General features: G+C 38.6%; 1 protein-coding gene across 1 annotated transcript; it reads left to right on the top strand.

The window, feature by feature from the left end:
- The first annotated feature begins 43,865 nt into the window (after positions 1–43,865).
- MTNR1B (melatonin receptor 1B) lies at positions 43,866–71,486 on the top strand. The gene is made up of 2 exons (XM_010214032.2): positions 43,866–44,124; positions 70,511–71,486. Exons 1-2 carry the CDS (start codon positions 43,905–43,907, stop codon positions 71,377–71,379), a joined length of 1,089 nt encoding a protein of 362 aa, XP_010212334.2. The 5' UTR covers positions 43,866–43,904; the 3' UTR covers positions 71,380–71,486.
- The last annotated feature ends 603 nt before the right edge of the window (positions 71,487–72,089 follow it).

The raw sequence follows: 72,089 nt of genomic DNA, 5'->3' as shown, positions 1-72,089 counted from the left end.
AGCTGCAACTGAAATACATGATAAATATGTATGAATGACACAAAATCTATCTTCCATTTCTCATTATCTATCTGTCTTTGTTGCAGTGAATAGCACATATTCATGATTCCAGCTAAAAACAATTCTAATCAGCCATGTACAACATCATTTTGGGCTAAAAAGTGCCTAATATCAGGCAAAAGAATTGAATTATAATAAATGAAAAGACTCAGTTTCAAAATTCTTATTTTTCCTTTACAATACTACTGGAAATTTTCCACCATAAACCATGGCCTGTTTGTCAAGACTAATGCCCCGTCATTGCACAAACATGGAATAAAATAAATAAATAAATAAATAAATAAGATAGTCCCTGCCCACTTAGTATAAAAGCTAAAGATGGGACTCATCTCCTCCACTTCTTACCATCTCAAAGTCAAGCTTGATACTAAGCTAGTAAAAGAGAGATCAGCACCATCCTATTCTAAAGGAGAGGTCTAGGGAGAGATGAATCAATCTTGGTAAACCATGTGAGTCACTCTCTCCTTGGAAGACACAGGACTAGATAATTAGCTTGAACTAGATACTCAAGACCAAGATGGGTAAAGCTGGATAGATGTACTACATGCATCTCACGAGGATCTGACACCCTCATCATTCACCAATTAATTTTTTCATGATGTTCCTTTTGACAAATTTACCACTTCCTATAATTCTGCATAAGCATTATAGAGGACCAGTTTTACATTCAGTAGCAAACAATACAGGTTTGCTGATATTTACAGAGCTTGTTATTCAGCCAAGAAAAAAAGTACTTTACAATGGCTTCTCCTAAATAATACTTAGTTCCAGCTGGTTTAGTCTTTTTTTTTTTTTTTTTTTCCAATATTCTGTTACAGGAGATTAAGCAAGAGGAGCGGAACTTGCATTTTGACCTTAGGGCCTTATAAAATATTATATAAAAGATAGATACGGGCTTGTCAGAGTCAATTAAGAAGCAAAGTCGATGTTAGAAAGCTCAGTAGAGCTGATAGCCAACCCACACAGCAATGAGTCATTTTTGCCCCATCAAGAACGAAAGCACACACGTAAAACATGTAGAAAATGCGTCATACACATCTAGCCAATGGGTGCAGCTCCACCACTAGACAAAACATAGTTATTCACTGAATTTTCTTAGTTTCTTTTCTCAAATCTGTATGTGCTGCCCAGGATGCTGCACAAACCTTTCATGAAGCTCCTTTCATTCTGTTCAACTAGCTCAATTGTGCTTAAATGCATCAGGTGACGAAAAGGAAAAGAAAATGCAGGGTTGCTGCTTCTAAGTAAGTGAAGTATCTCTGCTTAAAAGCAGTTCAGATAAGTTATTATTTAATATTTAGCATAGAATAATGTAACTGTTTTTAATGAGCATGCAGAGAACCCCAGGGAACTGCAGAAATGCAAACACAAGATGTGGTTGACAAGAGTGCGTATCAGTGACAAATTGAGGTTTAAGCCAACAAGAAGGACCTGATTCAAATGCCCACACAGAGACGTCTAATGTCACTGAAAGTGTCACAGACTGCCCTGTAGAGCCATGCAGGCTCACAGAGGACCTGGAAGAGACCTGCACCCAAAGGCTTAACATGAGCCTTTAGGGCATTTCGAGTGCTATTAGTTTTTGATGCTTATGGAGCTAAATTTATTCCTACAATTGGATCCTCTTCCTATAAACAAATAGAGCAGATTCCAGTGATTTACTCTCAGGCATTTGGAAGCAGCATCCAAGTCCCAAATGAGCCATCCAGGTTCCTTCTGTAAAGCCTGGGAAGAGTTAGAAAAGAAAAAGGTGAAGTGATAGCCCATATACTCCAAAGGTTTTGTTATCTCCTCCTGCCTTTCAGAGGTTAGGCAGCTGTGACTTTTAAGCACCCAGTTTTGGTGTGGTTCTCTTGTCTTCAGGGTTCACATGTCAGAAATGTTCCATTATTATTCTGGAAGATTCATTTATCTAGTTCCACTGCCCAGCTGCAATTGCATGAGCAATCAATACAGCAGCTGAAATGTGAGGTGTATCAGGTTTTAAAATTTTTTAAAAAAGAAATTTCTTCAAAGTTCTTCAGAAAAGGAAGCAATGCTTTAAAGATATGACACCAGCCTTATCTACTCAAAAAATATGTGTATTGCGGCAAACTAAGCTGTGGTTGCTGTAGGAACCTCCACTGATTTTGAGTATCTGAAAGGATGGTATCTTGATTGAAGTGTTAAAACGGTACCTGAGTTCAATTCTTTTCCTTATGATCATGGGAAAATGATGTCAATATTTATCTTGAAACTAAAGCACATAAATTAAGGAGCTTACAGGAGGTCATAGGTTCTGATCCTCCTGCTCTCAAGTAGGAGCCTTGTGCATCTGAGATCCTTTGGTCAATTTGAGTTGTTGCACAAGATTGGCATATAAGTACTAGCAACTGGAGGCCAAAGTGGATCTCAGATGCCACTGAAAGTCTGTGTTGGCAAAACCATACACAGTGTTAGGTGTTTAAGTTCCCATTATAGTCCCGGAATGAACTGTAGTTAGTGCAGTAAATGGAGCCTACAATTTGGTGATGCATGCTGATGGGTGAAATTCACTGCCCTCTGGACTCAATTGGTTGCAATGGGCAATCATTGCTTAGACACTTAGCTCATATCTAGACATATACACTCAGATTTTGCCTTTGGAGCTTCATTTCTGCAAGCTGCATTTCCACAAATATAAGTGAGCATAGTAATGGTTGCCCTTATCAGTTGCGCTGTAGGAAACATTCACTAACACATCAGAAGTACCAGTGCTATAGTACTATGAGTGCTATGAGCAGCTGGAGTGCAGTTAATTCAGGCGACTTGCATTTAGTAAATTTACTGCTAAGAGTTCTCATAACTCTATAAGATGAGACACCCACAAATATCTAGAACAAGATATTGGAACACAAGTCACTGGAATCCCTTTCTCGAGTTTAGATGGGATTGGGAATGGACCAACAAATCTGTCAGATTGACCAGCCTTTCAAACCCTCTTTCTAATTTCCTGCCAACTCTTGGGCTGGGCAAGGTGACTTTCTGAAGGGTGTATGGGCATACCAGCCTAATTTGTGATCAGCTGGATAAGATTTCCCATGTAATCACAGCATGCAGTTTGAGGCAACATTTTTGAAAATGTGAGTTACAATCTATTTTTTCTTAATGCAGGACACCTGGAGAATGAAAAATTCAATATGTTTCTTTGCTGAAAGATTCTCTTCTTTTAGCACCATATCAAGGTTCTGTCCCTTAAACTGGAGGAGGAAATGAGACGTGAAAAAAAATATATAATGGAGAGATATAGCATGTTTTTTCCCTAATTGCACTTCCATCATTTTCTGTTGAAAGACTCTTCATGTTATTAAAATAACATGACTATTTTGTTAGACTCATTCTCAGGCAACTACTTCTGATTCTTGAGTTCATTTTATGCCTGATATGGTAAGAAAGAGAATGGGGAAAAATCACCACAGATAGAAGTGCACAGCTTGAAATTTTTTTGTGGGGACAAAACTCTTTTATGTGACATGACTGTCTTTTATGTGACATGTCTCTGTGTGTATATGTATTACTAACGGCATGTTAGCATGCCGTTAGTAGTCCATATACACGCAGAGACATGTCTGTGTATTATCTATCAGGCTGCAAGCATATGGCTTCACACAAACTATGTTATTTTAAGTTGGAAAACAGAATCCTGCCTTGCAGTAGGAATGTGCCCACTAACAGAAATTTTAACTGCTTTAGGCATTAAAATAAAACTAAATTTCTCAGACATCCTGTTTAATCTTGGTAACAAATGAAATGCTTAGGATTCCTGATCCTGGATCACACCCTCCATAGTACTTAAGAGTCTGAATGACATAGATCTGACCCAGCTGGAGACAGCTACATCTCAGCTAGTCGATAGAGAGAGAAAGGTGCTTTCAGGGCAAAATTCATTTGACCTATTTTAGACTTCAAATCAGAATGAGATGAATCATACCATGGAAGTGCCTCTGTTTTGACTGTCAACTGAAATCCCAGTGACTAATGCAGATGTGGATGTCTGCAGTGTAGACACTTGCAGGTGGTCAGAAGACTCCTGCCTCCACTGACAGAGTCCACAGTCTAAGCACAGAGCAAGAAAACATATTGGAGGGAGTACAAAAAGTATGACATTGCAATTAGTCATCCCAGTAGTTAGTAGTGTAATGAAAAGCAGATCTATTGCTTAGTGCCTCTATCCTTCTTTTGGAGAATCAGATTTACTAGACTTCCCCCTTCTCCCATGCTTTCGATGCCTAGTCCAGTTTTATTAGTCAACAGCAGAATTTTCTGTAGAATTCGTGGGTCTTAAGCATCCATATAAACATTTTGGAAATAGTAACTATAAATCTGAGTATTTGGTTTAATAATTTTTGGGTGCTGAGACAAGTCACTTCCGATATCATAAAATTAAAATAGAATTCAAAGAAATAAAAAAATGATTTCAATAGTGAGATTTTTAAGGACGGTGGTCTTGTAACCCACTAGGACCTGCATCTATTAAGAGCCGATATCAGATCTTAAGAAGATACAGATTTTTCTACAAGTTTTCTAACATAATTAAGTCTATCAAGTAATTCCAGAAAACAATAGGTGGCTGCTCTTCCTCCTCAGATTATGTGTGTTTTCTTCTACTGAGGAGTAAAATTTGAATCTCACAAAAGGATTATTTTCATGCAGAGAATGCACTAGAAGTTTATAAAGATGTCTCTGGTATTTGCTGTACCAAATGCTACTCTGATTTGTTCATTAGTTACACAACCTTGAATACCTCCATCCCAATCAACTGTTTAGCATTTTTTAAGATATTATGACTTCAAGGTCACACTCAACAGCACTCTTTGCCAGAGAGTCCAAGAAACGATGGAGAGTCGCTGTGGAGGTGGCCAGAACCTTTATTCACCTTCCAGTCAGTGAGAGGATGGTGCCACAATTCTTAAAGGGTGTAGGGAAGAAAAACACTGCCATATGCCACATTCAGAATGAGAAGGTTGGCCAGAATACCTGGGACAATGACCAGGACGTTCTATAATCTCATCAGTCCCCACTGCCAAATTACAGTCACTGTAAACTACTACTCCAAGATTGGAAGGTCTTGTCTCATTTTTCCTTAAATCAGTAACATGGCTGCTTCCTGCCTTTGGAAGTGAACAAGACTCTTGTTCCACCTGATGAGTAATACTCCTTTTCTTCCTGTAAACATGTCTATTTTACCATCTTGTTCTAAATTTGTGCAGTGATGTCCTTGACATACTGTTCTAGGTACTCTGGCAGTAAGTAGGATTATAATTAGTAATATCCCAGTTTGAATAAAAAATATGGTTGGCTGGTGACAATTGAGAGATTATCTGGGAAATGGATATCTCCCGGTAAAACATGGGTTCTATGGTTCTATGTCATCTCATTGCTTTCTGACATCTTGTGATCATCAACTGTGAAAAAGAGAATACTTTATATATGTCCTCATGCTGTTGCTCCTGCAGTAGATGCTGCTGTGGCTGGAGTGGTGAATAGAGCTGCCCAGGCCCACAGCAACAGCAGTGGAGGAATAAGCCCTGGTTATTCAAGAGCATAGCATGCAAAAACCGCTCTGACTGGTTTTCTTTGCAGATTTTCCCTCAGCCTACAGGTCTTTGGGTAGCCTGATGTGGGGACTCTTCTGCATTGCATCTTTATGCCTGAGAATTGCTGAGTAGAGGACAAGCCCTGGGGAGAAAGGTCGTTTTACCTCTTTCCCTCAGCCATGGCTGTTTCTGCAGCCACTTCTACAGGCGAACTACTCTCTGCAACTCTCAGCTCAGTTTTCTAATTTCTTTCCAACTTGCAGTTTCTGCTTACAGATGTTTGCCCTGAGATTGTTGCCACAGATATCTTGATTTCTGGTCGAGGAAGGCTCTATTTGTAGCTCATGCTGCAGGCCCTCTATGTGGAATGACTTTGATCCAAGTGGGAATCCTACACTGTCTATAAACTGGCCACAGATCAATAACAATGGGGAAAAATTTTCAATGTTCTCCATTCTAAGCAGCTTCGTACACAGCCCAAAACTGATGGAGGTAAAATAAGTACTCTGGCATTTTTCTTGCAGAGCTAAAGCACAAATGATTCTTTCCATCCTTAGTCTTAAAATTCTCTATCTGTTCTTATGTAGAACCACTAGCAATTTAGGAAAGTTGTCTATTATACTCCCCTGTTAGAATTTCTTTTAACTCCATGTGAGAGAATTGCTCGAGAAAGAGGAAATTAGAGAAAAACTAAGGCCTATCAGAAGTTATGGCATTACAGAGACTTGCTTGAGGCAAGAGACAGTTACCGCTTCCAGGATGGTTGGTTTGTGCAGAACCTACTTCTCCACAATCCCTTGGCAGCACAATCTGCCCTCCTAGCACACGCTAATAAGAGTAAATGAAGAGTGGAGCAGAATGGAGACACCATGGCCAAACTTTGTTGGCTTGCCTGCGGAGATGGTAACCTGACTGTGCTGTGGAGGGTGGAGTGGAGTGAAGACACTGTGGCCAAACTCTATTGGACTCCTTGCAGAGGAGTACCACACAGCTGATAACAAACACGATATGATGTCTGGTGCTGGGACAGCAATGGTGGCAGATCAGTCCCTTTCAATGGAGCTTGCGCAAACTTCTCCTCATTCTGATCTCGTTATAATACACAACCCCATCCCAAACGTTACCCACTTCCATGAACAACCACTCCTCGCTGAGCACGCTCTCTAGATTTTCGATTAACTCAAGACTTTTTAAACCAATCAATAATGAAAGTAAGTGTGACTAGAGTCACTCAAACTGCACCTAACTGTAAAAGAAAATATATAAAAGGTGAACTGAGGAGAAAGGAGGAAGAAGGAAAAGGGAAGAAGGAAGAAGGAAGAGGGAAGACTCCATCATATCTTCTGGATCAGTCAATGAGCTGAACCCCTTTAGTCCCCTCAGTCAGGACGCCACCTGAGGAGACTCCTTGAGGTAGACAGCCCTCTCCTTCTGGGGTGAGTGATGATTGCACATTTGTACAGTAGACACTAGCTAAAATCTCCACACTATAGTAGAGAATTTCCTATACTGACATCCAAAACCTGCTTTGTAAATGTTGCATTTGAATAAATAATGCTATTTGTGAACTCAGCTACTTGTTTTGATTGCCATTCGTGAACCCAGTACTGCCAGTGCTGGGCCTATAGCTGATCATACTCTTTGTGAACTAGACTACTCGTTCTGAAGACAATTGGACCTACAGTCGACAGACTGTTTGTGAATGCAGTACAGCCAGAGTGGGGCCTATAGTTACCACAGTATTTCATGTGCCTATTAAGAGATGAGTCCAGCTGCCTCCAGTCCCTCTAACCTTTGAGGATCAGCAGGAACACAAGGGGATTTATCTCTTAGCAAACTTACCCTCCCCTCCCCCACATCAAACTGCAGCAACTGGTCTTTGCCCTAAATATTTTTCTTTAATTCAGTTCATGATGCTTTCACTACTCACTTCCATATCCTGCACAAATCTGATCTGATGAGGAGTCCTACCTGCCTTATTTATATACCTGAAGCTGGATTTGTGAATAGTTTCTTGCTCTTCTTCAAGTTATTATAATGCTATTTTAATTGTGAGGTTCAAGTACCTTAGGGGTGATTGTAGGGAGGATGGGGCCAGGCTCTTCTCCGTGGTGGCTGGTGACAGGTCAAGGGGTAACAGTGTAAGCTGAAAACACAGGAAGTTCCATCTTCATGTGAGGAAGAACTGTTTTCCTGTCAGGCTGACAGAGCCCTGGAGCAGGCTGCCCAGAGAGGTTGTGGAGTCTCCTTCTCTGGAGATCTTCCAAACCCACCTGGATGCCACCCTGTGCCCTGTGCCCTAGGTGTGCCTGCTGGAGCAGGGGGGTTGGACTAGATGATCTCTACAGGTCCCTTCCAACCTTAACCATTCTGTGATTCTGTGGTTCTTACTTTTGTACATGTGGGCTCACATCATCTATTTATAAAGTATGTGCAAGACTGCGTAAGAGTTATTTTTCTCTACTACTGGGAGGAGTAGCTACTGGGAGGAGTAGCCGATACACCAGAGGGCTGCGCTGCCATCCAGAGGGACCTGGACAGACTCCACAACTACGCAGTGAAAAATCTCATGAAATTCAACAAGGCCAAGTGCAAGGTCCTGCACCTGGGAAGGAATAACCCCAGACACCGGTACAGAAGGACCGACCTTCTGGAGAGCAGCTCTGCAGAGAAGGACCCTAGTGTCATGGTGGACGACAAGTTGACCATGAGGCAGCAGTGTGCCCTCGTGGCCAAGAAGGCCAATGGGATCCTGGGGTGCATTAAGAAGAGCGTCTCCAGCAGGTCGAGGGAGGTGATCCTGCCCCTCTACTCAGCCCTGGTGAGGCCACATCTGGAGTATTGTGTCCAGTTCTGGGCTCCACAGTACAAGAGGGATGTGGAGCTGCTGGAGAGAGTCCAGCGCAGGGCTACAAGGATGATCAGGGGCCTGGAACATCTGCCCTATGAGGAGAGGCTGAGGGAGCTGGGCCTGTTCAGCCTGGAGAAGAGAAGGCTGAGAGGGGATCTAATCAGTGTCTATAAGTACCTCCAGGGAGGCAGTGAGGAGGATGTTGCTGGCCTCTTTTCAGTGGTGGCCACGAACAGAACTAGAGGAAATGGCCAGAAACTGAAGTATCAAAAGTTCCACAGGAACTTAAGGAAAAATTTCTTAACAGTGAGGGTGACAGAGCACTGGAACAAGCTGCCCAGAGAGGTTGTGGAGTCTCCTTCTCTGGAGATCTTCAAAATCCACTTGGATGCCACCCTGTGCCACGTGCTCTAGGTGACCCTGCGTGTGCAGGGGGGTTGGACTAGATGTTCTCTAGAGGCCCCTTCCAACCTTAAGCATTCTGTGGTTCTATGATTCTATGATTCTCAAATATGCAAGTCTTCTTGGAGTCTTCATTATTCCGGAATTATCTAAAATGCTGAAAAGTCAGAGAAATGTTATTTTGCTTTTTGACTTTATATGAATTGGTTTCTTAATATTAATGATATTTTTCCCACAACACTGATTATTCTGTGTGAACGTATGATCTCTTTCTTTGTGTAGGCTGAGGAAAAATGCACCATGGTACTAGCACATTAAAGCCCTCTCTGAATTTTCAACAACAGCTTTATTATCAAAAACTACACTGGTACCTATGCTGTTCTGTGCATTGCCACATCATTAATGAATGTCTCTTATGATAATATTATTTCCTTTCATGTTTTCCAGTATGTTATTCTAAACGTTCCTTATTTGTCTTCATAGAAGAGCTTCTGATCTTTTATAGATGACATAAAAAGAGCTGCTTTTCAGCATGTATTTTCAATCACTTTATAAAGTCCTTTAATATTAATCATGTAGTTAACACAAGGGATAAATTTCAGCAAAACTGTCAAAAGCTCAGATCAGTCCTGGTGGCTTTATCACCAGGAGGTCATTGATGCTAATTGTAATAACCTTCCATGAAATTAATCACTCAAACTGATTTCTCAAGCTTGTTATTTATTTGTTTGCAGTCATTGATGTTTGAATTGGAACCCTCGGAGTCTAGGGATAACATGTGTGAATGACTGTTAGAAAACATGAAATATACTTCTTCAAATGAATGACTTCTGATAGACTCATCTCAGTAAGTCATATTGAGAAAGAACAATAAAAATTGATTCTTTCAAACAAGAGGGTTCTTATGGGTGTTTGCCCAGCAAATGAATGTCATCAGTTGCATTTTTGCACTTATGAAAGAAGACTAACAGTTATTATATCTTTCCACATATTTAAGTTACGTTAGACCATATTAGACTGCATATATATTTTCATAAAGGGATAACTGTTCTTTATTTCACTTTTTGGCCCTTCCTGCAAGCATATCTTTTCTACATTAGCCTATAAATGGGACCTACAGATTGACGTGTAGTCCAGCTGTTCATTGCCATGCTCTCTTTCAAAGCTGTTTTAATAGTAATGAAATATAAGGAATCTAGCTGAAACAGAATATCACAATGAAAATGTTTATCAGCTTTGATGATCTGACTCTTCCAGTGTTCAGTAAGTTCTCATCTATTCTGGCACTGTCCCTTTGGAGTATATAATTGTTAACGAAGCCTGGGAGAATATTTGTATTTTCATGTCAGCTGATCATGTACTGTGACTCCATTCCTGCCAGCAAGCAATGAAATCCACAGTCAGTTCTGTCCTACGTGCTCTGGCCTCTCAAAGGACACAAATGAGTCATAAGTAGATTATGCCTCTCTTTTGAACTGTCTATTGTTGCAGCAATTGCCTGGTAGATTTTGGATATTTTCCTTCAGAATCAATACGTACTGGCACTCATTTTTCTGAAAGCTTTATTTCTGACAAGATAATTATTGTTGTTAGTTGTTCTGTAATATGTGATATTTTTATTGGGAATATACAAGCATCTCAGACTTTAAGAGTACTATCTATTTTGATCATAGAAAGGCCAAGTGAGATTAAGTTCCTCTTTGATCCTGGAGTTAATGCCCATACATTGTAAAACTATATTTATCAGTAGGGAAATACATTGTTTACTTTTTCCTTTTCTGGTATCTCTGCTCATAAATAATTTACGCTCTCTTGGAGGGAACACTTACAGATTGCCTCCACTCCATAATCTGATACTCCACAGTAACATTTCCTGGAACCTGAAACCTGGGAACAAATGAAAATAACTGCATACAGCTGTGGATGACTTTTACAAAGCTAAATATGAGCTCATATCTCATATATCCTTATCCCCTGTATTTGTCTTAATGTTCAGGATATATTTTTGTGTACCTGGTGGAACTCCATATATAATCATGTCCCATACATGGTAGGCATCATAAAAGATGTTCCTTGTTTAAAAATAGCAAATGGAGGGAGAAGGAGATCAAGATACAAGGAGGATGCACAAGCAATGTTTGTAATGTAGTATAACTAGATTCAATGAAAATAATATGCATGATTTTGTATGTATATATATAAAATACCCACATACAAATAATATAAGTGTAATTTAGTGTTTAGAACCTATTTAGAACCAATAGAACCAGCCTGAAACTGTTATTACCTTGCAAACTTTTAAGCTCTCTTAAGCTGAAATTCATATAATTTCAGTTTATAGGCGTTGATCCACTCAGCAACAGAGTATTTCTCAACTCTTTTGTCTACAAACCCTAATTTGATAATGACTTGGAGATTCTTAAACATGCCGCAAACATTTTTTACAGTAATGCCAACCATTCCATCAACAAATATTGGAAATGAAATAGCTGCACTATAGATAAATTACTCAAACCTGACAATCCCTTTTTGACAAGATGCCTCAAATCTTTTGGCAGAACTCAGTGACCTTGCATTACAATGTGCAACGTGCCGTACTCCAAATGGGGAGCAGATGCCAAGCTCACCTCGCTTCATTCTTCAGTCTTACTCAATTCTCACTCCTCTGCTTCTGAACGAGTCACAGAAAATAGAGATGCAACAAGTTGCTGTGTTTTGAGTGTGATGAACTTCAGACATTTGCTTACAGTGTGGATTACAATTGAGTACATGCTTAGACAGAAGAAATAAAAGTAATTCACTTGACTGAATGGCTCAGCAACCTCAGCGCTAATTTGTAGTCTATCACTGATTCTCAAGAATTTTTATAAGCAGAGGTAATTGACATATTTTTAACTTGAATTCTATTAGCTAGCAGAGCATGCAGATTACATCAGGGTAATTCTCTTGGTGGGTTTTGCTATGAGAGCAGAATGGTCATGCCCTCAGACCCAATGTCCGTATGATGAAGTAAGCCTGTAAAGGGCAGCATCAAGTTTGGTCTATTTTCTGAGATTTGGAAGAACTGTCAGCTAAATTTAGCAAAGTCTGACTTTTAAGGGGAAAAAAGAAAAAGATAATATTAACATGCATTAACATTTATCTGCTATTACTGAAGCAAGAAAAGGGAGACCAAAATATTAGAGGTCTGATTACAACAGAGCTTTCAAAATCATGTATCTTGCAGGCTCTCTATCCATCTGTCTATATTATTTGAGCTAGACAAATTAAATTGATTCCATTTTCTAACAGACTGAGATGGTTCAGATGTAGTAACAAGAATCACAGTGTGAATATTATAGGTATGTGATCATCATAGATCTTTAATAATTGTATGTTCTTGAAAGAATTGATTTTTCCACCTCTTTTATATAATCGGCTGTGGCAAATGGTACATCATGCAATTTATGTACAGCATAATCCTGCAGCAGGAACAGGAAGGTAGGAAACTTAGTTACTTTTGAGCATTAATTGAAGAAAAACATCAGTATGTATACACTGAAAACCAGCCATTTTCAGAGATAAATCTTCCCTGGTCAATCATTTATTCGGATTAATGGCTACTTTAAAAGGAACAGAAAGAATTTAAAAGGTATCATCACCTTTTGGCTCAGACCTTATAGAAGTGCTGAGTGATCCAGCACTTCTGTAGTGACCCATAATGTTTTACACCATCAATAGGAAAGTGACTGGAATCGAGGAATCTGTTACTGAAGAAACTTCATAAGAAGAAACTGGGATCTTTCAGTAACTGCTAGTAAAGCGGCAAAAGATGTGATTATAATATAAAAATTCAACTTTTAAAAAAAGTGCACAGGATATGAATCAGATTTGATGATGGTGTGTGTTTTCAGATCTAGTAATGGACCTGAGGTATATGTGTACCTGAGATATGAAAAAAAAGAAGGTACAAGTTTCCAGAAAAAGTACCGTAAAAGTAACACGACTACAGGGAATAGGTATAAATCCAAAAGAAAGGTCCTCCCTGTACATATTACGTGACCACTGAAGGAGCTAATGGCTTATCTATACAGCATGGCAGACTGAAGAGCCAGGAGAGGCCATTAGGTCTCCTTGCATATCCTGCCTTATTCGGAGGGAACATTCCTCGCCTAACCTCTGCTAGATACCATTTCCCAAGGGCAAACAAAAACAGAGCAGCAAGTGTATGAATATTGTAAAAGAAAGCACTTACACCCTTCAGTTAATTTGCCTTGCTATAGGTACATGGAATTCATGATCGCAGCCTGTGCAAACCTTGTTAGGCTTCTTGAATCAAAATGCTTGAATGATTTATTATCTAGATTTAAAAAAGCCATGACCTGAGGTTCCCGTGCTCTTCTTATAAAATACTACGTGTGTCCAGGGAGAGATATTTTTTGTTCTTGCTGAGAGAGAACAGAATGTGAAGTGAACTCAGGTGAAGGCTCAGCTGACTAACTGAAAATTGCCTGACTTTGGTAGACTTTGGAGAGTCAAAAAGAAAACAGATAGATCCAATATAATTGTAATATTTCCCAAAGATTTGGGACAAGCAAGAACCATTATAGCTCTTTTAAATTTTCACATTTTCTGGTAAAAGAAGATGTGGGCAATTAGTGTCTCAAAGGGGGAAGCCAAACCAAGTTGCTATTAACCAGTGTTCTTTTTAATTTCTGCAGGGAATTAGGAAAGCTTATTTTGGATTTATGTAAGAAGATAGTTGAGAAACAAGTCAGCCCAAGATTGCATGGAATCTGTGTTTTATCACAGTTTCTGCAGCTAAATTCTAGCACCAAATTACAAGCCGGTTAGCAAAGCCTGGCTACCAGATTTGCCATTGAATCAGCACTTGTCATTTTACATTGATACAATATGACTTGATTGTTAAGAAATAAAATCTAATAAGAAATTGTTTTGGCAAACAGCTGCACTTAATGTTCATTGCTACTTTTATGGGGCTCGTCTTTTATAAATCATCATCTGCATTTCCAGCTACTATTTTTTATGTCTAGGTGATGAGTTTTGTTATAATTTCTGTCACAGATAAGAGTTTGTTTATGTTTATTACTCAGAGTTGTATTTCTCATCTAATGAAGTCTTCAAACTTTAGTGTTTTCATTCAGCAGACTGAATGCCTATTTGTGGCTACCATTACAGAGAAATCTATGATCATCAGCTAAGTATAAGAATGCTGACATGTCTGATTTGCCTCCCTGCCTGTGTGCACAGAACATTGATTTGTTTCCTTTAGGCTTCAGTAGATTAAATCATCTTCTCATTGCTTCTTGTTCTTCCTGGCTGTACAATGAAAAACCCACCACTCTCATGTTCTGTATTGTATTCAGTAAGGTGTTTTCTTATGTCCCAGGAACACTCCAATTAAATTATTCTGTGAAAAAGAATAAAGTATAAAAAACTGCAAGACCTGGAAAGAAATAACATTTTGTAGATTCTTAGTCTTTTTTTTTTCTTTTTTTTCCTGGGATTTGCAGATGTCTGTAAATGTCTGTAAAGTCCATTTCATCTTACAAGATATGTCTTCCATTAACACATAAGCATCCAAGACTTTGAGTTACTCAAACAAACTTGGCTCAGCAAAACCTTGTAATCTTAATCCCAAGTCCTTCAATTAAAAGCAAAGATGATACTATATCAGATTTACTTTCTATAACAGAAATAAAGGCAATTCTTTGCTAATGCTACTGTACATCCCATCTCAACTCAACCCATTACCTCTACTTTGATTAAAAAGTCACTAAATGTTTCAAAAGGACTATTATTTTTGTTGGAAAATCCATGTTCACAAAAGAATTAGCTGAACAATTTTGCATCTCAAACTAAATTGCATATATGTGCCCATTTCTGAGATTCTTCTGCATGTTTCCATGTCTGATCTTACATGTTTTTTAGCTAACTCAGGCTCAAGCACATTCACACTGGCCATGAGATCCAGTAATTACATACGAGCACATTTTGTTAAAATGTAACTCTTTTTCTATTTTTCTATTCAAAGTTAATTTGCCTTGATGAAATCAGAAGAAACCCATATCTTGTAACTGCGAAACTGCTTGCAGCAATATATGGTAAGTACATATCTACCAAACTGTTCATTCACTTTGGTAGGATCCCCCTTCAAAATGGAGACTTCTTCACAGCTTGTGAGACCCTCACCTTATTCACTGGCTTGTCTCGTTCATTGCTCAGATAAAATATCTCCCATAATCTCTACACAAAACTTCCTTTCTCAATGAGAGGTATGTGTAGGCATATCTATGCACCCAGTTGCACTCTCATATTTTTAATTCACTGAGCTGCTTCTTGATGCATGATAGATCATACGCCGTCATATTATGCCTGTACCAATACCCATGGTACTACCATTCTCTTAACTACTGTCTTTTATCATCAGCTACTCTGAAAGAGGTGTGCGTGGAAAGCACAAATTCTATTGTGATTGTTGCATTTTTTATAGAATGTCATTTGAAAGAAGAAAAAGTTTCTTATCCTTGTTAGACCCACAGTGATGTTCTACATCTCATTTCTTATGTAATTGAGAACACGTCTCTTTTGCCATGTTCTGTTGTACTGTTTTAAAGAGTAGTACACTGTTGTTCAGTATAGGAAAACTGGAGTAATTTGGGTAACTGGGTCCAAATTTAGGATCTGCCTATCTGCTGTGATAGATCCCAATGGTCAACATTAAAGATCCACTGCAGTTTCTTATTGTTTGCTTCTTTAGTCATTAACAGCACTTTTCAGCAATTAAACCCTGCTGGAATTCATGACTCCATCTTTGGGTATCCCCAACTCCTGTATTTGGAGCAGCTGTGAAAGAAGAAAGGGGAGAGACTACCAAGATGCCTTCTAGTTCCCTTCCTTCCTACCCTGAATATATTTTAATAGCCATAATATAGTTCTCATAACTACTGAGCTGGAAGAGTTCTCTCAAGATGATGCCTGTAGTGTGGCCATGACATGGCCGTGACAACCTAATCCTCAGTAATTTTGCTGTGCTCTTATTTTGCCAGGCAGTAATGGTCTCAGATACTCTGTTTCAGGAATATGCTACCTCATACTTTTGTGTTGAAATTTAACACTATACCTAAGTTACATAATTTCCCAGGTCAGGCTCAGCTACCTGTTTTTATGGAGCTGCAGCTGGGTGCGCTACTAACTTTGTGATTCTGTTTTACTTTCCCAGGATTCTATGTGTGATTCTGTGATTCTTTTCTTCTTTTCCCAATATTAATAGTAACAGTTCCTGGGGAGCCTCTGCTCCTCAGAGATGCTCTGTAGCTTCTTCCTCTTTGCTCTCAGTCTGCAGATGCACTATCTTCTTTGCTAAAAACATTTTCTCCCCTTTTTTCTGCTTTTGCTGTAGCCAGTTTTCAAGCTTCAAGCTTTTCTCCCCGTTTCCCCCTCCATTTGTAAAGTAAAGCAATTCTTCCCCTTTTTTGTTCTAAAATATGTGTTTTTTCTGTCTCTTATCTGTCTTATGTAAAGCTCTCTCTCCTTAGATCCTGTTTTTTTGTTCCCTTCCTGTACTTCCACTCTCATTCCTAAGTGTTTCGTAGTGAAGTCCAAAGGTGGTTGCTATATACTTCCTGCAATCAGATATGACACAGCAATGATCTGATCTCTCCAAACCTTTGCATTTTAGATGATGCAAATTTTAGGAAAGAAAGACGGAGAGATAATCCCCAATAAGTGTTCTCAAAACAAGTTGTGATTCATTCATCCTGACTAAGTACTGAATGATATCACTCTTCTGCAACCTACGGAGAGAGAACAGGAATTATCCTCAGTAGTTTGAACTCCTATGACTCAAGTTGCATATCCTACCCCACAACAAAGTCTACATGAGCAAAGAAAGAGAAAAGGATGATGGACAAGGCCCTGAGCAACTTAACTAAACTTTGACTGCTTGCTCAGACCAGCTGACCTCCTGAGGTCCTTTGTAGCCTAAATTATTCTATCATTTCCATTAAGTCAAGTTCTCACATAAACAGCTCATGTTTTTAATCATTGTGGTGGGATTCAGTGTATATGCCTCCATGCAGATATCTACAGCTGAGCTATTCTTTCAGTTCACCCGTTTCAGTTATCTGGGAAAAAATGATGGTTTTAGGATGTAACTTATCTATCTCACCTGATTTTAAAAAAAGACAAACTCAGAATAAGGTTCACTGGTGCTCTTGATGTACCCTGTCGTCATTTCCACCAGTTGTAAGGAAACATTTCCAACTCAGAATTTTTCACACCATTCTGCACTAACTTTGACCAGACTGTTGCTCTTCAGTTTACAGAGGAATAAGCTGTAATTGTAACAGACCTTCCCTTTTACAACCTCTGTGATTTATAATTAAAATTTTTGATGAAGCATTTCTCAAAACAGACTTCAGAGCTCAGACTTCCAAACGATACTTTCACAGGAACAGAAAATACCATACACATGCTTTAAGGATTCAAAGAAGCACGAGAATGACATTCAGATGACATACACCATCTACTCACCCTCTGCCTCCATCCAAACCTGAATTCACTGAACTTGTGTTTTTAATGATGGATTTGGCTACTGCTTTAGAATACATTTTATAGTAATATCACTGACTTTGCAAAACACAGTGTTACTGAACTCTCTTCCAATTTGATTTATTCTATGATCCTATAATTGTGCAAGAACTTTTACTGTTATTAAACAGTGCAATCAGTTAATATAAACTGCCTCATAGTATATTACACTGAAAAGCTGTATTTATGCAGTCCTACAGTTAAGATCTTTAGAGTCCTTGCTAACTGTTTTGTGTGAAGAAGAAAAGTTTTCTTCATTGATTCATTGATTCATAAATTATTGTAGAATGTATGCTACTTAAAACCATATGCAAATATTCATATGCAGATATCTGAAATATGTGCAGTCTTAACTCTTTCCTAGGTTTTTATTCTCAAGTATTATGAAGACCAGGCAGAAGAGTAGAGGCAAAAGTCACAAACCACTTGAAAAAGGCCTAATTTGGGGAAAAAAAAAAAGTAGTCTTAAAAAGCTGTAAGAAAGTAGAAAAACTTGCTTTTTCCTTTTGCAAGAAAAAAAAAATGGTGAACTAAGTGATGGAGTGGGGTGATTTCAGGTACAAGAAAGAAATAAAAGGAGGCAACCTGCAAAAGAGGTGAACTGTTGCCTGTAAATGTTCAGGATGTGGGGAAAGACATGTCTCAAAACACAGGGAAAAAACAAATCTCGTTAAGCAGTGAAATAAGTTGTGTAGGAGTGCTGTGAAATTTTCATCATCTTATTTTTTTAAGATTGTTACCTATGTACCAATTGAGAACATCTTATATGCTGTCGTCCCTGGGACAAGGGGGTGAATTAGCTGGTCCTCTGAAAGCTTGCTTTAGAGATCAGAAATATGGAAGTTTGAAAAAAAGAAGTCTGAAAAATAAAATAGTGGAAGTGACGGTCTCAAAATGTTTTATTATAGCAGCCTAAATAGTGAGATAGGAGGGCTGAGGATGTTCTAAAAGCTATGAAAAGCATGGACAGAGTTAAGCATTTTGTGCAAAGGAAGGACTTCTAATTATCCACAAAATCTTACCTGATCTCTTATCTGACCCTGCTTTGAGCAAGAGGTTGCTCTAGAGACCTCCTGGGGTCCTTCACAACCTGAATGATTTTGAAATTATTTTGCTGCTTTCATGTTTTCTTGCTTTAAAACAATCAACTTCAGAAAATCAGACTGTGGCAAAATCAGGGAACTAGGAGGTACAATTTCCTGGGATAATCTAAGACACGTATGAGAACAGAAAATGTGGAAGTTACTGATACAGATATACAAATGCAAGCCTCACTCAGTGAGTTGCATAAAATCCATAAGAAAAGATTCCTTTAAAGATGTCTGAAAAAAGGAGGGGAATATAAATATAGTAATGCCTTACATTAGTTGCAGAGAACAAAAAAAAAATGATGCAGAGAAAACCGAAGTATTCAGCAACTTTTAAAATTTTTATTTGGGAAAACAAAACAAAACAAACTTACTCATGACCAGGGATAGGATGGTCCAGGGTAGCCTTGGCTGTCATGACCATCATAACACAGTTATCATAACACAGAACCTGTGGAAATGCTTTAGCCTTCTGGATTGGTGTCCAGGTGGGATACTTTTTGTATTCAAAACATGTCCTAGGCACCTATCTTCCAGCAACTGAATTGAAGTTCTATTTAATGCAGTCTGCGGATCCTACTGAACATCTAGCCACTGGATGCCTGATTCAAAATGAAATGAATGACTCCATCCAGGCTCCCCTGACTGTAATGAAAACAGGCTCAATCCATCTGCTCAAGGAGATGTTTCTAGTGTTCTTAGAGGTACAAGAGATATATCCACTTAGTCTTCATCTGCCCTTCCAAAAACATAGAAGTTTGTTGTAGGTCCATTGCCATGTCTGCTAGGCCTGCACAGAGGTTTTGAACATCCTAATCATCTCAGATGGCACTATGAATTTAAGTTTAAGCAACTGAATGGAGTCCTAGATGTCTACCAATTATAACTGGAGCCTAGGCACATATAGACATCTCACATACAGACCCCCTAATTTAGGGGTGTGAGTTTGAAACTGAATCTTTCTCTGTTTTGTCTCAGTCTGGTGTGTACTTTGCTGAACTCTGTGTATTCAAACGCCATAGATGAGATCAGCCAATTTCAGAAAACTGTAGAATGACCTAAAACAGTCAATAATGATTAAAGTAGGAGAAAGTAAAAGTAATAGCTGTCCTGGGGAGACAATGAGGTGACATTCATGCCCTTTATACAGTATAATGATAAGCAATGACACTCAGTGTAATGAGCAGTGGTGACTGTGGTACATGGTTACAATCCCACTGCCAGTCTGAAGAAGAGAGCGCAAAATAAATGAACCCAGTGGCCTAGTGATCTTGAGGCAAGAGGCACGTCTCGCTCATCACTCACTCCTATTATGAGTCATTAGACCTTGGCAAAGACATTACATGAACTTTTATTCCTCATCTGCTGCAAACTGCACTGTTTAGCTGTTGTTCTAACTACAAAAATCATTTCTACCTAAAAATACAAAAAAAAAAAATTCTAAAGGAAGAGTGATAAACATTTTTGCTTGCCAAGATCAATTGCCAGTTAGACACCCTCGTCATTGTGGTAAATATCTGTCAGCTTAGTTAATTAGTAAGACATGAAAGAAAATAACTTTTCAGCCTCCACATAGCTTCAATTATAATTATAATTAGGCAGGATGGACTTCAGTTCAGTCATATTTATGATAAACCAACTTATGTTATGTAAGAGATTTTCCCCATCATCATGTCAAAGATTAAATGTTATTGGAGCAATAACTGCCGGAATCACATGGAGTGTGGTGGAAATGCTTACTGGCTTGTTTCACGTGTATATTGATAAACCGTTCCTGCTCTGGTGATTCATCATACATCTACCAGGAGCACATCTACCAAGATGTGCTTAGGCACTGGCCATAATCTTTCTTAAATCTCCTTTTCTAAGTCTACACAGTACACCCACAAATACTAATAACCTGTGAAAAGGCTTAAAAAGTACAAACTGTCCATGGGTAAACATATTTGAAGGCAAGAATGCATCCTTTAGTCTATCCGTGATACTTTAGAGTTGAGAATTATCCATCTCCAGATCAGTGGTCTTTAAAATGGGGAACAGCTGAAGTATGCAGATGGAGGTGTTTTCTTTAGAGTCCAGGAATTAGGGGGAAAAAAAAGACACATATTCATATTTGTTTGATATTTATTACATGCTATATTATGTGACTGTTTATGCTGTTTATCCAGAAAATAACAATGTCTGGGAAAATGTGCTTCCAGAAATAATCAGCATTAAGAAAGAAATGAACCTTGGTCATTGTTTTTCAGTCTTCTGATCACATGAGAAAGTCCACATCTAGAATACTAGACTCTGCAAGCAAAGCTCCTCAAACACAGGCAGATGCATTGCTCAGTAGTTTGATTTGCTTTCCTTCTCAGCTTCTCCAGATGCAGTCTTTCTCAGCTCTTCCACCTCTGCCCTGCCTTATCTAGCTTGAATTTAATTTTCACAGTTGCAAAGGATTTACAGGCCTGCAGTAATCTCTTAGAAGTCTGAGCAGACTCATATTGCCTAACTTTAGAGGTCTACCTCTGAACTGTTGAAATTAGGCTTCCTTTAAAGAGAAAAACTGACTTCTCAACAGTAGATGCCAATCTAGAAAAAAAGTTCCTCACGCTGGGTTGCTGCCCTATCAGAGATCTGACCTTTTTTGCAGCTTCTCAGTAACTGAATAACAGAGTTTGAAAGCATTTAAATGCACATCATTGAATTTAGCAGCATCTAGTGTGTAATAACTGTTAAGAAGCTAGACTATTTCCCACTTTTCTATTTAACTGTTTCTCTGAAGGACTGTGCTGTGGCTGGAATCTCTCTTCCCTCCGCAGCCTGAGAAAGCCATCAGGGCTTTGATGCTAAGCAAGCCATCATGGATCAAATTAAACTCAGCTGTAGATACCTGCACTGGAGGAACTCTTGAGATGTGGTTCCCTTTAAACCAATTTTAAATAACTGCTATTTTAAATATCTGCTTCAGCAATAACGGAATTTCACCAAAGAAATGCCTACTTCACTAATTTACGGTCATTGTGTATTGTAGTTCAGCTGCAGGCATCTGCACTGCAAATATCCAGTTCAGATGAATCCTTCCCTAAGTTCCTCTGCCACATTGTTTTTAATGTGAAAGATATTTACCTGTCATCCTAAAGGCTGAATTTATAACAATGTAAGTAACTGGAATTACATGGAGCCCTTAGGTTTATCTTAACTTTACTATATTTCTTTTTGCCCTCATGACAAGAGTCAATAAAAACAATAACAAAACATAATTTAAGATTGTGATCATTTTTATTTTGGAGCTGCATAACGAGATTGCATACTGCATGCCAGGAGCTGTTTATGTGTTGTGTTTTGACACCAAAGACTCTCACTGCTCAGCAGACGCTGTATAATATTGATAGCCTCAGCAACATAATGGGAAAGCAAAAAAATTGCACAGTCACCATCAGAATAATGGTTGAGTGATTGTCGTGAGCACAGTGATGATCCTACAAGCTAATCTACTTCTCTCAGCTATTTACTCTGAGAATAGTTGCAATGAGCAAGACATCCTCTGCAAACATTTACAGGTACTCATCTTCACCTTGAAGATATTCCAGAAGAATCTTTCTAGGATGCATCAAAGAAATAGTATGAGCAAGACTGCTGAATTAGCATAAAGGCTTGCTGCTTTGTTCTCTGTAGTTATCTCTGGTATGCTGCCATGCATACCATGCTAGCATGGCATACTTGTCCTTGGGTTAAAGCAGATTAAAAATATATATATATTTGTCCATCTTCACTGTAATGGAGGGGATCATTCTGCTCTTCAGCTTAGTTCCAAGTTCATAATTTTAAAATTTCTTTAAAGAAGAAATTATTCCTACTAACATCAGATTATTGGTTTTCTGGGGATTCTGGATGCCCAAAGCATCTTTTTCGGCCTCAAAGAGTTTCTAATTCCTAATTTGTCTATACGATAGTTTGTTTCAGCCCTCTTTTCTGAGTGGATTTCGTATTATACCACCACACAGTGGAATGAGTCTTATCCAGCTCTTCTGATTCCAAATTCTCAATCACTACAGGATTAGAAGCTGAACCGCCTTTCTTCTCCCATCATCTTTCTTTTTCCTTTTTTTTTTCAGGGATTTTATGCCCTAGCTCTATCTTCTGTGGCTGGATCTGATATTGTCTGTTCTTGGGCTAACTTCTTCAAAGCTATGTGAAGTTTACAATCCAGAGCTGAACTATGTGGACTGCTAAACTACAACATACAGTAGACTATATAAATGATACGTGCACTTTTTCTTATTTTTTCAGTGCATGCAAACTGCTTTATTTTGATGCCCTCAGTTCATGCCACATGCAAAATTAGCTGTGAGGAAAATAATGAAGGAACTTTTAACAAGACTGTTTCTGTAGAAGTAGATTGAAAATATTCGCAAGGTAGTCTGTAGTAAGACAAGTTTTACTACCTTGGGAGTATTATTCCTGGAGGATATAATGTGTGCCAGTTAGATTCTTATCTGCCGGTTTGATTCTTGCCATTTCCTTCTGTTAATTTCTATGGGCACTCAAGTAGGTAGATACTGGCTTTGGGACATGCAGACTCACCAGCTTATGGCAAATTTTCACTGAGATCACAAGGTATCTTCTTCAGAGCATAATAAAAAAAAGAGTTTTAGAGTTTCTCACCTTATTTATATATAAAAAAACTATTATCCTTTGGATAAATATGTGGATACATCTGTTTCAAGAACAAAATAATAATAATCATAAAAGTCTTCCTTTTAAACACATGGATTATTTCTTTTGGTAGTATAAATTATTTCATGAATTCACTGAGAAAATTATTTGTTTGATGAAGCAACTGAGTTCTGTAGTCCGTTATAATATACTGAATCTCTTTTTCTTAAAAAAAATAAACAAACAAACAGAAAACACTCGAATGTTTCATTATTCTGGAAAATGTAGACATTGTTAAATAACTTGCTCCTATCTCCTGCTATTTACTATACCTCTTAATGCAGTCTAATAACCACACAAAATATACACATTACACACACAAACATTCCTGCTGTAATTCAGGTAGAAATTTTCTATTTAACATAACAAAGCAAGCTTGGTAATTTTTCAGTCAATACATAATATTCTATCTGCACATGAAATCAGAATGCCTGACTCACAGTGGATGACGGTTTTCCTCAGGTGAGTTTGAACTAATTGGTATTTTATCTATTTGATTTACTTTTACATCTCATTTCACACTTCCAAAGGCTCTTCAGGCATGGAGTTGCTCCCTGCTGAATATCAGAGAAGTTTTCCTAATACAATTTTCCACCCTTATAGAATATTTCACAATACTATAAACTCCACACCTTAATTATCCCTTTCTCAACACCTGCTGTTCTCCTGTTACCAAAACCAGATGACTTGGCAGACCACGAGCCTGTTCCTTCCTTCTTTACTCCTACATTCCTCCTTTGCTCAGTAAAACAAAGCATCTTTTGTCAAACAGAATAATTAAATAGATAAACTATAGATAAACTATAATAGATAGTTAAATAGATAAATAGATAAACATAATACAGATAGACAGTAGATAATAAAACTATAATAGATATTTAAATAGTTAATGGATAAACTATAGCAATAGTTTGTCTCTCTCCTAGTATGCATAGACAAACACAGAAGAACTGGGTGAGGGGTGGGGACAGATCTGCCAGTGGTCCTGGTAGGATTGCTCTCAGTTTCAGGACCCTGTTCCTGTACCAGCTTTGCAGTCCTTCTTCCTTCGCAGGGACACACATGGCCATTGGAAGCATCACTAAACACAATGTCAGCCTCCCTAGTAGTCTTTTTCCCTGCTCCTCTTTTTCCCCTTTCTTCTGTACGTCTGACTCCTGATGCAAACTGCAAAAGCAACAAAACTGGAATATGATCGTAATATAAAAGTGAGCAGCAGTGATGTTAGAACACTTGCAATTTCTTTCAGAAGTGATAAGCCATCTTATGCCCTATTTTTCTATCCATTATTATTTAATGCACATTCTGCTCCGTATCAAAGATGCCATATTTCAAACATTGTTTCATCTGTTATACAGTCACCCTCTTTAACATCAGAATTGCCTGGATCATGAATTATAATTATATATTTCATAGACCCATCCATGGGAGGACATGAATGTGTTGTGGCTCTTATTAAATTCACATTCAAGATACTCCACAAATTTTGCCTTAGTGATCAAATTCACCTTCTTTCTAGTACCTAGTTCTCTGATAACAAACCTTAAGTTTCCTCTCTGAGTTAGATTTGACTCTTTTAGACTAGATTTTCCATTATCTCCTCACGGAGAATTGTCTCCAAGCCCCAATTAAAATCTTTTGTCAAAGAAAAATGAGCTTGCATTTTATTGTAATTGAACTGTTTTCTTTTGTTCTTTCCCCTAGTCATAGGAAATGTGGAGAGCAGTTCATCACTGTCTATTTTACAACAACTTGTTACATATCAGCATGCTTTTCTCCTTTTTTTTTTTTTTTTTTTAATATTTCCTTGACTAAACAAACTTGATTCCTTTAGGCTTTCCTCAAAGGTCATGTTATCTAATTTTTTATTATTCTTGGAGAGAATCCTGACAGCAATAACCATTTGTCTACATGTCGGTTAAAATATGATGCTTAGATTGGAGTCTGTATTTCAGCACAAGTGCTTAATAGACTGAAATGATGATCCCTTTGTATTACATTTTCTGCTCCTGTTAGTACATCACAGAATACAACTTGTTGAGGAGAGAAGAGGAGAGGAGAGGAGAGGAGAGGAGAGGAGAGGAGAGGAGAGGAGAGGAGAGGAGAGGAGAGGAGAGGAGAGGAGAGGAGAGGAGAGGAGAGGCTGACAGTGCTTTCAGACAAAACAAACAAACAAACCATGGTCTGATGGTGTTCAGAGTGGTATCTCTGATTATTTCCTTAGACTTTATTATTATTATTATTATTATTATTATTATTATTATTATTATTATTATTATTATTATTATTATTATTACTGTTATTAAGCCAAGGAAGCCAAGAACCCCAGTTTGACTATCAGAGCCTAAATTGATTTTTTCAGGATTAAAAATCAGATTATCTTTCGTAAACTCAAGAGATCTGCTGCTAAGTCACTGAGACACAAAAACATGGCCCCTCTTTACTTTTTACTGAAACTATTTCTCCATCCAGTAAGCACTTAACAGATTTGATATAATGTTTCTCTCTGTAAGCACTTAAGGGATTTTATATAATGTTATCTGAAAAAAGGAATACAGAAAGAAACTGTATTGAAGCCCTCAAATACCCCACCATTATGTTACCAAAGTAAGTTTTGCTGGCTCTAGAGTGATCAGAAAATAGAGTAAAAGTACCATGCAACAAGCCAGGTTAGACTATTATTGGCATGGTCAAAATGGGAGGTGGTGATAGAGCTGTGGTTTGGCAGTGCATTATGGATAATACAGTCCCATTTAATAATTAATAACACAATATCCAGTCTAATAAAACTCTGCAGTAGGTTGCCAAACTGATGAAGGATTTCGTTCATCTTCAGCCATTCAAGAAACTTTACAGATTCAAAGTGATAAAATTCCCTTGACTGCTGACTGGACAAACAATTTTTTTACATCTGTTGTGCAATTGAAATCACACAACACCTCTTTCAATTTGCATTCAGTTGAACTATGACTTAAAGTGATCCAAAATTAACCTATCTCTGCCATTTGTGGACACACTGCATAAATATTAATGTGTGAAACCATTTCCATTTATAATCAGTTGCACTTCCAAAACTTGGCAATCTCTCTCCCGCACATCCTTGCTGGCAGCCCACTGCTGACTTCCCTGACAGGAAAAGAAGCAGGTCAGGAAGCCATGAAAACAGAAACAGCACTTTGCTTGTGTTTACATCATTTCTCTGAGGTCAGATGCAGGTCAGGTCTCCTCTTTGTCCCCTTTCTGCCACTCAGTCTGGTCATTTCTGGCATGTCTTCTGCATAGAAACAACTCCAAAGTCTAAGTGCTTGAGAGGATGAAAGTGCAAGCAGGCAGCATTGCTCTGTTCCTTTTGTGAAACAAATAGAAAGAAGCACTGTGAGGCTACCTGAATTAATACAGAGTTTGGTGCTTCACACGTGCACACACACACAGACACACACACACAGACACACACACTTCCTTGCTTTAGGGCTGGAACTACTCTTGTAATGCTGTTGAACTAGAACATGATTAGTCTAATTTAGAGCATGCCACCAAGTCCTAGATACTTGGTGGCAATTGCTCAGCTGCCCTCAGATGACCCTAGTCACAAAAGTCATTTTAGGAAGGCAGGTTTAGACTCAAGAGAATGTGTCAAGTTGGCAAGTGCCATATTTAGTGTTCCCAGATGGGAATGTGGCGGCACAAAATAGAAGGCTGTTAGTTTCCTCACCCTATAAATACAAATGGTGTAAGGTTAGTAAATAGATCTCTTTGCAAATTCATCAGAAGGGAAAAAGAAATAGAAAAAGAGGAAAAACAGTGAGACAGTTGTAAACATCAAGTGAAACATCAGATGAGATAAGAAGGCTCCCTCTCAGTTTTGTTAAATTCACATTAGTAATAAATAGTTCTTTCTGTATTTTTTTCCACACAGGCACTTTTTCTAGGATACCATTTCTAGCTGTGTAATAGTTTATGCCTGGAAATTAATATGTGGATATTTGTAATTACAAAAAAAAAAAGTTGAACAATAAAGACCCCCAGACACTTCAGACTCATTTAGTCCATGTGTAACCATGTCCTAAAATCCTTTATGACACACTGAAATGATGGATATAAAAACAGTTCAATGGGAAGCAAAGACAACAAAGAAACAAAACAAAATCAGGACATGAAACTGCCCAACTTACAAAGAGCTGGGCAGGATTTTTGGCACTGCTAGCCTTATGTGTATGTGCCTCTGCTTAATTTTGGGGGAATCCTTCAGCCATCCAGCCTCAGCAAGGCAGCCTGTGCAAATAGGCCATGCCATTTGCAGGGTCACCTGTAAACTGCTTAGGCTTTACAGAATAAGCTTTACCTTCCCATCTAAATGTTGGCAGCTTTGTGCACTTGCAACTGAATCTCCACAAAAATGTTGGACTCTCTTTCTTGGTAGGAAGAGATTAAGATGCCGAAAGTATCTGAATTTGTCTACTGAGGCACAAAACTGATTATTTTTTTCTAAGTACCTGGTCAGAGGCCTGATAGGGAGTAGCCCCACATGTGACACTAAGTTAAAGGACCTGAAGGTGGCCCACAAGCTCATCAAGCTTCTCCAGCCTCAAACATCCTATCATTTCTGCAGCAGCATTGCATGCTAAAATCCTGTTTTAATCTTGTCCATGTCAGATGGATTCAGAAAAAAAGACACAATCACAAAAAAGCAGTGCCTTAAGAATGACATTCAAATGCTGCTTTTGAACCCCCTCAAAGTCCAAAGATACTTTTTATTAAAGGCTTAGGCACTATTAATGATGCAAACACAGTCTGTAATTGCAGCAGTCTGTCAGCATTCATGGATGCAGAGCACAGCAGACCTGAGTGGGAAGATGCAGCTGGGGTCTTTTGGTTTTACAGGAAAGTGGCTAAGCTCCCACACAAAATGACCCAAACCTTTCCTCATCCCACTCCCACTCCCACGGTGTCAAGTAGCCAGGACCCTAGTGAGGAGGAGAGTAAAAATATTTGTGCTAACTGGTGTCTATTGACATCAGAAGTGGTCCTTACTGTCCTGAGGTGTCTGAGGGTGAGAGAGATCCCCTCCTAAAAGATAGTTTTTACAAGTTCAAAGCTGCACCCATGGCCTTTAAAAATTCCTCACATTTTCTGGAACTTCCTCCTCATTTTCTTCTGCCATTTGCCCAAAATGCCACCTGCCAATAGCTACTGCTAGAGTATATTTCCCATTGAATACTGAGTATTTCTCCTGATAGATCAGTGAATTTACAGAGAACTGAACTTCCTATGACTTGCTACAGTAGGCGTCTTTAGATTTTTGTAGAGCAGTAAATATTTTTTTCTCATCATTAGGAAAAGACCAGAGGTTTGTATTGCCCTAGCCTTAGCCTAAACTGATTTTGGTTTTTTTTTTTTCCAGCTGTGAAAGCAATTATCTGGTAGCAAAGTAACTGTTGGCAAAATTTATTTTAACTGTGTATTGCCTATAATTAAATAATAGATAGTAATAACAAATAATAGAATCTTGAGATGAATGAACTGGCCATGCCCGGAGGCCCAGAGTGTAAACACAAATCACACTAGGCAATTACTGTTCACTTAGGGAACATAACCTTGTGGGTCAGCTAAAAACAGTTTAGGGTAGTAAAAAGAACAGGGAAACACATGTAATGTGGAACTGGAAACAATGAGGGAAGAGCTAGAAGGAAAACTGTGTCAGAAATCATGCAGAAATTACCCCAAATGGAGCCAAGACCAAAGAGGAGGAAAGTGCCCCACCATCTTCATCATATTGCTCCTCCACTGAGGAGAGGTAAAGAGACTGGCAGAGGTAAATCATAGTCCTCCAGTCATCAGTTTCTTTCTCATGTGTTGTTCAGGACCTACTTTGGAGGCAAGTTTCCATAAAAAGAAAGGTAAAATACGTAGCCTCTGAAGTAACTAACAGATAGTTGTAATAGTGGAACAGTTGTAGTGGTAAATCCATAGTAGATGTAGATCATTATGACTGGATGTGCAAGCTTTAGAAGGAAGAAGAGTTAAATAATTATATTTATATAGCTGCATGAGCACAAGCCAAATCAAAGCACAGAGATGTACTTGGGATGCAAAAAAACAAGTTGCTAGACTCTGTAGTCTTTTGAATAACAGGGCAGAGAAATCTTGAGTTATAATCAAGTACACTTAAAAACAGCTATAGTGGATGTCTTGGCCCCAGGGTTAAGGCCAAGCTTTAAGGCCAGTAAATGTAACACATCAGTATAAATGTCTTCATCTAGAGAAAAAACAACTTAGAAGTTGTACAAAAGCTTTCATCTTTGAACAGTGTAATTCTCTCAACACTCTTCCTCAAGAAAAATGCTGAAAATATGGGGGTAGAATAGAAGTGGTGAGATAACATAACCCTTTAGGTATTGCTAAGAAGTAATACAACAAGTAAAGGCAATTTGCAAGCCTGGACATACAGAAGCTGATGCAGAAGCTTGAGGAGGATCTGAGTTGCTGGGATAATACAGCAAGCTTTTTGCTGCATTGCTTGGTGGAGAAAGCACAAGAAAAGAGGAAAGGGGACACTGTATCTTCTCCATCCTAGTCACAGTTTAGCGAGTCCTGCCCCTTGCCTTCCTGTGCCTCATGGCCAAGCTAGAGCTGGGTCTAATTTGAGCCACCGTTTTGGTGGTGCTAAGGGGTGATCAGGAAACAGTGAGCCCAGGTGCTGCTGGACACCACCCCATCATCCACAGGCTGAATGACTATTTAATAGGAGGCTCATACAAAGCAAGAAAAGTTGAATCTTCCATCAGAATCATCCTGGGCTGCCATGAGAGCAGTAGTTGCTGGCACCTGCCTTCCTCCCGCAGGAGCTGACCTCAGAAAACTGAGGGATGTTTTGGCCCTGAAAGCTCCAGTGTCATAAAGAGTGTGTTACAGCTCTTTTGGAGACCCAAAAGTCTAGGATAGAAATAGAGGGAATTATCCAGAGCCATACAGATTTGGTACTGATAACTGTTCTGGGGCAGATCATTGCATTGGAGAATGGTTACACACCAAAATATGTCCTATGGCAAAACCAGCACTGCGGTACATACTATTTTTAAGTCAATCACCATGGCTGAAATTAAAGCAAGGTAAAAATATGAACAACCCAAAATAATGAAAACGGGATTCAGTTTAAAGGTGTCTCTGTCTCCAAGCAAGAGAAGCTGTTTCTCTCAGTGATGACGGACAGATCCCCTCCTCTTAATGGTGATCATGATTAATAGATTACGAGCATATAACTGTAATGTATATATTTAAAACAAACAAACAAAAACATCTATGTGATTGTGTCTACTTATAAAGTATTACATTCGGCTGTTATAAAAAGCAAAGGAGAAACAATTAGGCATGGAAATGTTTACCATGGTAAGTCATTTTTTTAAAAAACTGGAACTTCACAAAGTGTTAGAGCCAAGACATTTTAAAGCAGCTATTGATGGCTGTGTAATGTGTAAAAAGTATCATGCTAGTAAAAAGCAAAGGTTCCCCTATTATGGAGATTGTAAACATATGCTTACAATATGTACATATGTATGTAAACATGTTACAATATGTTTACAATATGTAATCTGTATTAATTTGATGGGACTTTTTTCCTAATCAAGGAGTCCATTGGGCATTTTTAGAAACACTGTTTCTGAGATTGGAGCTCTGCATCAACAATAACCTATGGAGCAAGCTGGAATTTTCTAGGCAGTCTCTTCAGGAGGAGGCCAGCAAGCAGCAGGGCAAGGCAGGCATCACACTTGTGAAGATAACAGCTTGCTGCTCAAATCACGGCCAACAAGGACTATAGAAATGTTTGATCCATTTGCAGTCACTGTCCGTGTAGTTCCGGCTGTTTTTCTGTGCATTTTGTGTGTCCAAAAAAGTATTATAAGTTATCTAATTATTTATGTTATCTAATAATGTGTGTGTATGGAATGTATCTCTGTAAAATTATGTTATTTATTACAACACACCTTTAAATGTAACACATTAAAGGAATTATTGCAAGGCCCAGTGGGCTCAGGGGTAGATTTTAAACAATTGTAACAAACGCTTAGGGTACTCAGTAGTCAGGCCTGAAGTCCATGTGTGGTATAGGAAGCTACAAAGGTAAGGACTACTGTCTGTCAAGTAATCAACCAAGTCTTCCACTTTGCTACCACAGCTGGAAATGTGGAGCACTGCTCCTGGCAGTTATCATTTTAATAATCATAAGGATTTTGAAGATGGTATAGATAGCATAGACTACAAAAATGGAATGCTTAGCAATTTAGTGTGTAAAGAGAAAAAGAAAAAGAAAAAGAAAAAGAAAAAGAAAAAGAAAAAGAAAAAGAAAAAGAAAAAGAAAAAGAAAAAGAAAAAGAAAAAGAAAAAGAAAAAGAAAAAGAAAAAGAAAAAGAAAAAGAAAAAGAAAAAGGAAAAGAAAAAGAAAAAGAAAGGGGAAAAGAAAAAGAAAAAGAAAAAGAAAAAGAAAAAGAAAAAGAAAAAGAAAAAGAAAAAGAAAAAGAAAAAGAAAAGGAAAAAGAAAAAGAGAAAAAGAAAAAGAAAAGGGAAAAGAAAAAGAAAAAGAAAAAGAAAAAGGAAAAGAAAAAGAAAAAGAAAGGGGAAAAGAAAAAGAAAAAGAAAAAGAAAAAGAAAAAGAAAAAGAAAAAGAAAAAGAAAAAGAAAAAGAAAAAGAAAAAGAAAAAGAAAAAGAAAAAGGAAAAGAAAAAGTAGGAAAGTCTTCAGAAAGACCAGTTGCTCTGTCCTGATTCTGATCAAAAGTACAACAGTTGACAGACCTAATTTCGAAAACTGTTCATGGTATCTTTTTTTTTTAAGTCTTAATTATATAAATATTAATTTCAGAAAGGCTTTGATCATACATACGGACATAATTTTGGGTAGACACACTTTAATTTACTATAAAATACATTTTTATTTTTCTTTTAACAATTCAGTTTTAAACTTACCGAGCCATAGAATAGCACTATTAGAAGTATAAGCAGTCAACACACAGCCAAGTGCAGGTTAGGGGACATTGGCACTACTATCCCCTAAATGCCAAAACTCATTGCAAATAATGCTAATAGTGTAGTGAACTTTGAGTATCTCTGCAGGAGTTACAAAAACTGGAATGTATCATAGCACTAAAGCGCGTGACTACCTTTTGCTTTCTCTTTTTGCCTTTCCAGCCTCACAGAACACAAGACCTTATTGTCATGAATCAGAGCATATCTCACAACACCCTTCCTAACCCTTCTGATCACATATTTGATAATTCTTTTGTCATGTTTCAGGGACACAGTTTGAATTAGGGCTGCACAAAGAAGCAAAACTGCTGCCACTCTGGTAGACTTATTAGGTTATTCTCCAGCAGCCTCATCCGCTTAGTCCCATGGTCGGTGACACAAGGCAGCCTCCATAATCATAAATGAAAAAGTGGAATGGCAAACCGGAAAGTAATCACTTATATAACAGTGTGAGAGCCAGACAGGATTAATACATCATAACTCAAAACACAGGAGAAAAGCTAAGAAAAGACTTCTAAGGTCTCTGAGGAAGCCTTTAAAACACCTTTCTAAAATTAGGAAGGTGAGGAAAAGTGCAAAGATAAAAATAAGAGGTTTTATGTTTGGTACATGATCAAATATAGCATGGCAAAAATGGCACAGTAGATGTCTCGGTCTTACAGTGATAGCATTAGAAATTACAGCATCATAGATTCATAGAATGCTTAAGGTTGGAAGGGACCTCTAGAGGTCATCTTGTCCAACCCCCCTGCACACGTAGGGTCACCTAGAGCACGTGGCACAGGACTGCATCCAAGTTGGTTTTGAAGATGTCCAGAGAAGGAGACTCCACAACCTCTCTGGGCAGCCTGTTCCAGTGCTCTGTCACCCTCACTGTTAAGAAATTTTTCCTTAAGTTCCTGTGGAACTTTTGATGCTTCAGTTTCCGGCTGTTTCCTCTAGTTCTATTGGTGGCCACCAGTGAAAAGAGGGAGCACCATCCTCCTCACTGCTTCCCTTGAGGTACTTATAGACACTGATCAGGTCCCCTCTCAGCCTTCTCTTCTCCAAGCTGAACAGGCCCAGCTCCCTCAGCCTCTCCTCATAGGGCAGATGTTCCAGAATGCCTAGAATAATCTTGGTGTTCAGCCTCACTGACAACTGGCTAACACGGCTATAAAGAACAAGAGAATAAAGGAAATTCTTGGGAGATTATGGAAGCTTCTACAGAGGAAAAAACTTGTCTGAGAGGGAAACTGAGGAATGAAGGGAATTCCTATGATACAAAAAGAGGACAGAAAAGAGTGTGAAGTTAAGAAAAGAGAATCACAGTTACTAAACAACTGATTGGAAAGGGGCCCAAATTGTCACAAAGGCTGGCAGGGAAAAGACTTTGAAATGATTGAGCCAAGCTTATGATAGACACATAAAAGCATGTGGAGATTGAGTGCAGTTTACAGGAATTATGCCTAGGCAGACATTGCTTTGGAGTGAATGCTCTGAAAACGTTCCTTTTCTGTATCCTTTTTTCTCCAGATCTCAAGGAAACATCCAAAAATTTAACCTCACTTCCTGCCATCAACAGCTGATGACATCCTTTGGAACTCAGCTTCCCAAACTCAAATGCTAGATTACCACCACGCTACCCCAAAGTTATACAACAGCCCAAAGAGAAAGGGTTCATAATTGTGACTTCCCTTCAAATTTACACATAGAGTTCGTCTTGACATTTCTCTTCCTCCTTGTTTTGTCTCTGCTTTAAGAACATACAGGCCTAGCATGCTTGCGGACTGCTCATGAAATGCCAAGCATCTCACTACAGTTCCATGAAAGCACCCAAATCTTGCATATACCCAAACCAAGGCACCACAAAACAGCCTCTTTTGAACACCCAACGGTCACTTTCATCCCCTTCAAGTATTCATGAAGATAAACAGAGCACACAAAATCAATGTCTCCTAGCCCTCAGCAGGGTTTTCTCCTGCTTCTCATCAATTTCAGGCAATTTCAGATTACAACATTGTAAATTCAGATAAATTTGGTCAACTGCCTGTCTCTATCCTTCTCTTTAAAGGATATCTTCTGATTTTCGGTATCCTTAAGACACATTTCACTTTCCTAACTGTCCTTATCTCCATCTCAGAGGCCCTAGGAGCTGATCTATCTAGGCCAGGTTGAATAGCTGCTTGGTTAGTAGATAATTCGTAGAAGGTTAGGATGTTGAGTCTGAAAAGTGTAGTGATAATAAGACTCTAAATACCCAGATAGTTTAATGTGTTGTTGTGATGTTGGTGCAGCACTTGCACAAGTTCCCTGGAAGTGTTCAGGAAAGTGAAACAACTAGGAAATTCCTCACAGGTAAATCATAGTGATTTGCAATAAAATAAAATAAAATAAAATAAAATAAAATAAAATAAAATAAAATAAAATAAAATAAAATAAAATAAAATACAAATGTCATCAGATTCTTCCCCCATTTTGAATTCTAATAAATCAAACAATTGATTTTCCAATTAAAAGATGGAGGAAGTAAAAGGTCCTCATCTTCTTTGAATCAGAGTTCAAGGACCTTTTCATTGCAAAGGGGGCAATAGGAAAGAAGGGAGGCAAGACCAAGATATACATAGACACTAAACCTGGTAGACAGAGATAACAAAGAGCAAATTTTCTAGTCACTAATTAATGGGACGTTAAGAAAATGCAGACAGCTCCAACCTGGACTTTAGAAAGAAGGAATAAACAAGGGGAACAGGAGGATTTTTTTAGGTAAGAGGAAGGCTTCTTTTAAAATTTAAAACTAAAATTTCAAACAAACTTTGGTCACCTCTTCCCTTACTCTCTAATTTCAATTCACGTCCTTTATAACCTGTTTACGGCCACCCAAACTTCACTTCACCTAGCTGGTTCCTCTGACTTCTCCCCTTTACTTTTTGTTAAATTTAAACAGAGTGCCACAACGGTATGTTCGAAATTACTTCTCAAATTCCTCATTCAACATTCCACTTTCAGCCATACCACCCATATCAGTAATACCAAGTCTGGCAATGTTTCCTCTCTTAGCTTGAGTTAATCATCATACTGAGTTAAAAAATAGTTCTGAACCACTTCCACAAGTGTAGCTCCATTTTTTTTTGTCTAGTTAATCAACTCTACTCAATGCAGGAATAGGTAACATCTAGTATGAATACAACTTTGCCCTCTAATATTATCTTGTCTTTGTATTATGAGTACCAAAAGAAAAGCACAGTTATTACGGCACACTAGATCAAAATATGTTTTTTGAGACTCTTTTTGATCCTTCGCAACGTTGACACACTAAAATTCTAAACCAGATTCATAACCTCACCATTAAATAGAAAGATCCTAGCATAATGATTTACTTCACAAGATCCTAGTGCAATGGCTTACTTCACATACGCATAGCCACACTCCACCTCAACAACTTTCATACGATAGATGAAATTCACCTCGAATGAAGACAAGAGACAAGAGCAACACATTGTTTAATTCTCCTTACCTGCTATTATAGTAACTGAAGTGGTGTTCATGCTGTTTTGACTTTTATTGAAGAGATGTATCTTGCCCTAAGTGAATTTCCCCAAATAGCCACTATACCTAGGCTGGCAGATAATTCAGTGGGTCAGCTTTTATGTTATTGAGGCACAGTGATGCCTCAATCTGGACAGTTATTTCCAACTTACATGATAAAAAATCTATTTTTCTATCTCCCAACCCTGAGACATTGCAATTGAAGAGCACCTCACCATCATTCATGGTTGACTCATTGGTACTTTGCCCTTTTCACTTAACCAGACTTTTGCCTCTGAATCACATGATAGCAGTAGAAATAGTAATAATATTTTTTTAAAAAGCATAAGTGTGTTATCTGGTCAGAGTGAAATTGGTTGTCAGTAAAGGATCTAATCAAGCAATCACCATCTTTGGCTTGTTTTTATTCCCCCTGGGCCATTAGGTTCTACCTCCAACTCTAGTCAGCGTTTCTCTGTCATACAAAAACAAAGCGGACACATCACTAAGCAGTTCTAGATGGAAGCACTTAAGCTAAGTTCAGTTGTAATCTGAACTTCCCAAAGAAAAGAAATTCCTGATAATAAGGCTTTCCAGTGACACATCTATCCTTTCCTCACAACTTTTAAACACGTTCCAAATTCCAACAGATCTGAATCATGGCCTCATGCCTCAAAGTTATTACATGCCTAGAGTTTTCATGAAAGTCAGTAGCCGGTCAGCAGAGAAATATACTCATTTCTAGGTATAAAGATAGATAGATAAAAAGGCAGTTACAATTCTGTCGCTTAGACATTAAGATGTGTCAGCTGCTTGCTCAGTCTACACACATGCTGCCAGATCAACCTGCACACATGTAACCCAAAAGAAGTTTGGCTTGCCATGACAAGCAAAAGGAAAAGGATCTGTGGACATCAGAAGAAGCTATCCTAAAGCAAGATGAGGTGATACATGGCAGATAAGCCACAGAATAAAGAAATGCACTTCAAGGAGGCAATTCATCCCCTTACATCGACAATATGTGTGGAATGCTCTCTGGACGAAAACACCTTTTCCTTTTGACTAGTGCACAGATGTTATTTAGCTCCTCTAACATGAAATCATTAAATTACCTAGTGTCACAGAAACGGGTCATGTAAGACAGAGCTAGTTAGGGAGAGCAGACAAATAAATCTCAACAGCACACTCAAGAAGAAAGTAGTAGAAAATTGGAGGAGTAAAGGAAAGTAGTTTCTGTCATGTTGAGATAGAAAAGGCTTAGTAGACAAGTCGAGCTAGGAACAACCTTGGAGTTTTTCATTAAACTCTAGTGTTAAAAGGAGAGAGACCAACAATGTCGAGCCTTATGTGAACCTCCCCATCTCCTTTTTTCTGGAAAATTTAACAACAGAAAAAGCGAGATGGCTGACACTTTATACTGAATCAGCAGCTAATCTTTTGCTTGAATTTCTTAGCTGGTTTACCTGCAGGACAGGTCAACTTAAAATGCTATGGGACAATATAAGGATCCTTTTTAGAAAATATCCAGAATGATAGTTCTTCTTATATACTTCAGAAGGTGGAAATCTGCATCCATTGTTTTAAATAAGAAGAAAAAGCCTCATATGTCAAGGATTTGGGTTTTGTTTCCATTTTATCCTTAAGAATATAGATGAAGCTTCCAGCCATCATGTTATTGTAAGCAATAAGGAATGAAGCACAGAGTATTTCCTAGGGATTAAAATGCCTTTGAAATCAATGGCCCCTGGCTGCAATTGAGACCATTCAGCCTCAGGGACTCTTAATCCCCAGGAAATCTCCTACACCTCAGTCCTTGTTTCTGACATCAGCATATGATACAAATATGCAGTCTACATTCCAAACAATAAGTCTTCAGGGTTAAGCAAGATCTCGAGTACTGTCACTTTGTTTTTTTTTTGTTGTTGTTGTTTGTTTTTTGTTTTGTTTTTTGTTTGTTTGTTTTTCTAAGGATCCATCTGAGAAGATTTTGCAATAAATTCTTCTTATTTATCCCAATCTGTATGTTGGGAGATCTGGATCAAACACCTGCCCATGGCTTTGTCCAGCTGGGTTACACTTATAAACACTGAAGTCACATCAGGATTTAAATCTTGGATAATGATTACATTTCCTGTGTTCTACAGCATGAATTAAAGGAGGTAGACTCACAGTCCAGCAGCCTCAAAGGAATCTCCAACACATTCAGCAAGACTAGTGGCATATTCCAACCAATCCTGTATCATCATGCTGAACTTTAAAGGAACACAGTTCGCATTATCTTTCAGAAACACTAATGAAAACAGGTTGTGAAGGATGAAATTGGAGCTCTTTCCTTATGAAAACTTGCATTTATGTTCTTAACTAGTTTGATTCACCAGGCCTATGTCTTCCTCAGGTGAATATTTCAACTCATTTTAAAGACCCTGTGAAGTGTTTTGGCTATTATTGCTGGTATTGTCAGAGGACTGCAAACTATTTTTATGTATCTTCAGCCATTCATGACCACTTCGCATTAACTTAAACAAAAGACTATAAGCTGCATAACAAAATTAAATGCATTATAAATCGTTGACTAATTAACTTGCGCTTTTCCCCTGAGAAGTATGTAAAGGAGTTTCCTCAGCCCATCTTCATGTGAGACAAAGAGACAAAGAAATGAAATTAGTTAGCCCTCATGCTGTGGCAAATCCATGGGACACTCGCCACTACAGCTTCAGAATAACCTGCATCCCAGCACAGAGCTTTCTTGCCTTTACAGCTGTGACAAAACTAGCAGCAGCTTTACAAACAAGCTGAAGGACCGAGATAACAGTACCCGAATGCGACATGAGCAGGGCATTGTGATAGCTCCCTTTAATGATATAAGCCAACTATTTTCCTCTGGCTCCTGAATAGAATTAGTCAAAGGGTTATGAGGATAAAGGAATTAAACTTTCATTTCTCTAAAATATAAGTTCAAATATTAGTTTGGGTCATGAATGAAAATAGTTTCTTCCATTCCAGCCTTTCCATTCCTGTCACACAAATAGTCAAAATGGTTTCAGGAGAAGAATAGCAAGAGTAGCTTTTTCATTTTGCTAACATATTGTGCACTGTATTATACCAGACAAGTGTAACAGATCATTTCTTTTCCCAACAGAGTACAAAAAGTGGTGAGGTAAAGTCCTATGCTCTTTGTGCTTATACTAAAAAATAAGAAAATGGAATAGGGGTGCAAGTGTAGAGGCTGGATGGCTTTGAAGCTGTGATACTGATTGAGAATCAAGAGACCCAGGTTTAGTTCTTAGCCATGCTAAGGCTTCTTGAGTGAGCTTCAGCAAGCAGGATTCACCTTTAATTGCCTAAAACAAAATATCTCTTCAGAACTAGTTGACAAAATCAGCTCCAGTCTTTACAGAAAGACAGGCATAAGGTTATCCATCCCACCTATCTCAAAACCAAGGCTGATATGACATATGCTGTCCTTTGAAAGCAGATCTTTCTTTCTATCAGGCCCATCTTCTCTCTGTCTCTCTCTCTTTCTCTCTCAACAGACTTACTGGCAACACAGATGATAAAATTACTTCCAAAATGAAAGTGATTCCACTTGTACATATATGTGATATATTCACTTATATTTCAGTGAAGTGATTTCACTTATTTATAATCAGTCTTGATCTTTTTTTTTTCTTTTTTCTTTTCTTTTTTTTTCTGTTCTATCTGTTCAGATTAAACTTTTAGAAACAGGTCTCTGATGGTTCACAGCATAACAACCCCATTAAGGGCTATAGAAAATTAATATACCCAAAATACCAACACAATTGAGAATGATATGAATTGAGAGATTTCTAGTGGGAGACAGGGCTGGAAAAAATATGGAAAACAAAATAACCCTCCCCTCAATTTAGCTTTAATTTCTAGGTAAAAAACAGTGCTATTGAAGCAATGAGATGAAGGTTAAACAGCAAATGTCATTAGGTAAACAAACTTCTCTTTCTGCAGAAAACATAGACTCCCCACTCTTAAAGGAAAGAAAGAAAATTTTTGTACATCTTCGTTATAGGTAAACAGAAAAACTGGTAGACAGTGAAACATGCTTTCATTTATGCAATTGCACTTATGCATGAGTTGACTCAAAAATATATAAAACTGTTTTTAATAAATCAAAATTTGGTGGAAATGGAAGCAATAGAGACATCCTAACTTTGGCATCTGCCTTGATGGGTACTGAGAAAATAGTCAACCGACAATTTGAGACAATTGAAAATAGGGAGGTATGTAAGAGAAGGTGTGTTTTAGTTCCAAGGCTCCTTTGGTCTTGTAGAAATGTGTGATAATGTAAGCAGCAAGTATAGCAAAGAGATGATTTCTTCTTCTGTTTTCCTGGGACACACAAAATTCAAGAGATGTCAGAAAAAGGAACTCCTGTCTTTTGGACATGAAGAATTCATTTTGGTTCATGAAGAATTTCAATTTCTGCAACAAATTAAAGCTAAATCTCTTTAAAAAAATCAAAACAGAAAACAAAGAGCGTGGATGTATTTCTGGGAAGCAACCTTATGTCTTCAGAATGAAAAACAAATACCCAACAAGAGAGTAAATCTTCCAGTAGCAGTGTGATTCCTGGTCTTACCCTGCAACACAAACATAGATTGCTTTAAAAAATACAGTTTTCTTTATAAAATAAACACAAAATGCAGTTATTTTTCCTAGACATAGAATTCGAAGAAACAGTTAAAAAAGTTCTAAAAATCCAGTCTTGAACGTAGAGGTTGCTTTGAAACTGAGTATGGCAGAACTTTCTTCAACAGTGATTCATTGCATATAAAATATAACATATAAATAATAATTTATATTAATTATTAAGTATTTATAATAATATAAAATAATAAGGCTTAAGCATGCATTTCACTTCCAAAAAGAATTAGTTTAAATTCAAATAAGATTATTCTAATGTGACTTAAGTCCATCCACAATGTGTTTAACACAGTTTAACCAATCATTCGAGAAATCAAATCAGATTAACTTTCATAACCCGCCTTGCGTAGATAACCGAAAATAAAAAAAATCAGGCCTATATTACTGATATAAAGGAAGAGAATGCAAATTCAGATCAGATGAAGACCCTGCTCTTTAGAGGTTGCTGAGGCAGAAAGGCCACTATTTTGATTCCTGACTGCTTGTTTTCCTACTGTCACAATGCCAGTGCAACTACAAAAATAAATAAATAAATAAATAAGACTATTGTTACAAAGCCACGCAAAACTTATTTTATTTCACATTTTGTAACTACCTTATAGTTTGGGACAACTTCAGGTCACAACTTTCTAATTCTTGTCTAAAACACCTGACATTTTTAGGAACTACAATGAGCTACAATGATACATAACAATTGTGTGTGGCAGGGAAAATATATAGCAGCATTACTGGGCTGAAAAAATGAAAATCTGGAGAACGCCAGCAGCAAAGACTACTTTCCAAAGACACATTTATACTCAGAAACAGTTTACATTTTTGACATCCAGTTAAAGATAAATCACATAGCAAGAATACAATGCAGACAACAAAATGATACATTTCTCCCACAAACACTTACCCAGACTATGAAAAGATGACCAGAAAGATCTCCATGCTAGGAAATATATGATAATATTTACATATATTCCATAATAAATTAGTGTCTATTCTGTCATTTCAGCAAGTCTAGAGTAGTGAGAACTGAGAATATCAACTTTATGAAAAGACAAATTAGTATAAATATGGATAAAAGGAAGAGTGTAACACAAAATCTCCTTTTAGTGGCAGATTAGCATTCACTGGCAATTACTTCTTTGCAGAGAGGAATAGAGAAACTAGGCATTCCTCTGGATAAACTTCCTTTTGGGTTCCCAGAGGAAGAAAAATCAAGCAAACTTTTTGTTTCCACTAAGAAATAACCTGTTCTGTCAATTATTATTTTCCTAATGAAAGAACTGGAAAATGGTATTCCGTAATGCAAGTTCTCAGACGATAGTCCTTGGTTGATTCAAGGCATGAGGCTTCTGGATATAACTATGTCTGTAATTTCAAAAGGACTGAGATGCAGATATTGACTTACATATTGTCTACATTAAGCAGAAAACATCTGTGGTGGTATGATCTTTAAAAAAAAATCAATGTATTTAAAACTGATGCAAACATTCTACATGGGCACTTTCATTTTGCTTCCAACCAGGACCACTTTAGGATATCTAAAATTGATGAGGAATACTTTAAATTGAACAACACTAAACTATTTTTAAATTGAAGAATTCCCCCACAAGGATTTAAAATATTTTAATTAAACCAGCAAATATCTGTGTAAAGATAAATCTCAAAGAAGCAATATGCTATATGTACTAATATAAATTATGTTGCTATTAGAATGGACAGAAACTTGACGCATTTTTGCAAATGCACTTAACAGAGTCAGATATCTTTAGATATTAAGATCTAAATCTTGAAGAAGTGTTGGACATACCTTTCCTCTGTGTGGAACAGCCACAGAGAGGAAAAATACAACTGTTCTCTAACCTTCTTTGCAGGTGTAGCTCTCGTATCATACTGAAAAGTGAGGCAAAACCTGGAAGCAGGACGAGGATCAGTGATCCTGTGTGGCCTGGCTCCCTCGAAAACAGTATGAAGTAGGACATAAAGCCCTTTGAGTTATGTCTGCTGTGAGCAGCCCTAATTGCCATCACACGCTGTGTGAACCCACTGATAGACTTGTTAGCGGCATCTAGTAACTATGCCAGGCATGCTGGAAGCCAGGAAGTGTGCTAAGGTGGAGAGATCTGCTCTCCAAACTGAGACACGCCGGGTCTGTCCTCCCGTATCTTATGCATCTTCCTTACACTGTTTATTTAATGCAAATGAGCATAGCGCACCTGTCACTTTGGGACCTGAGAACCAAGATGCAAGTTTCAAACTTAATTTCACATGGATGATAAAAAACCGTCAATGCCCCACTGTCTACTCCTAGAGCTTGAAGGGAGAAACTTCTGAAATGCACTTATTTTCCCAAGTTGACTTTTTAGGGAAAAGCCCAGGCAAAGGACTCAATATCCACTTCAGTGTGGCCAGCAACAGCAAACAAAGGTTTTGGAGCTGTCTCATTGCGCGTCCTGCTTGTGACTCCCCTACAGGCCATGTCCTTAGTTTTGGTCTCATAGACAGTTTTCTTCAAACACAAAGAACAGGATCACAGAAACATTCCCACAAAACCTTAGACCTGTAGCCCCTGCTCAAGGAAGAAATGCTTCATATCTGGGCTTACTGGCTCTACTAACTCTAGGCAAAACCAGCCTGGCAAGTGAAATGGGGCCCGTGATCCTCCTGGTGTAGATTTCTGAGCTCACAGCAGGTGCCACTGGATCAGATGGGCAGTGATTTCTCTGGTGGCAGCATGGGCAGGTGTCACACACCAGACATGCGAGACTCAAGGCAAGATGTCCTACAACTGACAGAGAGGAGCAGAGACCTCTGCTCCTCAGGTCAAGAGACTTGTGGGCCAAGTACTTCTCAAGTTTCTGATATTTTCCGAGGTTCTGATGTTTCACTGATGGAGCAACTTCCTTTGACTACTTTGACACTAGCTCAGTGGGGGAATATAGAACATCGCAAAATAGAGCAAGAGTGTGGTGCGAAGTGGGTACTACAATACGTAGCTAGTGTACCACAGCTCACAGCTGAGCCCGGGAGCAGGTGGCAGGAGGCCGAGGGGAAGGGGGATTCCCTGGCTCCGCACTGCCGCACAAGGAGCCTGGAGGAAGGCGCTTCTCCGCCTCAGCCCGCGCGGCGCCGGGTGACCGAGCACGGCCGCCCCCTGGCCCCGCGGGAGCCGCCTCCGCCGCGGCTCCCGCCCTCTCCTCCGCCCGCCTCAGCGGGCGCCCCGCGCCGCCGTTACCGGTCACTAGCGGCCGCGAGCGCCGCCCCCCGGTGCCTCCGCGGGGGCGGGCCCCGCTCGTGCGCGCGCGGCGGGGCCGTTAAAAACCTTCCCGGCCCGCGCGCGGGCACCGAGCGGGGCCGCGGCGCTGCCGCCGGGGGCAGCGCGGGCCGGACCGTGCGAGGGAGCGCGCGGGGCGGGGAACGGAGCGGAGCGGAGCGCGCTGGGGCCGGCGCGGCAGCGATGCTGGAGAATGGCTCCCTGAGGAACTGCTGCGAGCTGGGCGGGCGAGGCGCCTTCGCGGAGCGGCCCGGGGAGGCGGCGGCGGCCGGCGGCGCCCCGCGGCCCGCCTGGGTGGTCACGGCGCTCTCCGGCGTGCTCATCTTCACCACCGTGGTGGATATCTTGGGCAACCTGCTGGTCATCGTCTCCGTGTTCAAGAACCGCAAGCTGAGGAACTCAGGTAAGGGCTAGGGAGTCCCCGGCGGGACACCCTGGTCCCCCTTCCCGCTGCCCTGTGGGGCCCGGCTGAGCCCCCTTCCCTCAGTGCTCAGCCCCGTAGCGCCCGCCCAGGCTCCACGTCCTCCCTGCTGCGAGGGGGAGACCTGCCGCTCATTAAGTGGTTCTTAATGAGGCTTCGTGTCGTCTTTGTGGCGCTGATGGGGGAGGAAGGGGGCACTTCTCTCGTTGCCACCCGATTGAAATAGCTAAATGTCTCCGGAGCTGTCAGGGAGGGAGGAGGCACTTTCCCTCTTGCTTAGGATACTTCTGCCAGGAGGTGTTTGGAAAGGGGGAAAAGCTCAACCCGAGTTCGGAGTTCACGGGAGCTTCTCCTATGAAACAGTCCTCTTTTCCCCTGACTAACCGTTATTCCAGAGGGGGGAGAGAGAGAGAGAGAGAAGCAAATAAACTGCGTTTTCGAATCCTGTCTATATAGTTTTTTTTTCTTTCTGTGCTCTACGAAGTGGCGGTGGGCGCCGCGGCGGCGAAACTTGCCTGTTCGTGGGGTAGTTGCGCGCAGTGCGGCTCCCTGCAGCTAGGGCAGCTCCTGGGGTCTGTCCCTCTCCCCGCGTTCCCGCTCTCCGCCCGCACTGCGCGGGCTGCCCCCGCTCGCGGTCCAGCGGCCCCGGATAACGCCCGGGGCCGGACAGCGCCCCGCGCACGGGCAGCGCTGACCTGCGGCTTAAACCAGCCCGGGGCCGGGGCCAGAAGCAGTTTGCGAAGGGCAGGACCCGCCGCGGGGGGTCTCCGCTCCATCAGCCCCGGCGATCGTGCCGGGGAGCTCGGGCAGCCCCAGGCGGAGCATCCCGGCCATGGGATCCCGGGAGCAGCGCGGGAAGAACTTCCTTCTGAGCCGCTTCTCCGTCCACACGGCGGCTGGAGCCGGAGGAGTCTCCTGGAAGACTAAGCCCCGAGCTGGAGGAGGCTGAGTCGGCAAAGAGCCCGAGTGACACGAGGAGGAGGCAGAGCGAGAGGCGGCGAGGAGCGGGTGTAGCGAGGGGGGGCACGGGGAGGCGGCCCTGGGAGCCCCCAGCCTGAGCCAGAGCGGCTGGGGGGACCTGGAGGTGTCTCCTCCTGAGCGCGTCAGGAGCAACGTGCTCGTACTGACAAAGGGAGGGAAGGCGGGAGAAAGTGGCATGAAGTGAGTTTGAGTTAGACTGATGATAAGGGAAGTCAGAGTGACAAGGTGAAGCCGGGGAATAGTTGTGATGGAAGGCAAGGGATCTGGATGACTTGAAGGAAAAATGAAGAGAATAACTCAATTCTCTCTAAAGAAACTGAAGAGATTACTGGATAGGGGAGAGAGTCTGGGGCTTAACTAAGCCATGGATGTATAATAAGTAAGCAACTCTACTTGCTTCTATAACACAAGTATTAATCTTCTCTTCAAAAAGCAAAACAGGACTATAACATAACTCCAGGGTTTAACAATATTATTCTGTCCTAGGTTTTACATAGAAAACTGCTCATTGAAAACAATTATGAATTGCCCTCCCTTTGAGTAAAGCATGACCAAAAGCAAATCTATTTTAATGTTGTCATATATTAAAAGGCATAAGACAGCAGTGAAATAAAATGACCCATTAGCCTTTATGTTGATAAGCATTATGCACAGAAGTAGAGAAGCGCAAGGACTGACACATTTAGAGATTGTTCCTTGACTCCTTAAACAGTAGGAATTTTGCCAGCATTACACCAGAAGGATTGTTTCATAGCATACAGAAGCCTCCTTCCATATTTAAATTCGTTTTTGGAGGGAGAGGGGGGAGGATTTGTGAAGGCTCTTCCAAGCAATGCAGAGCATAATTGGTATGAATCAACATGCTTGTTTTCTTACATAACTGCATCCAGGCTTTTTGTGAGAGTCTGAGCAATTTCTGATCACTGAAAATTTACAGAAATTAATGCTTTAATCATTTCTAATTTTGGAGGGGAAGTAACTTTGTCTAGCACACTGCAAAGTTAAATAAAACTTGACATAACTATGAAAGAAATTAGCCTGTCCTTCTATTTGGCTTTGTATGCTGAATTTTCAAAAATGACTACTGATTCTTGGATGTCTTCATTTAAGTATGCCTAATTGGAGGCAACTTTTAAGGTCCTAAACTTTTGAAATGCTAAAGTCCACAAGTGTTAAACAATCACTGTTGGATGATAAGTGTTCAGCAGGTTTATCAAGTCATTAAATTCAATAGGTGCTTTTTAGAAGTTCAAGATCTATTTCTATACCTATAGTCATAACATTAGGGGACAAGAAGCCACTAGGAAGAACTTCAGCAGGTGGTAACTAGACAAGGTTTCCTCCACAAGAGAAAGCAAATCATGGGTGTTTCTTTGGTGTTAAGCCAGAAAAAAAATCAGTGAGAGTTCAGAATTAGGTCCGTTAGCTCACCTATTTCAGAGAATAGTGAGGCCTTGGGACCCTTTAACTTTTGGCAGAAGACCTGATTTTAACGTCAAGGCATTGCCAAAATTCCTTTAGTGTAAACTGATATTTTCCGTACATTGTGTCAACCTTCTTCGCTCCCTTCTTCCATCATTTTCATTTCTATGCATGACAGTTAACATGGCACAGTGAGACCAATCTCCATTGAAATTTCAAAGTGGCTCTATAACACAAGCTAAGTTGTAATTCATGCTTTTTCCATCTGTGAGAGCTTTTTCCATCTGTGAGTGTATTTGCACATATAATTAAATATGAGTGTGTGTGTTTCTGTAGACATAGGCCGTATTACTCTTGTGTACAGACCTCAGTACAAAAACAGGACATTCCTGCACAAAGAACTGTAGTTTTGATTTTCATCTTCCTGCTAAATAAAAGTTTAGAAAACAAAATCTTGTTATTTTGAGTTCCCTTTTTTTTAGCTATTTCTCCTTCCTTATCTTTCACTCCATATTTCCTTCTGTAAAATAGTTGACGATATGTTTTCTCTAATTTTATCTTCTTTTTAGCCACACTTCTTTCTCTCCTATATTTTCTCCCTCCTACCCTCCACCCCTTATTTCTTTCTCCCATGTTTTGGAGGGTCATAAAATATTTTCTCCTGGGATGGGATTTTTCTCAACTCACTCTAGATATAACAGTGGAGATAAGCTCAGAAGCACCTGTTTCCTTAGGTTCTTTTTACAGCCAAGGGAAAGAAATAAGCATCTTTAGGGCATAGATCATCCAATCCATTTTTGATGTCTACATGAGGATTGACATGATTCAGCTTCTAAAAGTCTCTTTCTCTCTACCAACTGCAAAGGGAAGCAAGAGAGGTGCAGCTCTGATGTTGATTTTAATCTCAGCAAACTGTACATGTCTACATATGAAGTCAGAAGCAATCTTTTGTATATCATTGTATAGTTTTTCTAGAACCTTGTTAAGCTCCATCTTTAAATTTGTGCTTTTTCCTCATCACCTCCTGTACACCAAAAAAAATGCTTTTATTCAAGTGAGAAAGCTATTAAAAAGAAAAACTAATCTCTGATACAACTGAAGTATTCAATATTAAGTGTACTTCTTGATCTTGAAACTGCTTAGTGAAATTGGCTTTTTCTATCAATCAGAACTGATATTCACAAGAATACATTTTGTTGGCCAGAGCTTGAGATCCCAATGTTTATGCTTCAGCTAGGAGCAGGCTTGGCAGAGCTGCTGTTCTACTGACTTCTTGAACCTTTGGTCCTTGGATTCCTCAGCCAGGCCTTCACATTCTCTTTCACATTCAGCATCTCTACCCTTGAAGCTGCCTGACACTAAACAAATCATAAGAATATGACTTCAGTGTTCCAAAAAATTCATTGAACTCAATGCATATAAGAAAGTAGGGCCCTTTTATCTCTTTAAAATAATTGTATGGCTCAAAACAATTTCTTATTTTAAGCTTGCACTTATTAGTTGCTGATTTATAGCGGGTTCTATTTTATTTGTAGAGCCATCATTAACATTTAACTTGGAAAGATCATTTCTCTCCCTGGTGATAATTCTCATGCTGTATTAATAGAAAACAAACATATATTCTCCCTCAAACTTCTCTTTTTTCATACTAAACAAGACAAAAGTTTATTTTAGTTAGACAAGCTCTTCATTTTCTTGATTGTATTAAGCCTTTCAAGTTCACCTGCCCCAGCTGAATTGATCTTTCTTAAACAGGAGAAATCAGAACTATTCCTAATACAGATGAAGTGTCACCTATACCTTCAACAAAATAACATAAGCCCCCTGTCCTGTTCTATGCTACCCATCCCTGCGGTAGCATCTGATAAATATCTGGCCACCTTTTCCTTTCATATGGCAGCACAATATGGAAGACACTGGTGGAGCCCCTTACTAATACAACTCTTCTTTTTCTTATGTCATCTCTGTCCGCAAAATTATCATTTTTGTTTTGTCACCTGACCCCAGATCTCATGCTGTTATATTCCATACATTTAAAAAAAAATCCTTGAGGAAAATAGCTCATCCTCTTGATTTTTCTCTATATTGATGTGTATTATCCAACTCTATATTATCACCATTTTTTTTTTTTTAGTTTTCTCTATGTTTTGTGACCCAATACATCCTCATTAGACAAAATTAGTCCAATGTAGATTATCTCCCTGGTGTCCAAAATTTTCCTTTCTTTGCTATCCATGCATTTGTAGCCACAGTCTGTGTGATATCCTAGCAAATGTCTTGCCAAAACTATACCAGATCAGAACAAAATTCCCAGGTACAGAAAGTTCAGATGTTAGTAAATGGAAATAATCAAATTAGTTATCACAGCCCACTCCTATAAACTCTTTGAATTTTGTATTTGCCTTTTATATGTGTCTTTAATTCTTCTTTTATGTATGTATGTATGTATGCATTTATTTATTTATTTATTTATTTATTGTCTGCAGCCTTGTCTACTATTGAGGTGAGATTAAGAAATCAAGACTTTCCTTTGGGAACTGAGAACCAGAGAATACATCCTGCCTCTTTTTGCATGTCCCACATGTAGTGCTCTGTCTTGTCAGACATTACACTGTTTCTGGAGATAACAGGTACTAAAAAGTTCTTCCTGCCAAGCATATTCCAATCTCTTGGACCAGCTAACATTTTTTTCATTGTGGATATAATTCATCACCTGCCAGACTGCCTTGTTCCAAGCCTACCACTGTCTTTATTAAAAACCGTAGAAAAATCATCCTTCATATCAGAGATCATTTTGAGGTGATTCTAAATTTCTTTCTAGATTCTCTCTCTGTCAGTAACTCCTCTTTCCTTCTTTACATCAATATGGCAAAAAGAATTTTATTTGTTTTGGAAGTCTTTGAAAAGTCAGTTAGGTTTAGGTTTTTGCCAGTTCCAACTTTATGAAGTTTTGCGCTTTCTGGCCAATCTTTGGTGGACCTGTCTTTTCTTGTTCCTTCTAGCTTCTCTCCTTGACCAAGCGTCTTTACTGAGACTTTTTTTTTTCCAGTTTGACCCGGAACTCTTCCTTCCATTTTTTTTCCTCTTTTGGATGCAAGTTCCAGATACTTTTTTGTATCTCTAACATAAAGAAATGTCAAACATCCTTCACGTTCATGTGCCTACATTCCTCACTACAAGATAACTTCACTTAATTAATTAATTAATTTCATTTATTGAAGCATGTCCTTTTAAAGCAAAACTCCTTAGTTACATCTGTTTTGTTTATTTTCTATGATAAGCTCTTCAGGGATATCTTTCTTCTTTCTTCAAAACAAAAGCTGAAATATGTTGGCTAATGGACTCTGTCTCTAAGAAATCTGTCGGAAGTCTGTCTAGGTTTCCACCATTATTAGTGTGTTCATTATCCCCTTCACACGTAAGAAGCTGCAGTATCCCATCGTTAAACCACTTCCATGACTTTTGCCCTGCTAAACAGAGCTTATCCTACATGTTTAACATTGTCAGGTATTTCCCTACACATTGCCTTTACAGCATCTCCCCAGTTTAATCTTTTTCTGTTTTGTTTTGTTTTACAGAATATTTTATAATGTCCTTTTGCACTTACCCTAATGCACTTTATAATGCCCTTTTTTGTTAATGCATGAGACTACCTCAAAACCTTCATCCTTTTTTTTCTGTCTTAGGCGAAGACTATATAAGCTTGAGTTACCATTTCTCATCTCCAAATATTGGTGCAATTCCATTCTAATAGAATTATTGCTATGAAATCTCATTCTCATTTTTCATTATTTTTGGATTTCCTATTTCATCACATAGGTTCCTTGCATGACTCGTTTACTTCATATATTACCTTTCTGACAACCACAGCAATCAAATCAGGAACTCTTTCCAGTCAGCCTCCTCAGCCTCTAAGATCCAATTGTCTATATTCCCATCACCTTCCCTCAGCCAATTTTCCCCTTGTCCTGCGTATTAAACTGAGAAATTATGTAAATCTTTCCCATGCTCTCCTTGCATCTCTCAGTTTCAAGTTCTTTTTATTCATTCTGCCAGGTTGGATAAGAAACTAGTATTCCATAATCTTAGATGAAATCTGTCTATCAAGATATGAATTTTCTTTTCAGAAAAGCCCTCAAAATGGTCAATATAATAAACCCAAATGCCAGTTTTAGAATTATCCAGTCTTGTGCCCTTGAATCATCTAATACTATATTATATTTCTGTTCTGGGTGGGGAAATAGGGTAAGTTCATCACTGATTCCATTTAAGTTTTCTGCAAGACTTTGTTGAATACATAACTAGCTGAGTAAACAAACAAATTTAAAATAGTATCTTTAAATTCTGTTAGCCTGTTAATAATCCAAAAAGCAGCAAAGCAAATTAGAATCATATGCAAATTAGAATAATTTACTGGAACTGAGTATTGTCCTTCTTTCTGATGTGAAGTAAACCTTGCAAGTAAGTTTGATGTGTAAATCAGAGACCTAAGAGCATTCTAGATGAGAAGAAATGTAAAGAATATAGGATTTTAAATATTTTGGAAGTAGAAATATTATAAAGAAATCAACAGTTTCTTCCAAAGCAGTAGGAGGTGGTTTTGCATAGCATATACAAAATAATGAGTAGCTTAGAGAAGAAAGATTAGTGTGTTCTTTTCTCTGAGTCTTATGACACAAAACAGAATGTGCAATAAAATTTGAAAATGAATAATCCTAAAATGGAAAAGAACATACTTTTTTGAACTCTAGTGAATTTTGAAAGACAGTACTTTGGCAAAATTTAAAGAATTGTTGGCTTTTCTATAAATATCTTGTGTTTTTAATGTTATAATGCCTAATGATACCAAAAATCAGAAAGTATAAAATGCATTAGTACTAGGTATAAACCAGCTTCTAGCAATTAAGGATTAGGATAAAACTCTAATCTTAGGACAGGTTATTCGACATGTCTGGGATACTTTGTATCTTCCCCTGGTACCTGTTAATACCTTACTGGATGACAAATCATTATGTCAGATCCATTTTATCCTGTAGGAATAGATCCATTTACTGATGAATGAATAGGAAGCAAATTACGAAGATTGATTCCAAAGCACTTGTATATATCTTTCTTAGAACAAAATTTTTGTCTCTAGTCTCCTGAATAACCAAGGATGTTGGTGTTCTTGTCTTGAGAAGAAACAAAATGGTAAGCATTCAGATGACCTGGATCGTATCTGATCCTCTAACTGAAGAATCTGAGAATGCGTTTAAGTACAACCATTACATGGTATATTACAGCTGGCATACTAGCTGACATACATTCTAGCCATTCTCTGAGACCGAAGAAAACTATAGAAAACTATATGATAATGTTAGTGGGACACTTCACCTGCAACACCCAAGCTCTCCATAGATCCCACTATAATGTGATCACAAAACTGCTTTTTTTTTTTTTTTTTTCAGTCCAGAAAATAGGCAGCTTTACTTCTATCTGACTGAGACATAACCTCAGAGACAAGAAATTTGGAGGACTTCTAGTTTACTGTAGCATGGCAATTCCTACAGATGTTAGCAGCACTCCCTTTACTACCAGATTTTCCCTGGACATTCTTCTCCTCTACCACCCTTGGAAACTGAGACATGTTCTGTCTGCAATTAAGCTCTGCTCTTGGATAGACAAGCAGAAACTCTTCAAGGGTTCACACTGCACTTTGACATGGTCAACAAGAGATCAGCTAACAGACCAAATCTGCTCAGTGAAAGCGGTTATAACTCATTTAAAAGGCAGTATATTCTTTTTTTAAAATGATTTTTGCAGATATATTCACCAGCCATTCTGCAGAGAGTGTTATAAAAGGCCGTGTTCAGCTCCCTAGACTCAGGGGCAGCCTGTTCTCTGCCTCTAGAAGGTGTAGAATTGGATCTGTTCTGAATAGTGTCTTCATCAGATCCTTATTGTAGCCTCTTGAATATAATCCTATTGGTACTTTCATGTAGAGTGTCAAGCAAATTACCTTATTCCCTAGAAGAAACATGCTGTTCTCAGAATACATATGTGAACAACTACATTTTTCAGAGGTAATTTAACGTAACCAATCCTTCCCTTTGCAAAAAGGAATAAAAGCTACCATAATTTTTTATCTTCCTAAAAATCAAAATATGGGCAGTAGAACAAATTTTTAATCTGCCGCCTTGAGGTGGGCATGAAACAGACTTCCTAACAGCAAAAGTAAACAGAAATACCACATCTAAATCAGTGTGGGTACAACTCCATGGACTTCCTTAACAGTGGCTGTTTTGAAATCTTTTCATTTACTTTTGGACTTAACACTGATAAACTGTGAGCTATATCACAAAGCCAACAGTTTCCTGACTTTTCAGCTGAGTACAAAGTGGAACACAGGAAGTTCCATCTCCATGTGAGAAAGAACTTCTTTCCTGTGAGGGTGCCAGAGCCCTGGCACAGGCTGCCCAGAGAGGTTGTGGAGTCTCCTTCTGTGGAGATCTTCAAAACCCAGCTAGATGCCACCCTGTGCCCCGTGCTCTGGGTGTCCCTGCTGGAGCAGGGGGGTTGGACTAGATGATCTCCAGAGGCCCCTTCCAAACTCAACCATTCTGGGATTCTGTAGGAATGCTATTAACTCAGAGTTGGGATAGTTACCTCCTGACACAACAACAGATAAAATCTGCCTAAAACACCCATTAGTCTACGCTATTGATTTTTGGGATTCATTTTTATAGGCTTGTATATTATAGAGATTTTTGATTATGCTCTTTAGTAAATACTGTTTAAACTATGTTTGAAGAAAACTAAAAACCTTCTAGGAAGACATTGGTTTTGTTCAGGTACTATTTATAGACTTTAGTTCGGTTATTTTGAGTGTTCAAATACCTATATGAAAGTTGTAATAAGATTACATGTCAATTCCAAAGCACTGCCATCTTTCTGCTCTAGGAAAACATCTGTTCAGCTATTACATTAGATTAGCACATTTGCACAATGACGACAACAATTACTGTCAGAAAATATCACATATAGCCATTGAAACAAATAGTCTGGATAATAAGATTAGGAAAAATATCTATTTAACACATAAGCCTCGTAAATATAATTCTGTTAGCTAATTTTAAGTTCAGAACAGGCACTGGAGCATAAAATCACCCCCACATAAAACACAGAGCTGTATAAAGGACATCCACATATCTCTAAGATTTGCTCAAACCTTGTCTGAAATTCTCAGTGTCCTCTCCCATTAAAATTGATGAAATTTACCTCATTGTGCACAGAACTTAATTTCTGTTTGAAAAGTAAAAAGGATCTTGTATCAGATAGCTATCACCTTTGAATAATTTTTATCTTATCCATCTACGTGTTTTTATTTCATTCTGCCTCATAGTTTGAACGTCTCTTTTAATTAAAGTGAAATTAATGCATTTTATTGAGTATTTCTGTGGGGTATAAAAACAATGTGGTGATTATGAATGTAGAGTTAGAATTATGAGTTAGAGACACTAACTCTTCAGTGTCCCCCAGTTAAGATGACTGTATCTTCTCTTTACAAGATTTTCTTTTTTATTATTATTATTTTATACCAGAAATCTCACCTTCCTGTCTACTCCAGCATCCTGGATAACTTCATTTTATGGCCCTAGTTTGCAGCACAAGGGCTGTAGATTCAAATTATTCTCACTCTTTGAGCAAGTGCTTCACTTAATAGGCATCAACTCAGAAGTTATTACTGGTGTATTTTTAATGGGATTCAGTGCGTTCTCGGTGAAACGGATGTGCTCAGACCATGCCAAATAAATTGAACTCCTCTGGAGACCTCCTGCCAGCATGACTCGTGTAGTGTAGGCCTTAGCCAGAAGTGGGCATGTGCATGCTAAACGCAGAAAAGAGAGAAAAATGAAGGTATTAAGGAAAATTTGTACCTCAAATTTCAAGAAATAGAAGTACTTCATGGTCTAACAGACTAAGAGAACTTTTCCTGAATTGTCCTGAGTGAGAAGCTCCTGATTCCACCCAGAGGACTCCTCTGGATGTATAAGTTATTTGTTGGTTTTCTTCCCTGTTCTGCCCTTTTATACACAGCTGTGGCCTGGAAATACAGAGATATTTGAAAGAAGAAAACATTTATCCACACACACCTGCAGTACACAAAGAAACAAGAAAGACATTGGCTCAACTTTAGTTCTAAAGATTAAGATGCAGGACAACTAGGCATTTTTTGTTAATTATTTATATACCTGGACTTTAAAGAACATACTTTACTCATGTGCTTCCAGAAAATATCTGGTGAAGCCTAAATATAATTTTTATATAATATTAAACCAGTTAATTTTTCACTGTCTTAATTTCTAACTGCTCAGTTGATCATTCAGAATTAATTCTGCACTCTTTGGGCCTGATTTGACATACAATCAAATCAAAGAGAGTCTTTAAAGAGATCTCAGTGTGGGATTGGAGCTCTTGGTATAGGAAGAATGGTTAAGGTGTCTGGCATTCTCTATACACTTAAAATACATTCTTTCTGAATGTGTAAGTTATATCAACTTTGTCCTTCCCATCATTCTCTATAGACTGTAATTCTGGCAAAAGATTATTCTGTTCATATATTAGTTTATTAAAATGGGATAAGTTACCTGTGTAAATACAGAGTGGCTGATTAAGCTAATTAAAAATAAAATTAATGTACTCATGATTCCAATTAGATAGATGCCAAATGTATGGATAAGAAGAGAGACCCTAAAAGTCAGAAAAGTAAGTCTTTTTATATATGGAAATGGAGTTATCAAAACATTGGTTTTTTCGTTTTGTTTTTTGTTTTTTTTTTTGTTTCCTTAAGAAGTTTGTACTATTCTTAAATCTCTTTACTACTGGTGTTGCCATGTTCTGTTCAACATAACTATCAGAACTAAATAATAAAACAAAAAATAAAAATAAAATACAGCATGACATAACACTTTTACGATATATCTCCCAAAGGAAATGAGGTATCTTGTAATAATGTGAATTTCATGTAAAATATTAATGTAATAAATTTATAAATGCTATCATTATTAATATATTTGACATGTGATTTTTTTCTTTAGGATTTTAGTAGCCATGCAGACTTCTGTGGATGAGGATCTAAATTTATGATTCATGCCACTCTTCTCCATATAAAAAATGCTTAGAAAAGAGCAAACTGAGAATTTTTAGGAAGTTAAAGGTTATGATAAACTTTTTATAAATAGTAACACTGAGCAATCTTAATGGACAGGCTAAATTGCACTTTTTAAATCTTAAGGCTTTCTGTGACAAATTTTGGTGCTTACTGATTCACATTGTAGAAGCAGTATGTTCTGAGGCCGTAAGCAGTACTAACAGAACTTATTTTCACACTTATTTTTTCTGCCAAAGAAAATAAAAATTACTGCATGAGAATGACTGTTGCCATAAACCATTTTAATATGCGTAGTGTATCTGAAATCTGAGGAACAATAAACTTTACTAAACCCTCTAACTCAGACAAGCACTTGACTATGGCCACTAGGACAAACACAACAGAAAAGGCAAAGGCAAAGGCAAGGCAGGGCAAGGCAAGGCAGGGCAAGGAGAAAAGCAGACAAAAATGAATCAATTTACAACACTTGCCCAAAATAAAAGAGAATTAGCAGAGGTAACACTGAAGAGATTTTTCTCCCCCTTCCTGGACTGAGTTATAAGGAAAACCTGTAATGTCTTCAAGGTTCTTCTTGAAGAACTTGAAAAAACTTCTGCAAAATTTTTGAAGAGAAAGAGACTAGTAAGTAGGCAGAATTTTATGTTCTATCATAATAAAAAACACTTGCAGGATAATCACATATTTTAGACACAGTGGCCTTGATTTAGTTGCTTAAAAATAGGCCACTTGAGAAGCCTTGGAAAACTTGAAACATCAGCATGGGTCTTGCAGATATGACACAGAAACTATAGGACACCTGCACATCTCTAGACTGGCAGTTGGAAGCCAGGCAGGCAAAGGAGGGCCTGCGTTTAGGCAACCAAATGAAACCCACATGGTGACTTTCTGCTGCAGATATTCAAGTCTCCTAGTATGGTGTCTAGATTGCCATAATTAATGGAGCCAGGACACTGGAGTCACTCTATAGCGCGTTTCAGCTCATCCTGAGAGAGTGATTGGACACTCTCCAGACACACTTGTGTCTGGAGTTGTGACCATATTGACTAGATCTCCATGAATATGTGGGAGTTTAGGCACTTAGATCACATGAATGTACCTTTATTTAAGCATCTAAATATAACTTATTTTAGTCTCTAACTCGATTCCATTCCTAGTGTTGAACTCTGAGTCATGAAGCTCAAACTCCATTGACTATATGAAAATTTTAGTCTTCCTAACTTTGTTTCATCCTATTATACCTAAAATGAATGCTTAGTCGGAATTCCAAATATTTGAACACTCCATATCATATCCACAATAATAAATAAGAGGAAACTGATTCCCTTGATCTTCAAGATTTGAGTCAAGCAGGTGAGGATTAGAAACCTCTCATGTTTCTTCAGTGAAGAGTGGAAAAGGAGAAACACTTTCAAAACTTATTTTTCAACCTTGAGACCCGAACCACCCTGAGAAGATGTTCAAATGTTTCCTTTGATGATAGAAGGAGCCTAGAATAAGTGGGCATGTAAGCTACAAGATTTTAGATTGTATGTGACTTTCTGACCCTAAGAAATGACCTTATGACCTTCATGTAGATTGTGATGAGGAGATATAGAAGGGGTAAAGTGCACAAGTTTCTTCTTGGAAAGTCCACTTTGCATGTCACAGGAAAAGAATCACTACGAAGGTGAGGCCTCATACAGATTACCAAGAGGAGTAGCCTCAGAGATTGTCAAGACTCAGCTAGACTCAGGCAGGGGTGATTTAACCCTGAGTTGGAATCTCCTTCAGGTAGGGACCACACTTCAGAGGTTCCTTCCAACCAACATTTTTTTGATCCAGTAAGATCTATTTTACAAAATCTCCTTTGTTGCACAGTATAGCAGAATTCAAACACAGTAGAAGTATGGAGGGCAAATAACCTTCCAGTGCCAGAAGTTTCAATTCCAGAGCAAGTGCACAATGGGTAAGGCAGCTGAGAGATTAATTCCATCACACTTTTCACAGAGGCTCCAGCTTAGCAGAGGTCTTGCTCTGAGGGTTGTGATGTTTGGAGAGTTCTTCTACAGGCCTTCCATTTTGTTTCTCAGCTGTATACTCTAATATAAATAAAGTCTTCAGGCTCATCCTGAATACGTATACCCTAGCCATGCATATAGAACATTGTTCAACAATACAAACTCAGAAAAATAGGGGGGTTTTCACAAAAAATAGGAAAATAGTCTTTCGTATGTAATCTTTATTGTTGACTTGCAGATTTTTTAACATTTTGTCCCAATTTAGATACTAAAAGATGTTCAAATATCAAACTGATTCTGACTTTATTCAGATCAGCTGAGACAGTAAGACATTGAGTTTTTGTTATCCTGACTTTTTGCATTACTAAGGTTTCAGTCAATCAAGACTGAAGAAACAGTGTGTACAGTATTTTTTTTTTGCATAAAACTGAGCAAGACTGACTTGGAAATCACTCTACTATAAGTCTCTGACAAGCTACATCGGAAAAAAATAGCTGTTTGCTTTCTTTTTGTCTGTGCTTATTCCTGTAATTTAAGGTCCTTTTAGGACAGTGATTCACCTATCAAACCTGTCACCAGTTAAGCTGGGATATTTTGCAGCACTGAAAATATCATATGGGTGGATAAACAAACTGGTTTTGCTATAATCCCTGTAATCATTTTAGTACCTGCAAGTTCATAAAACTTAATTATGCTATTTCCCCATTAGTATTACAATAACAAAGTAAATTTTGGAATCTATCATGCATCAAGGACTCATTCAAAATATTAATGATGATATCTATTGTACTAGAGAAAGCATTCTGTAGAAATAGCATTTATTACATTACAGAGGAACCTCTGTAGGTAAAATAATTCAAAATCAGTAGGGCTAGAATCACAAAAATGAAATCCACAGTCCTCAACAGATGCACCAATCTCTATTTGGGCATATGTAGGAGCCTCAGAATTGAATTCATGGTAGGCAGTATGCTGAATAAGGTGATACTTTGTCCACACATTGAAAAACACTGAGGAAAAGACTGCACCTGAGAAACCTATTTGAAAGCAGGTGTTACTAGAGTACACAGGGTGTGAACTTTGGGTTGCTACAAAGGAAAACTTCACAAAACACCTTATTTGGAATTTCCATGTTCATTCAGACAAATGAGTCTGCAAATTTAACAGAGCAGGAAACTTTAACACACTTCTGTCTTTATTTCATGTCATCCCTTAAAAATGAGGAACTTTTTTTTTTTTTTTTTTTGCCCCAAGGTGAAAGGTGGTTAATTCCTCTATTTTCTTAAAAGCATTTCAGCAAATCCTTCCGAAGTAATAAGCCATCTTCACAGTGACTGCTACAGCACTGTTTGGAAATGAAACCATTCTTCTTGTCACTGAGGGCGGTTTTAGCCTCATTCATCCAGACTGCCTGTTGACAATTCCAAGTTCTGAGGTAAGCACTGCATCTCTCACTGAGCCAAGAGCTGTTAAGAATACTGGGTGTTACTCGGCATATCAAATATAGAGAGATTTGCAAAAGAAGTTGGCATACAAGCACTTCTAAATAAACATGAAATGAAAAAAAAATGAAAGAAGGAAAAAAGATTTCCCAAAGCATTCACAAGTCGAGGAACTTATTGGATGCCAAGCTCTTCAGAAAATATAGCTCTTCCACTTTATGACTATATGCAACTCATTATCTACAGAGTTAGAATTAACAAAAAGAAGATGTGAATTTCCTCGCACAAGCAATACTTGTATACTTCTCATACAAATACCTTTTGATTAATTTTTGATTAATTTTCCTGAAGCTTTCTTATAGGAACCAGCTATCAACACTGTCCTATGTGTAGTTCCATCACGGTTGATCATGCGTTCCTGCTTTGAGTAAAATGCTGTGGTTTTTCCTGGGTCTCACTCATGGAACGTAAATATAAATCACCTACAAAAGCCTGAGAGAAAAGTACTTTGGAAACCTAAAGGAACCAGCTATTTTTCTCTTTTGCTTCCAACTACTGCCAGCACCACAGAGGCCAAAATGATTTAGCTGAAGAGTTGAAATGACTTCTATAGCTTTCCCAGGAATCTAATCCATAATGTTCAGTTATAAGAAAGAATTTCTATCTGTGGGGACTTAGACTATGCGAAAGTGATAGATTTCTAGTCAGTGTCCCATCCTTGACTATTGCCTCTTTAGATTTAGGAGCCATTTGGAATATTTAATGTCCTTTTCATTGATATCCCACTAACTCACAGCCTAAACAAAGTTTGACTTAGTGAATGCTTCAAAGACAAATAACCAATAAAATTGCAGAATGCTACAAGAAGTTGGCACTTCTGATTCCCTACTGAAGTAAGATTCCAACATGACACTAATTTGCTCTAAAAAAACTTATATTTTGTCTAAATTACTTGTGTTCATATAATTATTGCATTGAAAGAGATATATGGTAAGAGGAAGGCTTTTCACTTGACACAGAACTCCATTTACAGAACAGGCTTAATAATGAATCGGCAGACTTTGACTCTTCTGATTTCTGAGATTCCAACAGGAAAATTTTTCAAAAAAATCTTTTTTTTTTTTTTTTACAGTGTAAATTTTTTTTTAAAGATAGCACATTTCCTGGACCTTTTAATGTGGTCTTTATTTTACAGCTTACAAACACTATCTTTCCCTTCCTTTATTGCTCCAGTTCTGAAAAGACTGAACAGGAAAATGAAGGGAAGCTGGTGATATGCTTGTGGTAGTAGCAGTGCATCTGGTTGCATGTCTTTTCTTTTGTTAAGCAAGCAATAAGCAAAAATGAAAGAAAAAAGTTTGTGGACCTCCGTGTTTGCAGTGTTCAGCGTTACTGAAAGCAGATAGGAGCTAAAATCTCATGAATGTTCTGCATCAGTAGACCAAGCCCTTAATTGAAACATAAATATAATTTCCCCAAAGAGAAAAACAAGCAGCACACCTTCCCACAGTTTGAATCACATCAGCACAGTCACTTGATAGAAAGCACTGTATTAAAAGAACCTTCTGTTAAACAGAAGGGCCTACAACACAGATAAAACAGTTATTTGATTAGTAGGGGACTGGTACCCTTGTAGCTTCCTCCCTCCCTCCCTCCCTCTTCCTTCCTTCCTCCCTCCCTCCCTCCCTCCCTCCTTCCTTCCTTCCTTCCTTCCTTCCTTCCTTCCTTCCTTCCTTCCTTCCTTCCTTCCTTCCTTCCTTCCTTCCTTCCTTCCTTCCTTCCTTCCTTCCTTCCTTCCTTCCTTCCTTCCTTCCTTCCTTCCTTCCTTCCTTCCTTCCTTCCTTCCTTCCTTCCTCCCTTCCTCCCTTCCTCCCTTCCTCCCTTCCTCCCTCCCTTCCTCCCTTCCTTCCCTTCCTTCCCTTCCTTCCCTTCCTTCCCTTCCTTCCCTTCCTTCCCTTCCTTCCCTTCCTTCCCTTCCTTCCTTCCTTCCTTCCTTCCTTCCTTCCTTCCTTCCTTCCTTCCTTCCTTCCTTCCTTCCTTCCTTCCTTCCTCTGATATTCTAAACTCTACTGAACATGGTCCCGGGCAACTTTGCTTTAGCTGAACTCCAGAGATCTCTTCCAACCTTAAAGATTATATAATTATACACCTATACCTACCAACCTTCATTCAACTACCTCAGTGATATCATGGTTTACAGGCCCAGCCTGATCGGAGTTTCTGACAACCAGCAAGATTTTTACTCGTTCTTAGGAAAACACCTAAATTCAGGAAATGATCATCACACACTTCTTCTAGATCTAGTTAAATCATAAACCAGCCAATGTTTTAGAAGAGAATACACATTCTTTTTTTAAAACAGCATTTTATTTACTCATCTGTTTATATGCTGTTTACAGACCTATGTGTATCATTATATGATGAATCATGTCAATGTACTTTGCTTTGAAGGCTTGTTTCCAAAAGAAGCAGATGGCACAGACTGACAACAGCTTCTAAAGACATTCAACTCCATATGCATGTGCAGTGTAAAACTGAAGAGGCCTTCCAAAAGCTAAGAACATAAAAAGAGTAAGACTTTTTTCTCTAAAGGGTTAAAATATCTGTTCTCATCAAGTGTCATCTTCTTCAGTGTAATAGAAACCAGGAAAGAAAAAGTAGAGATAAAAACATGAGGGGAGAGAGAACCACCATGACGGGACTTCAAAGGACAACTTAGAAGCATTAGCAACTTGTAAGTCTAAATGTTCCCGCTATTGACTCTCGTCAGACACTTTATGTTACTTCAGTGTATTCATCCCCATTTTATATAACTCCAATACTGTCTTAGGATCCCCCACTGTGTCAGGGAGTTGAATATAGGAACTCATTAAAGTATATAGAAACAATAACTGTTATATCTTTATAGAAACAATAACTGTTATATCTTTGATTTCTTTTTGCAGCTGTGCTTTGCATGTGCACGCTTTGAATGTACTTGTTTCTGGTTGTATACCTGCCACATGCTGCAGGTCTATCTTTTGGAGTAGTTGACTAAGTCACCATGGAAATTATCACTTATACATCTTTATTTCCAGAAAATGAGATCACATTACTGGTGCTGACCCAAATGCTCTGTTCTCTTTAAAGGGATGAATCAAGTCCTCATTCAGGCCAATCACTTGATATCTTCAGAAGGGAGTTACAGATTAGTGAAAGCAGGGTTTGACCGCATAGAAAGATATAGCAAAGCATCACAGTTTGCAGAATGGATTCTCATCTAGGGAATGCTTTCCTTTCATAAGGCATACATGTACCAAAACGAGGGGATAAAAAACAGAAATGCTGATTGTTCAAACTCAGACATGATAAATGAAAATCAAAGAGCTTTTAAGATAGTCTTGACAACTAAATACTCACTAAATCTTAAAGTCAGGTCTCAACTTGCCATTGGATAATTTTCTTTATTGCTGTCCAAACTGTAAGGTGGACTAGTGACACCATCATTTTAAAATCAGTGTATGGTGTTAGGCTAGCAAATGATACATGGTGAGAGATGACAACATGCTTCACTATTCCTCTTGACACTCTTTTGAACTTCGTAAATTTTTTAGAAGAAAAAAGATAATGAATGGTTCAAGACATAACCGCTATTTAGGACATGACTCATGCAATGCTTTATGCCTCATATTCTGATACAGCCTTCCAAATTTTTTGAAATGAATGGGAAAATGATCAGCCATTCTCTAAGAACTAGCCTGGAAACAAGCAAACTCAGTAGGAAATGTGGATAAAGCATCACACGCCCTTTTTTTCTATTGCTATTTTTAATCTGAAAAAGAAGTGGTCTGTTCTAAATATTTATATTATAAATATTTACATTCTAAATAAATACTCCATAGTGCACCAAAAGTTCTGTAGCAAAGTTTAGGAAAGTAACAGTTTAGTCATGTTAGGCTCATCTGTTCGTTCATTATTAAATATCTTCTTAAAAGTAGGGAGATAGAGGACTTTTTATTTTGTTTGAGACATGCAAATCTGCCATTCATTTTTAATTTGGATTACTATATTAGTCTAAGTATTCTGGATTTTACAGGTTAGTAAAAGGCCAAATAGAAGATTTTTGCTATATTCAGATTAAATGTGTGATTCCATGGGTAAATGAGTGTCTGAGTGCACAGGAAAGAGTTGTGTTAACAATTAACCAGTAACATTTATTAGTGAACAAAAATACTACAAAAACAGCATTAGTAAAAGTTTGCAGAAACCTCAGCAACTATTGCTATCTTGGAATTCTGCATGTATTTGCTGCCTATTAGATTAATTCAGAGAACTATTACTGTTCGTATAAACGTTAAACTCCAGCTTCAACTCCAGGACTACCATTTTCGTACTTAAATCATGTTAAGTATTAAAAACTTACTGGAAGCCTTGGTGTGCTGAGTGCCATCAGGGAAATTCATTCTACCATTCAGAATGTCATAACCCTAGTTAGGGGTCTGCAAGGCAAAGCTATAGGATGCACCTTATCGCAACTAATCAAAATCTTGGCTAACTGATTATAAGTAAGCAAAATGTTGTTATCATTCCTATTCACTTGGCACATTTTCTGAATATTCTGAATACCTCATACATATACATATATATTTAGTGAAATTAAAATACTGGTGAATATTAGCAAAAAACACAAAATCAACCAGCTAAGGAATACAAACCATTGGGTTCATTTTCACAAAACTATTTTCTTCCTTCAGTATCCTGTCCTCCATTCTGAAAGGTGGAAGATAACAACTTTCATAAGGATCTGAGCACTGTTTTGTTGCTGCAGAGAGAAAAAAATACATAATTTCCTTTGACACAAATTCAGACTAAATAAAGTGTCAAGGATGTAATGTGCCTACAAGTTCTTGTAAAAGTAATAGAAGAAGAACTAGCTTTGCACACAATATAAATTATATCTGCCAGGACACAGTAAAGTTTTGTCCACTTTATTTGCTTCCAAAATCCTGTTACAGTTGCTCTGATTCAATTTTCGGTGTTTCTTTTTTTTTTTTTTTTTTTTTTGTAAAAAAATAGCATCCCTCAGAATGGTAAATGCGTCACTTTTGTATACAGAATGCAATACAGTGTTAGGAGCCTGAAAAATATATAAGCTACTAATAAAAATAGGTCACCTTACTATTCATAGGATCTGTCTAAGTGGCACTGGTAGTGTTTTACAGTTTGTAATATTACCCTCTTTGTCAGCACTAAATGGGTTTTCATACTTGTAGTCCTTCACATAGGTTTCCTATTCTTGCTTGTTGAAGCAATCAAAAGTTGTGATTACATCAAGTGAAGGAAAATTAATGAGATATATACCGACAGAGACAGGAAACATGACTTTCTTCACGAGCAAAGGCAAAAAAATACCCAGTCTGTTTTTGTTGTTATTTGGTGACTGTGTTCAACAGCTGGAGACTTTTAAGCTGGGGCATCACTGATGCCCACAGTGGGAAACGCTTGGAGTAAATATCTTCCCTCTGGTCCCTGAAAATATATGAAAAGCAACAGCCAGGGGACCAGCTATATCTAGATACAGAGATTTTCTCAGCAATAATGGGGGCCTTAGGATCTGAATGAGGATGTTGCATCACACCACTTAAATCAGTATTGGGAGTCCCAGAAGAAGCCGTGCTCCTGGCTAGTGTCATTCAAGCAGACTGGGTACAGTGTGTACTCATCATAAAAAGAGTTGTATTGTTTCAGACCAAGCATATAGCTAGTCTCATACTCTGTCTTTTAACAGTAGGCATTGAGTAGTTCCTGTAATCCCTCAACACCAGTACCTCTCTATGGTGCCATTTTGGAGCAAGGATAGGCATTGTCATTTTTGCCCGGCGTGCCCAATACTAAAAGTAGTATTATCTAGTACAAAAACTCAATATTCATGAAATTTAAGTGCTCTTCCAAAGCTGTTCCTTGGGAAGGTCCCTGTGTCTATCTACAATTTCTCACCTGTTAAATGATGAACAGGATTTTTTTTTTCTTTGCGATAGATGAAGAGCACTCTGCAACATAAATGATAACTCGTGTGTTCTGGTTCCAGGGTGAAATTCTTGACACAGGCTAATCCCAGAAGAGCAGCTGGGCTGGTGAGTAGGGCTCTTGGGACTATGGGAAACATAGGTTCAAGTCCCTTTTCCAAGCAAGATCTTAAAAAGGACCTGCTACCATGGAAGTGTCCTAATCACTGGGAAATAGTCAATTTTCTGAAAGACTATCTTGTCTCTTGTTTCCTCTTCTCTTAAAAAAAAAAAAAAAAAGGCACAAAGAACGAGAAAAGTTCCTGCAAAGTTCCTGAAATCCAAGGAAGTCTCAGGAGCCCCCCAAAATATATACTGCATACTATCTGAGTAATAATCACACTTTTACTCTGCATGAACAAGTCACATGTTTTTGCCTTCCATAGAGTTAGGCGGTACAATTTATAGTCTCTGTTTTGGCTGGTGCACTAGGTGGCAATAGAGAGTCATTGTAGTCCCTACTCAGTCTAAATGATTACACCAGAGGAAGCCAAACAAAGTTATACACCAAGCGGTTAGAAATCTTGAGTCTTTACCACGTTTTTAACTGCACAACATTAGAAAGACTTTTTAAACCTACTTATGGAACTTATGGATTATGGAACTTGTGTCAGCAACACACAGGAGTACCTATGCAAGTGAAAAAGTCCCAGGACAGAACCTGAGGTACTGCTTACCAAGTTACATTCACACGTAGTAGACAAGCGTGCCAAAATCACGATCTCTCATCAACAACACAACCAAGTTATGTCAATATCTGAGAACTACAGCTTCTGACCTAATACTTGTTCCTGCAAATGCGTGTTCTACTTCCAGTTCATAAACAATGATCCTGAGCCTGAGGCCAAGTCCACAGGCCTGTCCCAGTCCAGCAGACTCCTAGTCACTAAACTATAATCTCAGGCTTAGACCTGCTGGGCTTCTAGTCCTGTGAATCTTGTATTCTTGCCATTGGAGCACAGCTTGAACAAGAGATGCACAGAGTATTCTCCCCTGAAATATCCCAAAGTATTTGTTTTTAAAACATTGTCTTAACTTAGAACATGAAGTACTTCTTCTCTGGATTCTATATTTTGATGCAAAAAAATCAACTTTCCGGATGCCTAGGTCAGAGTTTCCTCTGAATGAAAACCTCTTCCAGAAGACTGTAAGTAGATGCACAACAGAAAGATAATTCCCCTTCTGCTCTGCACAGGGCACTCTGAATGAAGTTAGAGATTTTCCCTCAGATATACCATAGACTAATTATGCTCACCAAAATTTTAAGCAGCTTGCTAGAACAAGCAGAACAGACCTTTCCTGAAAACAAATAAACCACAATGTTATGGAACACTGCTAAAAGATCCAGCCTTAATTCCCTGTCTATAGTAACATTTATGCCACTGAGTCCCTAAAGCACTGCAGTTCTAGTTAACATGTATCCCCTGTCCTTTCCATTACATCAGTGTCTGCGATACTTCCAACAGATATCTGAAAATATGAGACATAACTGCAAGGGAATGTGTCACCACTTTTAAACTGTGATGATCAAAGAAAACAAAAACCCATCTGGCACTTGCTTGGAGCATTATGTTAAACCTTCTGGTAGTAACACATTGCTGAACATTACATTAGATTAACACGTCTGAGTAAATCAAAAATTACCCTAGATTTTGACTGGTACTATCATAAGGAATTCAAATGTCAATGTGTGAAAGACTTAATTCTCCACTTCACCTGCAGGATGGTGTCCACTTCTGCTGCCATCATTCCTGCTGACATGAATAGAGTTTCATTTGAATTAGGTGGACAGGATTTATTTTTCTTAATTGATTGTAAGGAAAAAATAACAGAGCTATTTGTTAGAGGTGGTTTTAAATAGACTAAAATATTACATGCGGTTTTAAATAGACTAAAATATCACATGTTTAAGAGACGAAAACTACAAGAGTTTAAATCCTTTAAAAAATAATAATCAGAAAAGCCCCAAAAATGTAGTTGGGAGGTAAGACTTCCACAGATCAACACCTGGAAATCCAGGGTTATTATGCTGCATGGTAGCTACAGTATTCCATGAGCAAAAGACAATGAAACTGTGTTTCAGAGTTAATTCAGTCCCTGTTTCCTTTTAGAGCATTTCTCTAAGGAGTAGCTAACATGTAGGACCTTTCAATCAAAGAACCACAGACCAGCAGGGCGGGAAAGGACCTCTGGAGACTGTGTAGCCCAAACACCCTTTCAAGCAGGGTCACCTAGAGCACATTGCCCAGGATTGTGTCTAGGAAGGAGACTCCATAGTCTCTCTGAGGAGCCTGTTCCATTACTTCATCACATGTTTTTTTCCCCTTAGATTCAGGCAGAATTTCCTGTGTTTCAATTTGCACCCATTGTCCCTTGCCCCATCACTGGGTGACACTGAAAAGACTCTGACCCCATCCTTTCTATATCCTCTGTCGGGGTGCTTATAAACATTGATAAAATCCCCTCTCAGTCTTCCCTTCTTCAGGCTATATAGGTCCGGCCCCCTCAGCCTTTCCTATATGAGAGATGTGCTAGTCTCTTAATTTTTTCTAGCTCTTTGCTGGATGTGCTCCATGCCCTTCTTGTATTGCAGAACCCAGAACTGCACACAGCACTCCATGTGTAACATCACCAGGGCTGCGCAGAGGGGAAGAATCCAAGAATCACCTCCCTCAATCTACTAGCAGTGATCTTCCTAGTGCAGTCCACGCCATTGGCCTCCTTGGCCACAAGGGCACATAGCTGGCTAATGGGCAACTTCTCTACAAAGCTCATCCTTCAGCATGTACCAGTACAGGAGGTTACTGCTCCCTAGGTGCAGGACCCTGACACTTGCCTTTGTCAAACTTCCTGAGGTTCCTCTGCCCATGTCTCCGGGCTCTGGTCAGCAGCAAAGCCCTCTGATGTATCAGGCTCTCCTCACAGTTTTTTATCATCAGCAGACCTGATGAGGGTGCAGTCTGTCCCCTCATCCAGGCCATTGATGAAGAAGGTGAGTGATACTGGACCTAGTACTGAGCCTTTGGGGATTCCTCTAGCTATAGCCCTCCAGCCAGACTTTGTGCCACTGATCACGACACTGAGCTCTGCCATTCAGCAGGTTCTCAATCCACTTCAGTGTTCACTCATCTAGCCCACACTTCCTGAGCTGGCTATGAGAGTGTTATGGGAGACAGAGTCAAAAGGCATCCTGAAGCCAAGGTAGACAAATCCACCGCTTTTCCCTCATCTACCCAGATAGTCATCCCATTAAGCATGGTTAAGCATGATTTTCTTTCTATGCATCCCTGCTGGCTACTGCTGACATCACATCCTATGATTCTTCCCATATTCAGAGCAGGATCACTTGTATCGTGGTTAGTCCTGAAGAATGTTTGACTTTTTCTTACAACCTTCAATGGTTCAACCTTCAACCCAAAACAGTACCCTTAATCTTCTAATTTGGTCAGACTTTCTTCACAGATTGTTCTCAGTGTCTTCCCAAAGACTGTCTCTAATTAGGGCTTGTTTTTTGTCTTGAAGTGTAAAGACCCAAACTAGAGGCAGTTCTCTAAAGCCTCACAAATGTTTAGTACAAAATAATTCTGTGTTTTCAAAGTGTCCAGACTACACATCTGGGAATGATGCAACACACAGCAGCGTGGCATTGTTCAAATGTATTCAGTGTGTCACATATATCAACAGCAGGAAATATAGGTTCAGGTAGGTTCAGGAACCCCTCCACAACCCTAAAGTACGGATGGCTTGGGAGAGAAAAAAAAATGAAAAACATAACATAATTTTACACCCTAAGATAAATAACATAAAAACACCTTCTATCCACTGCTATGTGAGCGAATAGTACAAAGCGAGTAGGTGATGGACTGCCAAATGTATAACAAGGAGCCACCCAAAATAAGTTAGTTATGCAGCTACTGAGGGAAGTCAGGTTTCTGTGGCTACCGATGGATAATTCAACTTTCTCTTCAGTTTCTTGGCTGGTGTGGAAATTCTGATGAGCAAAAGCCCTCTAGACTGTAAAGGAGAAAGAGAGCTCCTCAATCCTTTTTCTTTCCTTTTTTTTTTCAGGTTAGGAACATACATGTGCAGGAGAAGGTACAACAAATGAAATAGAGGTCAAATTCTGACCTTTTTTTTTAGCTTAATCTTGCAAAGTTCTTGGTGCTCTGGCTCCCAGCCAATAACATCCCACAGAAGTATTTCTATGTTTAAAATTAAACATACGCAGAACCGGACCAGAAAGCTCTGAGTTTGTAGGACTGAATGTTTAATGGCTCTTTTCAAAACATAATTATGCCCTTTATGCTATTTAAATGCCCAAACCCTACGATTACTTCTATTTATTCGGAAGTTCCTAGAGAACTATTTCACATTTCCAAAAAAAAAAAAAAAAAAAAAAACAAGTGAGCCACTGCTTGCCATGGTAAGAAACTCATTTTGCAGCACTGTATTTTAACAACTTGCTATAATTACATAATGTCTCCTGAGATGCTTTGTCCAGAAATTTCAAATTATGAAATTCAATGATTGAAATGGTGAAATTCAATGATGAAAAAGACACTATTTAAAGAAAGACAATCAACCTCAATTATATTACTAAAGTTTCTTTGAACAGCATCAGCAGAAACGAGTCTAAAGGGCTTTTTCTGTGCTTTGAATGCTTTCTTCCATCTGCATTACACTCAGGTATTTTTATTTTGTACAATTTAATATGCCTGTCTATAGAAGGTAGTGAATGCACTTCAGTCTTCTTCCTTAGTCACTGGGATAGGAAAAAAGCTGCAGTTAGGTAGGCATCAAGAAAACATCTCTTCCACAGCCTATTGTGCAGCTGTTCAGAATACACATAAAGCCATGCATCCTTCTAATGCTGTTAGACTTGGACTTTATATTTGTATTTCCAGTTGCCATCTGTCAAGCCCCTTGGCACTCCAGTGTTAGGTTAGAATTACATAACAGCCTGTCTTCGTAGCTCCCTTTACACTTCTGTCTTTTTTTACCTTATTTACTCCAATTGCAAGAGTTAAGTTATATGGAAACAACTCAGTGTGTGCTTATGTAATAGCTCATTGAAGATTTAATTTACTACTGATTAGAATAAAAATGAGGGTATAATCCAATCACTATGGATTTGAACCATCTTGTTGCCACAGTTGTTTCTATGGCAGAGTTAATTCACGCACAGGTAAATTGATCCCATATACTTGCTGCTTGGTGGCACCATCAATAATTTTACATTGCCAACATCCAAAATATTATAAAATATTTTCTTCCTGTTCACAAATATGCTTGCCTTTATATTTATGTTTATGTATCTTTCTTTTTCCCTAGGTAATGCATTTGTGGTTAGCCTGGCTTTGGCTGATCTGGTGGTGGCCTTATACCCATACCCTCTGGTGCTCTTAGCCATTTTCCACAATGGATGGACTTTGGGTGAAATGCACTGTAAAGTGAGTGGCTTTGTGATGGGACTAAGCGTCATAGGCTCTATTTTCAACATCACTGCAATTGCAATAAACCGATATTGCTATATATGTCATAGCTTTGCCTATGACAAAGTGTACAGCTGCTGGAACACAATGCTGTATGTTTCCTTAATCTGGGTATTGACGGTTATTGCAACTGTGCCCAACTTTTTTGTTGGCTCTTTGAAGTATGATCCGCGCGTTTATTCGTGCACATTTGTTCAGACTGCGAGCTCCTACTACACCATCGCTGTCGTGGTAATTCACTTCATTGTCCCCATCACCATTGTGAGCTTCTGCTACCTTCGAATTTGGATCTTAGTGATTCAAGTTAGAAGACGAGTCAAGTCAGAAACAAAACAAAGACTGAAGCCAAGTGACTTCAGAAACTTTCTTACCATGTTTGTGGTTTTTGTGATTTTTGCCTTTTGTTGGGCACCTTTAAACTTCATTGGACTGGCTGTGGCCATTGATCCTTTGGAAATGGCGCCAAAAGTTCCTGAATGGTTATTCATTGTAAGCTACTTCATGGCCTATTTCAACAGCTGCCTTAATGCAATAATATATGGACTTCTTAACCAGAACTTTCGGAATGAATACAAACGAATTTTAATGTCACTGTGGATGCCAAGGCTTTTCTTCCAGGACACGTCCAAAGGAGGGACTGAAGGTCCGAAGAGCAAGCCTTCTCCTGCTTTAAACAACAATGACCAAATGAAAACAGACACCTTGTAAATGTGTAAGAGTGAATGCAAGAGACTGTAAAGAAAAAACTCCAATAATATATTTGTAATATCCTGATCATTCTTGTTTACCTTTTGGAGGTTTCCATTTGGATGGCACTTTGTAACTGGAACACTGTCTTCTTCATATAGCACATTGCTCATATTAATTCACTATAAATACAAGATACCAATTGAAAATACATTTCAGAATTAAAGCAGCAGGCGCGCGCAAGCTGTTTTAGTTCTGAGAGCTCAGTTGTGCCCTCAGACATGTGAATGAGGCACTTGGCACTTCAGTGGGAGTTTTTCATGCTTTATCCGAAGCCAGGATTTAGAATATGTGAATGCACTCGCATAAGAACATACCATCAGGCAAAAGCCTAGAAAGAGATCTCCCTATCCCCTTATAGCTGAACGAAGAGGGTGACGCAGACTGGATTGCTCAGCTTTCTGTACCTGAGTCAAGCTTGGCACTTCTGAGCATGCACTGGTAGCAGTAGTAGTGTCTTGGAATGGAACTTGTGAATTGGAGATGAGAATGTTAGTGTAGCAACAAATATTAACACAGTATTCCCTATCTCAATGTACTTACTCTGTTTATCTTCTATGGTCAGTTTTATTGTAGAAGACATAATACCAAGGCTTGATTTCTTACATATTTACTTTGAGCAATATTATTCCTTTACAGAGGGCATATGATCAATGTTCTCACAATTATCA

The sequence above is a fragment of the Tinamus guttatus genome, unplaced genomic scaffold (genome assembly GCF_059628265.1).
Source record: "Tinamus guttatus ecotype Peru unplaced genomic scaffold, ASM5962826v1 Tinamus_guttatus_pri_ptg000150l, whole genome shotgun sequence".
In the NCBI taxonomy this organism is placed as follows: domain Eukaryota; kingdom Metazoa; phylum Chordata; class Aves; order Tinamiformes; family Tinamidae; genus Tinamus; species Tinamus guttatus.
Note: the sequence above shows the minus strand (reverse complement) of the source record. Positions and strands in the feature narration are given on the sequence as shown.

Bases quoted from the DNA above. Each gene is read 5' to 3' on its own strand.
- MTNR1B (XM_010214032.2), top strand. From the start codon at position 43,905: ATGCTGGAGAATGGCTCCCTGAGGAACTGCTGCGAGCTGGGCGGGCGA. The intron at 44,125-70,510 runs GTAAGGGCTAGG...CTTTTTCCCTAG, and splicing joins CCGCAAGCTGAGGAACTCAG to GTAATGCATTTGTGGTTAGC.